The sequence below is a fragment of the Dryobates pubescens genome, chromosome 31 (assembly GCF_014839835.1).
Source record: "Dryobates pubescens isolate bDryPub1 chromosome 31, bDryPub1.pri, whole genome shotgun sequence".
NCBI classification, from domain to species: domain Eukaryota; kingdom Metazoa; phylum Chordata; class Aves; order Piciformes; family Picidae; genus Dryobates; species Dryobates pubescens.
In genome coordinates this window covers 10,648,280-10,715,094 of record NC_071642.1, presented here as the reverse complement: position 1 = coordinate 10,715,094, position 66,815 = coordinate 10,648,280, and the positions used below count along the sequence as shown (strand labels likewise).

Sequence of the window (66,815 nt, the reverse complement as noted above, 5' to 3'; positions counted from 1 at the left end):
GCACTGGCAGCACAGGGCTGTCCTCAAACACGCTTGGGACAGAGCAAAGCCCCAAGGTCAGGAGAGCAGCAGGGGCCCTGCCAGGTGCACACACCCCAACAACAAACACACTCTGCCTTTCTCCTCCAGGCTCTGGACACTGATTAACTCTCCAAAGGGATGAGAATCCTGGCAGGCTCATTATGCTGCTAATTGCTGGCTTCTCAGAGCAGATGAATGTAGCTGAGAAAGTCGTTTGCATTCTCTTATCTTCCCCCAGCCTGATTACTGAAGTGCTGTTTAAGTGCTGCAGTCATTTGCTGCTCTCAGAGAAGCCAGAACATATGGCAGAAGGAACACAACAACTTCAGTTCCCCGAGCAGGCTTTGTTGTTCTTCTGCCCAAACACACACACAAAAAAACCCCAACCCAGTGAGTCAGCAGCGCAGCCTTCTCCCTTCCCTCTGCATTTTAACCCCGTGCTGGAAAGAGAGCAGCAGGTTCAAGGGGACAAAACCTTCCCCCATTTAGTTCCTCCAAGCAGAGTTTTCTCACTCCTGCTGCTCAGGCTGATCCTTTAGGTAGCAGCATGGGGGGGAGGGAGGGGGAAGCCTTCATGAACCCTCTGAAAGCAGTGAGCAGCAGGAGCACAGGCAGCTGCCCTGGCTGGGCATAGAATCATAGAACTGTTAGGGTTGGAAGGGACCTCAAGGAGTTCCAACCCCCCTGCCACGGGCACCCTGAGCTGCTGCTCGCTGTTATCACACCCAGACCAGCAGCCACTCCTCCCAAGAGCCAAACCACTCCAGATAAACAGATGCTGGAGTGAGCAATGTGGACACAAAACCCTTCAAGAGGGATGAGGCCTGCAGAGAGCTTTGCAGGTCGGGTGCCTGCTGGAGCAGGTGGAGACAGAAGGCACAAGGGGCAGCCAAGATAGACGCCAGGCTTGCAGGCTGGGTGCTTGCAGCCTCCCTTTGCTGCCCCCACCCCGAGCAGGCAGTGAGCACAGCCAGCTCCCACAACCAGGCTGCTCTTCTTATTTGAGGCTCAAATCCCGCCAGAATCTTGCTCTTGGCAGTCACACACAGCAGGGCAGCAAACAAAGAGGGACCCGACCCCAGTGCCGGCCTGTGGCAGTGCAGCACGGTGCTGCCGGGGCTTGGAGCGAGGTGGGCCACAGAGGAAAGGCCCCGGGCTTGCCGAGTGCCAGAGGAGACAGCAAACATTTGAGACTGCAATTAATAAGTAACTCAAACCTCAGGAGGGGTTTGCTCCACACCAGGCGGCCAAGAGCGCAGGCAGCAGCTTTGTCTTCCAGCCCAGGCAGGTGCTGCTTTGCTGCCCCAACTCCACCCCTCCCAGGAAGGTGGAAGACCCCCAGCTCCCTCCTTTGCCCTCATAACGCCGCAATGGCCAAACTCCTAAGGCGAAGTCTGGCCCTGCTAAGCCAGGCTGAGAGGGGACCCGCCCCGACCAACGCATGGAGCTGGCAGGCCACCCGGGCACGCAGTCAGCCCTGGAGGGGGGACAGCCATGCAGCTGCTGCCCAGACGTGGGGCTGTCCCCACGCATCGTCTGTGGAACGATAACCCCCGCACCAGCCGCGCACCCCCAGCCAAGGGGAGCGCCCCTCCCTCAGCAAACCCCCAGGCAAAGTGGGAGCCACCCTCACTTACAGCTCCAAGTAAGAACCTCACAAGCCCCCGGGCAAAGCAAGGGCTCCCCCCCAACCCTCCCTGCACACCCCCAGACAGAAGCCCCCTTGCCCAAAGCGTGACCCCCCCGCTCCCAGACCCACCGCCCCGCGCTGCCCAGCCAACACAGCAGCCTCCCCCGCAGCCCTGCGCCCTCCCCAGCCCCCGAACGAGAGCCCGTCCGGTTCCCCCCGCAAAAGCGAGGCCGCTCCCCTCCTCCGAGGGGCTCCCACATCCCCCCGCCACTCCACAATGAGAGGCCCGGCCCCAGCCCGCCGCTCACCGCCCGGAGTGGTCCCGAAGACGGTGCCCCCCGGCGTGGTGCTGTAGTCACCGGGCGGCAGCGGAGCACCGTCGGGCAGGGCGAGACACTTGCCGGGACCCGGGATGTCGCGATTGGGGGTCTGGCCCTGGCAGCAGCGGCCCGACATGGCGCCGGGACCGGGGCGCTCCTGTTACTTCTACTGCTACTCCCGCTGCCGCCGCGGCTGCCGCTGCCGCCCTGCCCGCCCTGCAGCCGCTTCCGGCCCAGGCTCCGCCCCTTCCGCTGCGGGGCGCGACGGGAACCAGCGGGGCGGGACCGGGGGCGGGGTTCAGTCATTGGGGGAGTGGTTTAGCCGTCATGGGCGGGGTTTGCCGTGAAGGCGGGGCGCGACGGGAACCAGCGGGGCGGGACCGGGGGCGGGGTTCAGTCATTGGGGGAGTGGTTTAGCCGTCATGGGCGGGGTTTGCCGTGAAGGCGGGGCGCGGGGGCCCGGCAGGCTCGGGGGCGGGGGCCCCGGCAGGCTCGGGGGGGGGCCCGGCAGCCTCGGGGGGGGGGCCCGGCAGGCTCGGGGCGGGGGGGGGCCCGGCGCCGCTGTCCTGGACTGCCTGCTGTCCCATGTCCCTCCCTCGCCGTGCACCGAGCGCCATGCAGTCACCCCACAGGCTCCACGCTGTCCCCCTGCCTCCCCACTACCGGGGTCTCGGCCACCCTTGCCCTACCTAGGGGTGTGTCCTTCTCCCCCCCAGCTTAGTGATCCCCACTTGCCGCTATGGGAGGTCCCAGGTGGTGCCGGTGTGAATCCTGCGGGGACAGATGTCTGCCTGCCTGGGTGGGCGATCCCCATCCCAAATGGCTCGGGCACCTCCGGGGGGGTCTGGAGCAAACGCGGGAGGTGGCAGGGAGTGGGGGGTGTCCCACAGCGCCGGCACACCTGTCCGCCCCCCCCGCCACCCCTCTGTGTCTAGTACCCCCGACATGTGTCCGGTACACGCCACGCTGTGCCCCCCCCGGGGTGCTGGGGCGCACCCCGAGCAGAACTGCTGCATTTGGGCTGCCCAGGCTTCGTGGGGAAAAAAAATCAAGTGGTTTATTTTGTTTTAAAACTTTAATAACTAAAACATTTGAAGAGCAGAGGAAATGCGGAGGGAGGGCAGCAGGGTGGGCTGGACCCACTCTGCGGGAGCCCCAGGCTGGGCAGAGGGAAGAGGTAGGGTGCCCAGGGGTGAAACCCTGGGACAAACCTCTCAGATCATCCTCGGGCAGGGCAGGATCCCCCTGCTCACAGGTGTGATGAGTTTTGGCAGCTCAGCCCTGGCTGCTGGCTGCAGAGAGAGGGGACACCTGGGCTTGTCTGAAGGGTGGCACTGCCAGGTAGGGGCAGACCCCCCACCAATGCCAATCTCGCACCAGCCGAGGGTCTGACCCTGCCTTGCCAGCTGCTGTACCGCGGAGAAATGCCTTCAGCTCTTCCTTGCTTCCCCAGCAGTGACCAGAGCTCTGCTGACTGGTGCAGGGATCCTGGGCCGATGCTGACATCTGCTGATGGCAGGGGAGCAGGGAGCTGGTCTGGGTGCCAGCAGTGTCTCAGCAGTCAGGGCTGTGCCAACGATGGTCCTTGCGAAGGGGCTTGGGGTTGCTCGCAAAGGCTCTGCTCCCCAAGACCTCATGGCACTCTGGGCAGATTAGGGTGGCCCTGCAAGGACCCTCAGGACCCTGGGCAGATTGTGGTGCCCTCCAAGAACCCCGGGGTCCTCAGGCAGGCTGTGGTGGCAGGCAGGCAGCCCCTGCCCCGTGCCAGCTGCTGGATCGATTAGCTGGCACAGGAAAATAACACATCCGGCCGTGCTGGGTGACATCAGCAGTGACCCCCAGCCAGGCATCCCGATTAAAAAGGTCCACTGCCATTTCCTCCTCCTCCTCCTCCCAGAGAATGGAGCATTGTGGGGTCAAGGAGCAGGGCAGGGGTCAGGGTTTAAGGGCACATCCTGGCTAGGGCAGAGCACCTACCGCATCCGGGCATCTGCACTGGGCACCCACGGGTCAGGGTGTGTGCCAGGGCAGGCTACAGCAGTAGGCATGCTGGTGGGCAGGGCAGAAACATCAGGCCCTGGTGTTCAGCTGCCCATGCTGCCAGCACCCACTGGTTCATCTCTAGGGCATCTCATCTGCCCTTGCCCTGGGCCGAGGGCAGGACTGGGCAGCTCTTTCTCATCCCATTGTGGCTGGACCTGAACAGTTCTACGATCCTCATGTGATGGAAGGTTATCACCTTTTTGCCTTCTAGATCAGGGGACCATGCCCCTCTCTTTGCCCACTCCCCTTTGGCAGTCTCTTTGCTGCTGACCTGGTTTCAACCACTGTTAGCTGACCATGGTTTTGTAGAAGGCTTTGCTCCTTAGGCAGCTCCTGAGGGGGAGGGGAAGCAGCCTCCTCAGTCATGAAATACCAAACTTTGCACTGCACACACAACAAGCAGGGGATACCATGGGGACCCACCCCCCACACACACCTCCTTGTCACTGCCCTGCAGCCCTGGCGTGAGAGCAGCCCCCAGGGATGGGCAGCCAGGGGCAGTTCCTGCCCATCCCCAGGCCATCACCGGCCACACTTCCACCAATAGTTACCCGAGCTGCTGATTACTGAAGGCTTTGCTGCAGACAGGAAGAAAATAAAGCAAGGGGAGGATAAACTTCTGCCCGGTGGGCAGCAGGGCTGGGTGCCTTTCATCTTGCCCCATCCATCCTCTCCCAGTCACCGTCCCCAGCCCGACGCTGTGCCCCAGCTCTGCCGTAGGGGGGAAGCCCAGCTCCAGCTCTAGCTCCAGCCCCAGCTCCAGCCCCAGCCCCAGCTCCAGCCCCAGCCCCAGCCCCAGCTCCAGCCCCAGCCCCGTGCAGGGGGAGGGGGGTGATGGTGGGTCCCTGGGTACAGCAACCCCCCGGTGAGGATGTCCCTGTGCTGTGGCATTTCCACCCCACCGTCCGTGTTTACATTCCCCTCCGATGGCCAGCAGAGATAACCACAAACCCACAGCCACACAGCCTGCCCGAGGGCTGCTTGTGCAGATAAAAGTTGCCCCTATAAACAAACCCATCCTGCCCTGCCCGCGGCCCTGCCCACAGCCCTCTGCCAGCAAACTCCTGCAGCATCCTGGTCCCTACTCTCCCTGCCCCCTGGGACAGCTGTTCTTAGGGCTGGCACTGGCTGGGGGTGCTCAGCACTCCAAAATGCACCCCTGGGTGTTTGGTTCGCTCTCTGGCAGAGGCCAGGACATCCCTGCAGGCTGGCACGGCATGGGCACATGCTTGCCGAGCTCAGCTCACAACCACAGCGAGCTCTGCCCCACGCCGAGGGGCTGCAGGGGCTGGGGGTCTCCAGCTGCTTGTGGAGGGAATCCTGGCAGAAAAGACTGCAGGGGGGGAAATGGAGCAGGGAGAGCAAACGGCACCGAGTCAGACTCCCGGGAGCTGGGATGGATCTCTGGGTCAGGAGGGAAGCCTTTGCCCGCTGGCTGCGGGTTCACAGCCATGCCCTTTGCATGGCACCCGGCATCCCGCTGCCAGGGGTGGGAAGGTGCTCTGGAGCTGGACAGCGATCCCTGCGGTACGGATCCGGAGCTCTTCCCGGGGCAGAGCAGGCTGCGAGGCTGGGCAGGCTGTGGAGAGGATGCAGCTCCTGGTACAGCCACCCCGACCTTGGGGGTCCCAGCACCCTGTGCCCCCTCACTGCCCTTCCTCCCGCTTCTGGCAGCCAAAAGCTCCATGTGCCAGTTAGGAAACAAAACATTCCCTGGAGCTCTGCTGACCTCGGAGGGGCTGAGTCCTTCTAGCAGCTTCTGCTGGCAGGGTCCCTGCTCTTACAACACCCTGCCCTGCCCGGGCCAGGCTCTGCTGCCCTTCACAACCCCAACCATGGCAGCAGACACAGCTGGGCTGAAGGTGTGGAGGATGCTGGAGCTGGCTGGGAGGGAGCCAGGCTGGGAAAGGTGGCTCAGGGCAGTGATGAGGGACCTGGAATCCTGCTTAGCTCCCAGCCTGGGGAGGAGCTTTCATTGCCAGGGCAGAGCCACTCACATCCCCAAGGGTCCCCACCCTGGTGGTCTGGGTAGGGGACAGGGCACTGGGACAGCTTCTTCTTGCAGCTCTGGGATGTCATCTGCAGGGGGAAAACTTTTCCCCCATTCGCTTCCCTCAAAAAGGAGGTTTCTGAGGAGGGCTGGAGGAGTGCAGGAGTTAAAATAGTCACCATGGCAAGGGAGCCACCAGCATGGGCACTGCCAGGGCTGGAAGGGAAGCTTCTGACTCTCCTCCTTGTCTCCTCCTCTTTCTTCTTGTTCCTTTTCCACCCTACAAAACTCTCAGGCTGGAAGCAAACCCAGCCCAGGGCCGAGCACTGCCCTGGCGTGATGGGTGCAGGGTGCCACAGGCTGCCCTGGCAGCAACATGGGAAAGAAAACAGCTTCATGATGATCTTATTAAAAACAAATCTGAAAACATCATTGCAGAGGGATCTGGGGGGGGCAGGAGGAGGACCTGGGATTGCTTTAGCGTGGCCTTTGGCACTGGCTGGGTTTCAGCAGCTCAATGTCCCTTTCCCTAATTCTCACAACACTGCCACAGCCTCGGGAGGAGCTGCAGCCCCAGGGTGGAGAGAGCGTGGCTGTGCCCAGCCCTGGGGCTGCCTGCTCTGGGCAGGGTGGGACCCAGCAGTGAGATCCATCCTCCATCTCCTCTCTGGTGAGAAGTGATGCTGCTGATGCCAGGTAGTGACCCCATTCACCATGCCAGGGTTCATAGATTCACAGAATGGTTTGGGTTGGAAGGGACCCCAAAGATCATCCAGTTCCAGCCCCCTGCCATGGGCAGGGACACCTCCCACCAGCACAGGTTGCTCAAAGCCTCATCCAGCCTGGCCTTGAACACCCCCAGGGAGGGGACATCCACAACCCCCCTGGGCAACCTGTTCCAGTGTCTCCTCACTCTCGCTGTCAAGAATTTCTTCCTCACCTTCAGTCTACACTTCTCCTGGAGCTTCAACCCATTCCCTCCCATCCTATCACTACAACCCCTTGTTTCCCACTCTTCCAACCCAAAGCCAGTTTGAGGTGCTCCATCTGTCCTCCCAAAGCCACCCTGAGGTGCCCCAGGAAAAGAGAAGGGATCCCACTGGTTAACCCTGGATGGCACCTCAGCTCCTTCCACTGCAGCCATGTGTGGGAACAGGCTAATAAACAGGGACTGGAGTGACCTCAGCCCTGCCTGCACCAGCAGCCAGCAGCGGGCTCTGACCTCCGGGGTACCCAGGGTACACTCTGCCTCTTTCATCATTGTTGATGCATTTGCTCCCAGGAGCTTCGCTTGGAAAACAGGATGTGAGCGTGTGAGATGGCTGCTGCCCCTCCCAGACAGCCTGCAGCTCCTTGGGATGCTCTTGAGCCTGCCCTGAGCTGGGCTGGCAGCCCTGCCCTGGGAGGAAGGGCTGAGAGAGCTGGGGCTGTGCAGCCTGGAGAAGAGAAGGCTCAGGGGAGACCTCACTGCCATGGAGCAGCACATCAGGGGTGGCTACCAGCAGCATGGGGACTCCCTTTCACAAGGAGTCCCATGGGAAAGACAAAGGGTGCTGGGGACAAGTTACTGCTGGGGAGGTTCCCATTGGGCTCCAGAAGAAAATGTTTCCCATGAGCACAGTCAGACACCAGACCCCCCAGAGAAAGGGGAGAGCAGGAGCACCCCCAGAGAAAGGGGAGAGCAGGAGCACCCCCCAGATCCCTGCAGCCCACAGACAGCTCCTACCTCTGCACTCTGCTCGTCCTGCTCAGGAGCAGCTTTCTGGTTTGTCAGGAGGTCAAACAGAATCAGTGAGCCTAGAAACAGGAACAGGCAGACAGAGCATCAGCCTCTTGCCATGGGAAAGCCCTCAGCTGCCAACTCTCTGGGACCAGAGACCAGCTCCCTTCACAGAATCCCAGGCTGCCAGCTTGGAAGGGACCCCAGGGATCATCAGCTCCAACCTTCCTAGGCCACAGCAGAGCTGCAGTGAGCTGGGCCCAGCACCCTGGCAAGCTGAGGCTGCAAAGTGCCCTGAGGAGAGGACTCCACTGCTTCCCTTGGGAGATGATTCCAGTGTCTGACTGTGCTCATGGGGAAACATTTTCTCCTGGAGCCCAGAGTTTATGTTCAGCTTCCTGCTGCCTTCCTGGGACAGGCAGTACCCAGGGGTTAAGGCTCCCTCGCAGCCTGTTTATGTGCTGACGAGGAAACACGATGACAGACAGCCCCAAACAACTTCAAAGCCAGATGGGGGATCTGATATGGAAACTATTCCTGAAGTCTCAGCGTGGAGAGCCCCAGATTAAAGGCCTCTGAGGATGTCAAAGGCGGAGCAGGACTCGTGGCCAAGAGCCAAGCCCCTGGCCCCATGCCCACCCCACCCAGCCCTGGGCTCCCTCCCCACACAGCAGGGATTTGGGGTGAAATGATGCTCCTCGAGCAGCTCTTGCTTGGGATGAGGGTAGAGCATCACAGGGGCCTCACCAACCTCCTGTGCTGTCCCCAGGTGTCCTCCATGGCATTGGGTGGTGGCAGGACCTTCCCTGCAGCCTGGACAGCCTCATCTCACCCCTTGGCGATGCCAGCCCAGCAAGAGGGGTTAGTGTTGAACTGGGATGCATCCATCTCCACCCAGGAGGCATTTGGGGATTAGGGAGGGAGGGATAAAAGAGGCTGGGGAGATGCTGGTGCCTGTGGCTCTCCTGGGCTGTGCTGGTGAATCCCTCCAGCTGCCCTTGCCCTTTGCTCTGGGCTGGGGACTTGTGCCAGCACAGCCCTGCCTCCGGATTCCATGGACAGGCAACACTTTGCAACACCAGCCTGGCCCAAGAGGGGCTCTGGCACCATCTCTTACTGGTGCAAAGCTGAACTGGCATCTCTCTGGGTGCAGCAGTGCCTGCTCCCTGCACCCATGGCCAGGGAAGGGCTGGGGATGGACAGGCGAAGCCCCTCCAGGGCTCTGTGGGGAGAGTTTTGGTGCAATGCTTTGCTGCCCCAGGGTTTGCTTTCTGCCCAGAAGCTGAGGAAACTGAACCAGAGGGGAGAGCAGCGAGGCCCCAGGCAGAGGGGGATGCTCCTGGCCCTGCTGGTGGGTGCCTGCAGCAGGGATGGCAGCAAGCAGCACTCCTGCCCCCGCTGGCTTTTATCACTTGTTCTGTCACACAAACATTTTGCCAGGGCTGAGGGCAAGAGTTCCAAGCTATAAAAAGCTTTTGTTTTATCCTAGTGTGGCATCAGCCTGGCTCAGCCTTGGCAGAGCCTGAATGTGCTGTGTTTAATGATGCTGGGAGGCAAAGCTGGCTCTTGCCTGTTGCTGCCCAGTCTCTCCTCCCACTGAGCTCAACCCCTGCTCGGTGCCTGCCTGCCCTCTTGGGGGCCAGCCAGCGTCGGTGAGCTCAGGGATGCAATTAGGAACTGAACAGAGGATTAAAACTGTTTAATACCTGAGGTGGCAAGTCATGGGAGCTTGGGCAGGGCTCTGCTGCCCTCCTCCCTGCCAGCTTCCTGCACACAGGCTCATGGACTACTTGCACAGGCTGGGGCTGTCTCTTGGGCAGACAGAAATGATCTTGTGCTCCCTTCCTCCGTGCTGTCCTCGTCTGCCTCTTCACAGGCTGGGTTTGGACAAGGTCTGGCTCTCCTGTTTGCAGGTGAGAAGCTCAGCACCACAGCTCTGGCTCATCCTGACAGCATGACCCTCACCATCACATCAGCCCTTGGGGTGCATTGCCCTTCCCTTCAGCAGGCTGGAGCCAGACCTAGTGTCTGCCAAGCTCCTGCAGCCATCACAAGCTCTCCTCTATCTGTATAATGCCAGGTGCTGATTCCCCTGCTCTGCACAGCTCAGTGAAGGGATTAATAGGACTGGAACTGTACCTGTGAACCTGAAACACTTCCTTGGGGCTGTTGTGTGCCTGCAGCCTGCTTGGGGCAGATAAGGCTCTGGGACTGGGATTAAGCAGTGCAGGGATTTACATCCACGTAAGCAGGAGTTGCCAGCATGTGAAAACTGTTTAAGATCTGGAAGGTGATTTACATCTCCCTCAGGCTCAGGATGCCAGCAGAAGGTTGCCCTGGCGCTGCGTGGGGAGCTGTGCTGGTCACTGGCTGGAGAAGGTGAGGTGTTCAGAGGTGTCCAGCGGTCTCTGAGTGACCCCTAGAAACTGTGGCTCCGTGGGCTGGTGCATGCTGGAGGTACCTGTGCAGCCACACTGGAAGGATGACAACTGCCCTGGGCATGCCTCCTGGGTGCCATGCCAGGGGCAGGACACAGAGCCCTGGAAACAGCAAATCCAGGGCTTGGTCTGAGCCAGCAGCGAATGCCAGAGCTGGGAGCTACAAGGGGTTGCATCAAACCCTCCTCTGACTGCTTTGAACAACCAAAACACTCTTGTAAGGATCAGGCTTGTGAGAAATGGGGCTGTGTCTTGCTTGCTCATGAATGGGATGCAATGCCAACAGGATCTTTTTTTCTATATATGTTTCATATGTATTTTTTTGCCCCCTCTGTGTCAGCATTCCCCCATTTGGCTGCAACTTTCAAAATGCCATATTTGGAGAGGGCCCCTCTCAGAACTTCCAGGATTTGTATAAATAGCTGATAGTGAAAAAATTAACCCACTTTGGAGACTGCCCAGGGGCCCTCAGGAGCAGAGCTGGGCTTAGTGATGGAGTCAAGCCTGCTGGGGTCAGCCCAGTGCCTTCCAGTACGGAAAGGTGGCTCCCCCGTTGCCATGTGTGGAGAAGGGAGAGTGGGTGGGGGTCTCCAGAACACCAGCACCCACCCAAATGCAGGAGGGGAGCAGCAAAGGTCTGATCCTTCTCCTCCATCAGTGGGAAAGGAGGTTTGGGTAGTAAAGATGGGAGTGACTGAGGGACACGCTGGGTGCCAGCCTTTGGAGTGGAGATGGCACTGCCATGGTGCCATTATGCCTCCTCTCTGCTCCTGTGGGGGGACAGGGGTGTCGTGGTCCTCATCAGGGACAACCCAGGGAGAGCCTGAGCACGGTGAGGGGGTTATGGAGAGAAGCATGCAGTGAGTGGCACATAGTGAGGTCCTGGAGTGCACAGGGAAGGGTTCAGAGCAAGGGTAGGATGTTGATGGGCATGGAGAAGGACCAGAGCAGATGGTGAGGGGTGCAAAATGAGGGGTGAAGGGTGAGAGGAGCACAAAGAAGGACCAGAGTGCATGGTGAGGTATTAGTGTGTGCATGGCATGGTGCAGGGAGAGCAAGGACAGATGGTACAAGACCAGGGTGCAGGGCAAGGGGCTGGAGGGCACCGGGAGAGGCTGGAGGGCATGGAGGGTGGTACAGTGAGAGGGGCAGAAGAACACAGAAAGGGGCACAGTGAGAGGGGCTGAAGAGCACGGAGAGGAGATGGAGCACAGGGAGAGGGGCTGGAGAGCATGGAAAGGGTCTGGAAGGCACAGAGAGGGCTCACGGAGAGGAGCAGGGAGCCGGGGAAAGCACAAGGCGAGGGGCTGACTGAACCGCGGGGATGCCGGAGGGAAGCAGAGCTTCCCGGGGGTTGGAAAAGGCGGTGCGGCAGCCCACTCCCCTCTCATTGATCTCCGGAACGGGACAGCCCGTCGCCACCCCCCGCCTCTCCCCCGAGCCTTTAAAGGCTCCTCCTCCTCCCCGAGCGGTCCCGGGAGCGCGGCGGAGGGAGCGCGGCCCCGCTGCAGCCCCGCCGGTGCCCCCCGAGGGCTGCTCCGGGCTGCGGCGGGCAGCGGGGCGGGCACGTCGGGGCTGCGGGACCGAGACACTCACCCCGAGCCCGGCGGAGATGAGTCCCCTGCCCCCGTCCCACGGCAACGGCAGCGCCTGGGGGGCAGCCGCGCTGGACACCAACTGCAGCGGTGCCAGCAGCCTGAGCCGGCAGTGGGTGGTGGGGGCTGCCCTGAGCCTCACCGTGCTGGTCATCGTGGCCGGCAACTTGCTGGTGATCGTGGCCATCGCCAGGACGCCGAGGCTGCAGACCATGACCAACGTCTTCATCACCTCGCTGGCTTGTGCCGACCTCATCATGGGTTTGCTGGTGGTGCCCCCCGGGGCCATCATCCTGCTGAGCGGGCACTGGCCCTACGGCACGGTGGTGTGCGAGCTGTGGACCTCGCTGGACGTGCTGTGTGTCACGGCCAGCATCGAGACCCTCTGCGCCATCGCCGTGGATCGCTACCTCGCCATCACCTCCCCCCTGCAGTACGAGGCGCTGGTGACCAAGGGCCGGGCACGGGCCGCGGTGTGCCTGGTCTGGGCCATCTCTGCCTTCATCTCCTTCCTCCCCATCATGAACCACTGGTGGCGGGACGGGGCGGACGAGCAGGCGGTGCGCTGCTACGACGACCCCCGCTGCTGTGACTTCGTCACCAACATGACCTACGCCATCATCTCCTCCACCATCTCCTTCTACGTGCCGCTGCTCGTCATGATCTTCGTCTACGTCCGCGTCTTCGCCGTGGCCACGCGGCACGTCCAGCTCATCGGCAAGGACAAGGTGAGGTTCCTGCAGGAGCCCCCCAGCCCTAGCTCCCCGAGCGGCCGGCGGAGGCGTCCCTCCCGCCTGCTGGCCATCAAGGAGCACAAGGCACTCAAGACCCTGGGCATCATCATGGGCACCTTCACGCTCTGCTGGCTGCCCTTCTTTGTGGCCAACATCATCAAGGTCTTCTGCCGGCCGCTGGTGTCGGATCAACTCTTCCTCTTCCTCAACTGGCTGGGCTACGTCAACTCAGCCTTCAACCCCATCATCTACTGCCGCAGCCCCGACTTCAGGAGTGCCTTCCGTAAGCTGCTGTGCCGCCCGCGCCGCGCTGGCCGCCGCCTCCACGCCGTGTCCCGGGACCTGCAGCGCTGCCCCTGTGCTTTCAGCCCGGGAAGGGGGCCCTCCGAGGACAGCAAAGCCCCCGGGCGCCCCGAGGAGGCCGGCGAGGCTCGGGACAGCGGCAGCAGCAGCCAGTGCAGCAGCCGGACGGAGGAGAACAGCCTGACCCAGGGCAGTGGGTACCGGCAGCGGCCCCTGGGCGAGTCCCAGCTGCAGGGCACTCAAACCACGCTGTGCTTGCAGCTTGACCAGTAGGTACCCGCAGGTGCTTGCTCAGGGGAGGTTTGGGGGGAACAGCCCTTTGGGGTGTCACCAGGAGGAGTGTGGGTGGGGGGACGTGGTCTGACAGCGTTGTGTGGAGCTGGGGCACAGGCAGACCCCAGAACTGGAAGACTCTGGGGTGTGGGGGAGAGGTGACGAGGTGAGGAGTTGGGGAACTGCTGCTCTCTGCCTTTAGGTTCCCCTAAAACTTTGGCCCTTCCACTGGGCTGCAAAACTGGGGTCTCAGCCCAGCCCAGTGCCATGTTGTCCCTTCCTGGGGAAGATCCCAGCCTGCCAGGGTGGGATCTGCTCTTCCTTGGTCAAGAAAATGCTGCTAGTGAACAGGGACGCTGTAGCTCTGCCCTGCCAGCCCACTGTCCCTGCCTGTGGGTTCCCACCTCCTTCTGCAAAAGTCAGGGTGAGTTTCTCGCCCCTCCCCCCCGAGATTTGTATTAGTATGATTAAGACTTGAATGATTCTGATTACTGTGGATATCGATGCCCAAAGGCAGGAGAGGTTCCTGCCAGCACACACAGGCAGAGCTGCTGTGGGCAAAGAGGTGCAGAAAGAGGTGCCAGAAAGCATCCCCTGGAGCTGGGTGTTCTGAGGAAGGATCCATCCATCCTGGGAGTGTGGGATGGTGAATTGTGGGGGGCGGTGAAACCATGGGAGAGATCCTGGCTCCTCACTCACTCTGCTCTCCTGTTGAAGGTTTGCTGGCAGAGAGACACCACTGGGTCCTTCCATCTGACTGGGAGCAGCTGAGAGCCAGGAAGAGAGTGAGTGTGGGGTGAGGGCAGAATCTCCTCCGCCTGCTTTGGCTGCTGCCTTCTCTGGTGCCTTTGGCCAGCCCATGGGCAGCTGCCTGCTTTCGGGGGGCACGTGAGCCCAGCGTCAGCCTGGCTTTCTGCCCACACCTCCCTGGGATGCCATGACCCCGCTGGCTGACAGGCTGCTGGACCTCCAGACCTTATGCGTGGTGCTTTCTACCCTGCTCTGGTTCTGGGTCCCCCTCCATGCCTGCTGCTCCCCTGTCTTCCAGGGTGGTGGCTTCGGGTCCCTGTCCCCTGCGATATGCAGCTGTGAGGGTTGAGCCTGCTGGGTGATGCTGCGCCACCTCCCACCCTCTTCCTGCAGGGCCGGGCGCTGTGAAGGGGACAAAGGAGCAGCGCTGGGGGGTGATGGCGCTGGAAGGACCCTCCGGTGCTTGCACCAACCTGGAGAGGAGAAGGACTGTCCCTCGGGAGCTCTCGTGGTCACAGAAGGGCCCCTGGAGCCGTCTTCTTCATGCTGTTGGGGCTGGAGAGCTAGCTGGAGGCAGCTGGGAACAAGCTCTTGAGCCATTCTCCAAGAGGCAGCTCAGCCTCGGGCGTGCCCCTATGGATGAGGGACAAGATCCCGCCCAGAGGTGCCTCCTGGCGTGGCTGGCAGCAGGACGCGGTGGCTCAGCTCTCTTGAAGGACGAGGAACTCCGTCGTGCTGGGCTTGGGCAGGTGTTGGGCAGCCCATCAGGAAGGGGAGAACTTTTCTGCAGATACGAACCCTTTCCAGCATCTCCACTCCATCCCGGCTGCAGCCTCAAGGCTGGGATTGGTCCCGGGAGCTGCAGCGGTATCTTTGGCGAAGGAAAGGCAAAGGGGAGCAAGGGGAGCTCTGAACATGGCGGGCTGGGGGGAAGTGAATTCTGCTCCCCTTAAAGCTTCTCCTGTTTCTCCCTCTCCACCCGGGGCAGATATTTGTGCTTCTGTGCTGTTTGTGGTAGCTGAAGCTGGAGGAACAGCAGTGTGGTCAGGCAGGGAGGAGTGGGGTCCCGAGGTCCCTGCCCTCTGGTCTGGGTACGTGGGGCAGAGGGGCAAGGCAGGGAGGTCAAGCTCTTGTTTTCAACCTCTTTCTGCTGGTGGGAGGTGTTGGCAGTGTGAGTCCAGCTCCTCTGCGCCCACTCCCGTGTGAGCAGAGCTCAGGGCTGTGCCCTTCACCATGCTGTGATTTGGGGATGCCCTTGGGTGTATGTCCTGGTGACTGTCAAGTTTTTGTCCTGTCTTCCCCACTCCTCATGTGAAATAAACCTTGGAAATACCACAGTGCCTTCCAGTCTGTGCCAAGCAGAGGGAGGCTTCTCCCATCTGCCCTGCCCAAGGGGCTGCCCAAGGCTTGGGGGTGCATGCAACCCCTTCCCTGGGGCTGTGGCTGGCAGATCCATGCTGAGCAGGCAGGCAAGGAGAAGCCAGGCTCTGGGTATGCCACAGTGCCACCCACTTACCCTGCCGCATCTCCCCGAGCCCTGTAGCCCCCTGCCCCGCAGGGGTTTGCCAGCCTGGGGTGCACTAAAAAGGGCCCCTGGCATCCCACCAGAACTCAGGAGGTTTCACCAGTGTGGATATTAGCTTGGGAGAGGCAGGGAGCCTCACACACCTGCACGTGTCACACACCTGTAGGTGCGTGTCACACCTGGGCGTGTCCCCCCGCCACACACCTGTCCACACCTGCACACACCTGCATGTGACCTGTGCATGTCACACACCTGTATGTGCGTGTCACACCTGGGCGTGTCCCCCCACCACACACCTGTCCACACCTGCACACACCTGCATGTGACCTGTGCATGTCACACACCTGCATGTGTGTGTCACACCTGGGCGTGTCCCTCCTGCCACACACCTGTCCACACCTGCACACACCTGCATGTGACCTGTGCATGTCACACACCTGTATGTGCGTGTCACACCTGGGCGTGTCCCCCGCCACACACCTGTCCACACCTGCACACACCTGCATGTGACCTGTGCATGTCACACACCTGCATGTGTGTGTCACACCTGGGCGTGTCCCTCCTGCCACACACCTGTCCACACCTGCACACACCTGCATGTGACCTGTGCATGTCACACACCTGCATGTGCATGTCACACCTGGGCATGTCCCCCCACCACACACCTGTCCACACCTGCATGTGACCTGTGCATGTCACACACCTGTATGTGCATGTCACACTGTGCATGTCCCCCGCCACACACCTGTCCACACCTGCACACACCTGCATGTGACCTGTGCATGTCACACACCTGCATGTGCATGTCACACCTGGGCATGTCCCTCCTGCCACACACCTGTCCACACCTGCACACACCTGCATGTGACCTGTGCATGTCACACACCTGTATGTGCGTGTCACACCTGTGCATGTCCCCCTGCCACACACCTGTCCACACCTGCACACACCTGCATGTGACCTGTGCATGTCACACACCTGTATGTGCATGTCACACTGTGCATGTCCCCCTGCCACACACCTGTCCACACCTGCATGTGACCTGTGCATGTCACACACCGGTATATGTATGTCACACTTGTATGTCACTTGTATGTCACGTCACCTGCATGTCACACACCTGTCTGAACCTGTCCACACCTGCACATCACACACCTGTACATGCATGTCACACCTATACACATCTGTCCCCACCTGCACACACCTGTACACACGTCACACACCTGCACATGCCTGTACATGCCACACACCTGCACACACCTGTACATGTCACACCTGCATGTGACCTGTGTGTGTCACACACCTGGGCACGTCACACTTGTACACATCTGTCCCCACCTGCACACACCTGTACACGCACATCACACCTGTACATGCACGTCACACCTGTACACACACGTCACACACCTGAACACACCTGTACAAGCACATCACACCTGTACACGCATGTCACACCTGTACACACACGTCACACAGCTGCACACACCTGTACACGCACATCACATCTGTACACGCATGTCACACAGCTGCACACACCTGTACATGCACATCACACCTGTACACGCACGTCACACCTGTACACACACGTCACACACCTGAACACACCTGTACACGCATGTCACACCTGTACACGCACGTCACACACCTGAACACACCTGTACATGCACATCACACCTGTACACGCACGTCACACCTGTACGCACACGTCACACAGCTGCACACACCTGTACATGCACATCACACCTGTACACGCACGTCACACAGCTGCACACACCTGTACATGCACATCATACCTGTACACGCACGTCACATCTGTACACGCACGTCACACAGCTGCACACACCTGTACACGCACATCACACCTGTACACGCACATCACACAGCTGCACACACCTGTACAGTCACACACCTGTACGCACACGTCACACACCTGCACACACCTGCACACGCACGTCACACAGCTGCACACACCTGTACATGCACATTACACCTGTACACGCACGTCACACAGCTGCACACACCTGTACATGCACATCACACCTGTACACGCACGTCACACAGCTGCACACACCTGTACATGCACATCACACCTGTACACGCACGTCACACCTGTACACGCACGTCACACAGCTGCACACACCTGTACACGCACATCACACCTGTACACGCACATCACACCTCTACGCACACGTCACGCACCTGCACACACCTGCACACACCTGTACCCGTCACACCTGTACACATCTGTCCCCACCAGCACACATCTGTGTCACGCGTGTCACGCACGTCGCACAGCTGCCCGCACCTGCCCGCCCCGAGCCTCGGCCCCGCCCCTCCCCAAGCCCCGCCCCAAGCCCCGCCCCGTGCTCTCGCGAGAGGGGCGGGGCCGCCGCACCGGCGCCGCGCACCGGAGCCGCTCCCGTCGCCGCTGCCGTCGCCGCTCCGCTCCCGCTGCCATGTCGGGCCTGGGCGCGGGCTCGGCCCCGGCCTGGGTTCCCACCCACGTGCAGGTGACGGTGCTGCGGGCGCGGGGGCTGCGCGCCAAGGCGGCGGCGGGCGGCGGCGGCGGCAGCGATGCCTACACCGTGATGGCGCTGGGCCGCGAGAAGTTCTCCACATCGGTGGCGGAGCGGTGCCAGGGGCAGCCGCTGTGGCGGGAGGAGGCCACCTTCGAGCTGCCGCCGCCGCCGCGGCCCGCCGCCCTCCGCCTCACCGTGCTGCACCGCGCCCTCGTCGGCCTCGACAAGTTCCTGGGACGGGCAGAGGTGGACCTGGCCGCGCTGCGGACCGACGGCGGCCGGCGGCACACCAGGTGGGGCTGGGGCTAGGAGGGCACCGAGGGTGACGCGGGGTGGCGGGGCGGGCGGCGGCAGCCGTGAGGGGAGCGAGGGGCACATGGGGAGTTGGGGTCGGGAGCTCTGAGGGGATCATGAAGCGATCGCGGGGGGCTTCTGTGCCCCACGAGGGTCGAGAGGAGGTGGTGGTGGTGGGGTGTCGGATGTGCCCCACAGGAGCTGGGAAGAGTGATGGGGGGGCTTGGGGTGCTGGTGGGTGACCCCGGATGCCTATAGGATGTCCTGTTCCTTATGGAAATCTCTGTGCCTCACAGGGGTGTGGAGTTCTAGTGGGGAACCCATGTGCCCCACGGTGACACAATAGGGGTAGGAGACATTGCTGAGGCACCCAGAGGTGTGATGGTCTGGCAGGGAACCCCTCTGTCCCACAGGGATCCCTCAAACCCCCTGGGGTGAGCCCTCCGTTCTCCAGACCCTTCAGCAGCTTTGTTGCCCTTCTCTGGACACGCTCCAGCGACTCAGTGCTTGAAACCCCTTCACCTTCTGCTGGAGAGCAAAGCCAGGCTGCGGCCAGCTGCTGGGGGAGTTTCCTTGGTAAACACTTGGCAGAGCCCAAGTGCAGCCAGGAGCAGACAGTTCACCTTGCAGGGGCTGGCATCCCTGCTGCCAGCAGGACACCAGGCTGGGAGACTTCTCCTCTAATCCCCAGCGCCAGCTCTGTGTCATACCTGCTCCTTTCAACATAGCCCTGGAATCCCACAGTGGTGACTGGGAGGGGTTTGACCGGGAGTCAGCAGCCTTGTAATGTGGTTTGGGGTGGCCTGGCTGAGTCACCTTCCTCCTCTCGTTCCCCTGAGCCGATGCAGGAGCTGGCCGCAGCCGGGAGCTGCGTCGTGGCTCTCGCTGAAGCCGTCGCCGCCCGCAGAGCCTCAATTACAGCGAGGCTGTCATTAAGGTTGTGTCAAGGGCTGCTGTGTTTACACCACGGAGCACGAGGTGCCTTCAGTCAGCAGAGTTCAGGGAGTCAGCCCTCCCTGCAGGGCCTCCTGGGTTGGTTTCTTTGTGTCTGGGCCAGAGGAGAATTGAAAGGGGAAAAAAACAAACCGCCAAACCCAACCCAAAATCCAACCTTGATGCTCCTGGGAGAACGCCTGGTGTTTGGGGAGGGACTTGTGACAAGGGCTTGGAGGAAGGGGGATGGCTTTGAGCTGGAAGAGAGGAGCTTGAGACTGGAGATGAGGAAGAAGTTCTTTAGAGTGAGGGTGAGGTTGCCCAGGGAGGCTGTGGCTGTCCCCTCCCTGGAGGTGTTGAAGGCCAGGCTGGATGAGGCCTTGAGCAGCCTGTGCTGGTGGGAGGTGCCCCTGGCCATGGCAGTGGGGTTGGCACTGGGTGATCTTCAATGTCCCATCCAGCCCAGACCATTCTCTGATGAGTCCATGCTTTCCAGCTGTCAGAGTCATTCCCCCAGCCCCAGAGGCTCTCGTTGAATGCCTTTTGTCAGCACGGCGCTGCCCTGCTGGCCTCTCCCTGGGCAGGGCTGGTTTTATCTGGAAAACCAACAGAATGCTTGGGCTTGGAAGGGACCTTTAAAGGTCATCAAGTCCAGCCCCCTGTGTTGATGGACAGGTGCAGACTGACCTCAGAAGTGAAGGGGGCAGGTTGGCAGCACCTGATTGACTTTCAGAGCACAGTGCCTGCAGCATGGGGCTCGGGGCTTCATTTGCCTCTGGAGCGCTTCTGTTTCTGAATTCATCTCCAGGTTAATCTTCTGAAGCCAGCTGCCTTCTCCTCTTCTCTCTCATTGCTTCCAGTGCACCTTCCAAGGGCTTCAGATGTAAATGCAGTGGGGAGGCAGCTTTGCAAGCCCTCTTTGCTTCCCTTAGGTCCCATTCCAGCTGGTGAGGAGGAGGAGGGCAGAGTCTTCCAGAGGCTTTTCCTACCGGTTCTGTGGAGTCGGGAGGTCTGTGGCTCCAGCCACAGACAAAAGCTTTGCTGTGCAGAGCTGATAATTCTCTTCCCTGGCCCTGATGTGGTTTGAAAGTCATTGAGTGGTAACAGAGCAGGGGTGGTGGTGGTGTGGAGGTGGTGGTGGGGTGGTTTAGGCTACCACAAGCTCTTCCTGGGTGTGCTGAATAGTCTGGAGCAGCGTTTCAGAGGAGGGCCAAGGCTTTGTCTGTAAGCAACAGAGCTGGTGAGGGGCAGCTGAGGGTCCTGGGGCTGTTTTAGTGTGGAGAAGAGCAGGCTGAGGGGGAGACCTTATTGCTCTCTACAGCTCCCTGAAAGGAGGTTGGAGCCAGGTAGGGGTTGGTCTCTTCTGTGTAGGATCAGGTGATAGAAGGAGAGGAAATGGCCTGAAATTGTGCCAGGGGAGGCTTAGCTTGGAGATGAGGGAACATTTCTTTGCTGCAGGAGTGGTCAGGGATTGGAACAGGCTGCCCAGGGAGGTGGTGGAGTCCCCATCCCTGGAGGTGTTCAAGAAACCTGTGGCCATGGCCCTTGGGGACATGGTTTAGAGGCCATGGTGGTGCTGGGCTGGACTCAATGCTCTTGGAGGCCTTTTCCAACCCAAATGGTTCTGTGAATGTCCTTCCTGGTGCACTCCAGTCCCCAGCTGCAGAGGTGAGTGGAAAGCCCCAGACGGTTGGTGAGGCCTGGCCTGGCTCTCAGAGGGCTGATTAGGGGTTCCTTGGCTTAAGAGGCATTAAGATAGGGGCTGGAAAGGAGCTGGAATGAATGGTATGAGGGCGTGGGGCTGCGAGCAGGCTGTGGAAGCAGTGTCAGCTCTCAGGCTGCTGCTTTTACGCCCACTTCAAAGTCCTCTGTGAATTTCAGGAAGCCAGATGACAGCACAGCAGAGAGCTGCAGCAGGGGAGTTCTGTGTTGTGCTGCTCTCCTGGGGGGGGCTCCTCTTTTTTTTCCTGTGCTGTGTTTCTGTTTCCCCTCCCTTTGTTTTAACCCTTCCTGCTCTGGCTTTTGAATTCTTTCTGTTTACAGTCAGGAAGGTTTTCTTTGGCCCCTGAGGTCCTATGACCATGCTGCAGTCATAGGACTGAAGGCTTTTCTTTCTCTCTTTGGTTTTTACACTCTGGGTTTATTTGGCTTTCAAAACAAGCCTCTGTGCTTCACAGCATCCCAGGATGCTAGGGGCTGGAAGGGGCCTCTGAAAATGATCAAGTCCAACCCCCCTGCCAGAGCAGGGTCATAGGCTCCAGCACAGGTCTCACAGGAGCACAGCCAGGTGGGGCTTGAAAGTCTCCAGAGAAGGAGACTCCACAGCCCCTCTGGGGAGCCTGTTCTAAATCACCTCCCCTGCAGTGCCCCCTGCCCCCAGAGCTGCTTTGCAACCTCCCCCTCCCTGTCCCTGCAGGTGGTACAAGCTCCGCTCCAAGCCGGGCAAGAAGGAGAAGGAGCGAGGGGAGATCGAGGTGGACATCCAGTTCATGAGGAGCAACCTGACTGCCAGCATGTTTGACCTGTCAGCCAAGGACAAGTCTCGCTCTGCCTTTGGCAAGCTGAGGGACAAGCTGAAGGGGAAGAGGAGCAGCGGGCTCTCGGACACGGCCTCGGCCGTCCTTCCCAGCGCCTCTGCCTCCTCCGGCGACAGCGACGAAGAGGCAGCCGAGAAGGAGAAGAAGAAATCCAAGTTCAAAAGCCTCTTTTCCAAGCCTGGCCTGCAGAAGAGCTCCCTCTCCCAGTCCATGTCAGTCCTGCCCACGCAGCAGCCTGCCACCCCCAAGGTTCTGCTGCGGCCCAGCGACTTCCAGCCGCAGTGGGACGAGGAGGACTCCGAGACCTCTCCTGCCTCAGAGGGTGAGTGCTGGCACACAGAAGCCTTCCTCCAAGGCTCTCTTACACTGCTTAAATTCTTCTTCCTGAGTGAATCTGGAGGAAGTCCCTCCTGCCCGTGGTGGTGGCTTCACACATCACCGCTCACAGCCCTGGGGCAGCAGAGCAGCTGTGCAAGCGCTGTCTGCACATGGTGGTGCTGCAGCTTCCTGATGTGGGCTCTGGTGGTTTTAGGTCACTAAAAATGGCATCTGTGACCTGCTCTGCTGAGAGCTGGCAGTGGGAGGGCAGCCTGAGGCTTTGAGGGGGGCTGGTGCAGTCATGTTTGTGCTGCTTCTGCAGTCTGTTAATGGCTGTGAGGCACTGAGGAGACCACCTCGGGGGGAAGGATGATGTTGAATTTCTCCCTGTTTGATTCTTTTTTTTCCCAGAAGCCTTTGGATATGCCCTGGAAGGGAAGTCCTCTCCTTCTCCTGTATTCAGATCTCGTAAAACAGCCACTTTGGACAAGCACCTAAACCCAGTGAGCACTAACCACAGCAGGAAGGAAGGGCTCTCACTGTTCAGCGGCCTTAAATCCAAAAATGATCCAGTTTCCAAGTCCAGTCTGTGCATCAATGGCAGTCATGTCTATATGGAAGAGAGCAGGGCCAAGGACAACACTCCAGCCTCTTCCCCCTCTCCTCACAACTTCAGGAGGAAGCAGCTCTTTGCTTCAGAAGAGAACCTGTCCTCCAGGTCTGCTAAAACCCCTGAAGAGGCAGGAAGAACATCTCCTAGCCATGCTTTCTCTGGGTCTGCATCCCTGGAGACCTTTAAATCCATGACCTTGCCATCATACAAGTTGCTTAGCAGTGAAGAACAGCTGGAGCCCAGCCTTCCTCCTGCTGGGGAGGTCATTAAAGAGCCCAAAAAGCCAGAGCCCAAAAAGTCTGCCTTGCTCTCTCTGGTCACTGGGAAGAAGGATGCAGTCAAGAGCAGTGATGCCGAGGGTATCCCTGACAGCACCTTGCAGGGTGAGGCAAGCTGCATTCCAGAAGAGAAGAGTGAACAAGAGACCAAACAGCTTGAACCTGCAGCAGATGGAAGCAGAGGCAGTCCCCCAGAAGACAGCCAGCAGGCAGAGGATGGCTCTGCAAGCAAGCAGCCTCTCAACCCTTTCGAGGAGGAGCGGAGGCCTGAGAGAGCTGCCCCTGCAAAGACCAAAGCTGTCAAGCCCAGGTCAGTGGTGGGGACACAGCTGGTGCTGAGCAGTGCTGGGGGCAGGTTTTAACTGGGCTGCTTCCTCCTTGCCAGGCAGCTTCCTGGCTTGGCATCCTGTGTGGGTCTGAGGTGCTTTGATAACAAATAATAGCTCTGAGTTCTCTCTTGGTGTGAAAAAGAGATGGGCAGAGAGGTGTCCCTGGGAAGTGACCCTGGGACAGTGGCTCTCTGAGTGCAGGGCTTTTCCCCTTCCTTGCTGGATCTCCTGCAAGAACTAACTTCTGTCTGGAGCCAGGGGGTGAGGCAGCAGTTCTAACATCTCTCACTTAGCTCTTCCCTGTTTGGCTGTGGTCACTGTTGGAGCCCTGTGGAGAGGGAGGTGAAGGAGAGCTTGGGTGAATTGGTGCAGCAGGCTCTCCCGGAGGCCCTGCTCCTTTTGTCCTTCAGATAAATACAAACCAAGAGGATTTCTGCTTTCAGATGTATGTTATGGGTGTGTCCTGCTAAGGAGCCTGCCTTTCATGCCTGTCTCTTAACCCCTCATTTCCAGTGCTTCCTCCTGCTTGAACATCTTGCCTCACGGTACTAACGACGTGGCTTGGGTGCAGACGGTGACAGTGCTTAGAGGCAGCCACCTCAGGGAGCTGTGCAAGCTCCAGCTGCTCTGTAAAGACAACCTTGAAGCACATAAAGCCTGCCAGAAGGGCTCCTGAGGTCTCTTGCAAGTCTGAGTTCCTCCCCAGCCGTTAGGAGCTGGTGGAGCCTGGTGCTGGAGCTTTGCTGCTGCCTCCTGTTGCAGTCTCGAGTGACAAGCGAAGTTTTTTGTCCCTTTTTGCAGACTGGGCCTGCCTGCAGAGGAGGAAACCAAAGCCACACTTCCTACTCTTGCACCTGACTCCCTTCCTGCTTTTCTTTCTGGACACTCTCTCAGGAGTGACAACAATCCTTTTGTTCCTAAAGCAGGGCAGAAAGCCCCAGGGCCAGGCCCCGAGGACGCCCCTGGGGCTGCTGCCTTTCCTGCTCCTCCTGCCGCAGAGCTTTTCAGGGGCAGGAACCCCTTCAGCCCGGGGTGGGGCAGGGCAGCCTCAGCCCTGCATCCCGAAGGAGCTGCTCATTTCCCTTCATCCCCTCATCTTGCACCCCCTGCTCCCAAAGCACCTCCTCCTGGGCAGGTCTCTGGTAGCACAAACAATCCTTTTGCTTCTGGGTGGGGGCAGAGCTCCCAGGGCCAGGGGCCAGAGAGCTGCGGGCTGCCGGCGTCCCGAGGCCTCTCTCGGCCACCTGCACCTTCTGTCCCCTCTGAGCGTCACTTCCATGACAGTAATCCCTTCCTGGCCAAGCCTGGCTGGGAAGCAGGTGGGCCAGGTTTCAAAGCTGGTGCTAGTTCTCCCCCTCTGTGCCTTGCTGGTGAGGAAGTCTGTTCCCCAGAGCACCCTGCAGGGCTGCAGCACTCCGCTCACAGTGCTGCAGGGAGCAGTGCAGATGTGGCTTTGACTGCTGGTGATGTCAAAGCTGCACCAAACCCTCTGGGCACTCCTCCTGACAGCCCTCCTCTGGCTCCAGAGAAGCAGGTTGAGGCTTCTTGGGAAAGAAGCAGGCTAGGCAACAGGAAATCTGTGTCCTTTCTCCTCAGTGGGTCAGAGGAGGTCACTTCAGGTGGGCAGGAAGGTCAGAAACAGGACTTGGATTTCAGTGGAAGGTTACTTCAGGGTTCAGATGTGACAGGAGAGGGAGCAGGGTTTGCTCCAGGACTGGGGTACCCATCATCAAAGCTCTCTAGTGGCAGGGTAGGTCCCATCCAGACCTGTGAGGCTGCTCTGCAGGCTGGTGTAAATGCTGGACCCTGCGTGGAGGATGCTGAACACTTTGGCTCTCTCTCCAAAGGCAGCAGCAGCCTCTCCCCAGGGACTGGTGCTGAACAGCTGCCTTCTCCTGAGAGTGGGCTGGAAGAGAAGCAGGAGACCTTTGGTGAAAAGAGAGGAGGAGAATGTGCCCCCAGAGCAGCTCCACTTGATGAAGATGACCCAGCAGCACCTGCCAGGCCAACCCCAGGAGCCTGTGCCCCGTCCCCCCAGGATGCTGCTGTCAGGAGGGCTGGCAGGGAGGTGCTTGTGCCTCCAAAGCCAGCCCCACGCCTGTCTGTCACCCTGAAGAGCCTGCCAGGCTCTCAGGCTGATGATTTCAGTGCTGAGCTGCCTTCTTCAGGCCATGATGTCAAACCTGCTGCTGGGCCCTCCTTACCTAATGGCAGAGGCTCAGATGCTGCTGGGTGCCTCCTCCAGAGCAGCTCATTGGTGACTGCCAGCCCAGCAGTGGTGCTCAGGGAGCTCAGCAGTGACAGGCCTTCAAAACCTGATGGGGAGGAGGGTTTGGTTGGTTGTCTCCCGAGCCTGAAGTCTGCTGTTCCCCTGGCTGGGGAGCGTGGTCTGAAGCTCACCACTCTCCCTGTCATCCTGGAGGGAGGCTCTGATGATGAGCTGCTGGGGGACCCTCAGGAGCCCCCTGGGCTTGCTGCAGGGGAGGAGAACCCTTCAGAGGCAGGAAAGCAGTCCCTGGGTGCAGTGCCTTTGCATGAAGACCTGCAAGGAAGTGCTGCTGGTGCTTGTGAGCCAGGCAGAGCACCTGAGCTGCCTGCCAGAGTGAGTGTCCACAGTGGCCAGAAGCAGGTGGCCGACTCAGGCTTAGGTGGGAGGGAGCAGAGCAGTCCTTTGGAGGTGCCAGAGCTGAGAAGTGGTGCAGGTGCTGAGTGTGCAGAGCAGGACTTCTCTGAGCCTTCTGTTTCCTCTTCCTCCCTGTCAAGTCCTCCCCAGACCTGCTTTTCCTCTCCCCCCCTCCCCTCTGACGCCCCCAGTGATAGAGCAGAGTCTCCGAGCCAGCCAACAGCCGAGGGCTCCGCAGATAAAGCAGGAAACTGTGGCAAGAAGAAGCTTCTCCAGGCCTGGGTTTCACCCTCTGAAATATATCCTAACCTAAGCCAGCAGAGTGGTGAGCCCCTGGCTCCTAAGCACAGGTGAGAGCATGTGGGCAGTGCCCTGCACAGCAAGGGCCTCGCTGCTGGGGGCAGCCTTGCTGTTCCCTCCGGCCCTCCAGCACTTCGCAGTGAGCTGGTGTGGGACAGCCTTGACTTCCCCTTGGCCCTTGGACTTGGAAGGGCCTGGGGCCTCTGGTGCCAGAGCAGGATCATTGCTGGCAGCAGATAAATCTGCCTGGCTGCAGGGGAGGTGCAGAGCACTGGAGGGCAGCTGCCCTTCATCACAGCTCTCCCGCGGAGGGAGAACCTGAGGGGAGCTTGGTCACAGTTCAACAGCTGGAGTCATCTCAGCAAAGACTGGGGGCATGGGCTGGGGCTGATCCTGTTTGCAGGAGTGGGAGAGTGGTCAGAGGAAGCCTCAGCAGCTGGGATGCTTCCTTTGCCGGCTCCTGAGCCTCCAAGTGACTCACAGCAGGCGATGCAGTTCAAGCCTCTCCCAGAGCTCAGGGCTGCTTTGTGGAGCTGTCTGCAGTTCCTCCTGCCTGCTGGGCTACTGAGGAATGGTGCCAGTGACCTGCCAGCCCTCAGAGCTCCTCCTGCAGAGCCCTGGCTAGGACCTGGGGTGCTTCTGGGTTGGAACGTTTTCCTTGCTGTATTAAAACTGGCAGTGGCAGCCCTGCTGGAGCAGATGAAGAGAGCACTTTTTGGCAGCTTGTGGTGTGAGTCCAGAGTGGAAAAGGCAGAATTCAGGCTTGTGCCAGGAGGGTGGAAGTATTTGATGTGTTGCAAGAAGAGAAGTATGTTCTGGTTGGGAAGGTCAGGCTCCAAGAACAGAGTAACTGTGGCTGTGTCCTGCCTTCTCCTGGCTTTTCTCTTGTGCTGTAACCTTCAGGTTACTGCTGCTTTATCTCCAATGCCTTGAGTCAAGAAAGATAGCAGAGGACTGGAGAATACTTCTGAACAGCCTAGGGCTTAGCCAGAAGTGCCTCATCTTCCCCAAGCTCAGTCTCTTATCTCTCTGGAGATGGAGCAGGGCAGGAGTTTTCCTCAGTTCCTTGCTGTATTTGCTTTGAGTCTGCAGATCTGTGCTTCTGTGCTCTGCAGCTCTCCCCATAACAGGAGGCTGTTTTCATGTTGCAGGCTCCATCCTGTGAAGCCCATGAATGCCACAGCAAGCAAGCCCCAGAGTAAAACCCTGAATGTCATCAGCACTATGAATGAAAAGCTGCTGGAGATGAACATGAAGGTATGGAGGGAAGGGGCACTTGAAACCAAAGCTTGGGCAGTAGATTGAGCAGAGCTCCTGTGGTGGTTGCCTGGGCTCCTGTCCCCATCCTGAGCAGAGAAGGAACAGTTGTTGCTAGGCCATGGGGGGAATCAACTTCCCTTGTCTCAGTCCCCAAAGGTGGGAACAGGCTTGAAGTGTTCTCTGACTGCCCAGAGGTGAGCAGGAGGGGGATGTGTGTGAGCCAGGATGTGGCTGTGACAGGGGCAGTGTTTGGCTCTGTGTGGTGCTACCCCTGGGATGGTCCAGGCTGGGCTTGCTCACAGCCCAAAAGGTCTTTTGAGTCAGAGAACCACAGCAGCACAGAGGGGTAGGGGTTGGAAGGGGCCTCTGGAGATCATCCAGTCCAACCCCTGTGCCAGGGCAGGGTCACCCAGGGCAAGTCAGACAGGAGCACATCCAGGAGGGTCTTGAAAGTCTCTAGAGCAGGAGACTCCACAACCTCTCTGGGCAGCCTGCTCCAGGCCTCCAGCAGCCTCACACCAGAGGGTTCCAGCTGCTACCTGCTGTTCCTTGTGCTGTCACTGGGCTCCACCAAACAGCCTGGCCCCTTCTTGACACCCACCCCTCAGATGTTGATAGGCATTGATCAGATCTCTTCTCAGCCTTCTCCTCTCCAGACTAAACAGCCTCAGGTCTATTTGTAGCAGGGATCTTGCCTGGCCTGCCCCAAGCCAGCTGCCAGCTCCCATCCTGTTGCTCTGGTGAAGTGCCCACGTGTCTGTCCTGACCCTGCCCCTCTCTCTCTCAGAAGTACGAGCCCTCAGACCCTGCCTATGCCTATGCCCAGCTGACACACGATGAGCTGATCCAGCTGGTCCTCAGACAGAAGGATACCATCAGCAGGAAAGACCTCCAGGTGCGGGAGCTGGAAGACTACATCGACAACCTCCTCGTCAGGGTCATGGAGGAGACCCCAAACATCCTGCGGGTCTCAACCTCTGGCAACAAGAAAGCTGGGAAGATGTGACAGCTTTCTGGGGGCTCTTGGACAAAGCTCCTGCTGCTGGAGTGTGATTCATTAGTGAGGAGATGATGTGAAGTAGATGGTGCAGGTTGTGCTGCCCACCAGAAAAAATGACCTCTTTCCTTCCTCCTGCCTTGAGCAGCTCTCAGCTGGATCAGGAGGCAGAGCAGCTCTCAGCTGGATCAGGAGGCAGAGCAGCTCCTCTGTGTGGGGGGAGTCCAGAACTGGAGGCAACTTATTGATTGCTTTGTTCCTTTCCATTCTTTGGGAAGATCTGCTCAGGCATCTGATCCAAAGGCAGGTGGGTGGAGGGTTCTTGCTGTGTTTTGCTTGCCAGCAAGGCACTGATGAGCCTTTGTGGAGGTGGTTTTTAGTGCTGGGTTTATTTTGTAGCAGCTTTGATAGACCAATCACTCCCCATTCCATATCCTCTCTTGTAGTGCAATATGAAATCCTGTGCAGTAGAGCTTGAGGCTTTGATTGGCTTTCAAAACAACAACTGGAGGAGTCCAAAAGCTGAGTGGCCAGACCAGGGCTGTGCTTTAAAAGGAATTGATGCCCTAGAAGTTGAATCCTTTAGACTGGAAAGAAGGAAGCACAATGTAGCTCATCTCATGAAGTCCATCCTGTCTCCAAGCTGCTCTCCCAGGGACAGGTGTACAGAAGGCTTGCATGTAGGAAGCACTGAGATGTCTTAGGTACCTTTGTCTGCCATAGGAATGGTGGTGAGGAGTCTTAAATCAGAGGCTGTTCTCTTATGGGCTTCAGATTCCTGATCCAAAGAGGTCTCCTTCAAAGGAGGGAGGGGGAGCTGCACCCAGGTGGGTGTGGATTTCCCAGTGCCTCTGCCTGGCCTCTGTCTCCTGCTGTAGGGAGTTCTGGGGTGATTTTTCTTGTGCAGCACCACTGCAGTTTATTACATCTCAATAGCCTGGATTTTGGAGCTGGGCTTACCTTGGAGGGACCTCCAGAGGGGATCAGTCTTCCAACCTGTCCTTTCCTGTGTTCCTTACGCAGCTGAGTGGGGAACCAGCTCACCCTCCCCTGGGGACAGCCACTCTGCTCAGATCTGGTTTTCTTTGTGACTTGCTGCTCAGAATGGAGGGGAAAACTCTCCTGCAGCTGAGAGAGTGAATCTGGAGAAGGATCTGAATGTATTATCTGCAGCTGCTTTTGCAGGACAATTGAGAGCCCTTCCTTCCTTCCTGTGTGGCTGCTCTGCAGCTTGACAGAGGCAGGGATGTTGTCCCCACCTCATCAGAGAGCACAGCTCTGTCGAGCAGCCACCAGCACAGGCTTCTGCAAAGCTGAATGTGGCTTTGGTTTTGGGGTGAGCTCTTGTCAAAGAGCAAAAACCCCAATCATTCTGATGCCTGTTTGCATCTCTGGGGTTCCTCAGAGGTGGGAGAGTCCATAAAATGCTTAGAAGAAGGTAGAGATACTGAAGGAGCAGGCAGCAGAGAACCAAAGCAAACACTCCTGCCTGGGGCTGTGGGAAGGGTCTCTTGGGTCACTCCTGGCTGAGCTTGGGAGTGGTGAGTTTCTAACTCAGCTTTCCTACAGCAAAGCACTTTATTGAGGGACTAACCCAGCTGGATCAGCTCCCAACCTGCAGCAGGCTGCTTGCTGTTCTCACAGCCCCCTGAGAACTACTCCCAGGACTCTTCTTTTTGTAGTGAAGAGTAGTTGAATATATTTCCCTGTCCCTCAAATGCTGTTAATCAACATTTTTGTGACTCTGACTACCAAAGTCTGGAGCTTTTCTGACAGCTGCTTGGGAAGCTTGAGCTGGAACAAGCCTTAAGCATCAAAAGCCTTCTGAAAGCCTTCAGGTACTATTTTTCCCCCTAAGGGTCTTTTTTTTGGATGTTTTTGGTGAAGGGGATGTGCCTTTCCTGCTGTGCCCTCTTGAGTGAATGAGGAGGCTGAGATGCAGAAGGGTCTTGGCTGCATCTTCAGCTCTGGGCTGCTGGTTTCAGGTTTGAGCAGCTACCATTTGGCCTCGCTGAAACCTGCTGCTGCTCTTTGTGCCTTGAAATAGTGAGGAAGATGAAGGATTGATTTGCTTCCTCCTTGTGCCTGGGTGGATCTCTGGGGAGATGTGGTTGCCTGTACCTCACTAACAGACTTGTCTTCAGGACTTGATTCTGATGTTCTAGGTCAGAAGGTAAGAAACACCAACTGTGCCTTTGAATGGTGGCTTGACTGAGCTGTGACTGGAGAGGTGGGAAGCAAGGCTGAGCTCTTGCTTCTGGCTCATTTTGGACTGAAACTGGTACTGCTGAGGTGGGAAGCAAGGCTGAGCTCTTGCTTCTGGCTCATTTTGAGCTGAGATTGGTACTACTGAGGTGGGAAGCAAGGCTGAGCTCTTGCTTCTGGCTCATTTTGAGCTGAGATTGGTACTACTGAGGTGGGAAGCAAGGCTGAGCTCTTGCTTCTGGCTCGTTTTGGACTGAAATTGGTACTACTGAGGTGGGAAGCAAGGCTGAGCTCTTGCTTCTGGCTCATTTTGGACTGAAACTGGTACTGCTGAGGTGGGAAGCAAGGCTGAGCTCTTGCTTCTGGCTCATTTTAAGCTGAAATTGGTACTACTGAGGTGGGAAGCAAGGCTGAGCTCTTGCTTCTGGCTCATTTTGGACTGAAACTGGTACTGCTGAGGTGGGAAGCAAGGCTGAGCTCTTGCTTCTGGCTCATTTTAAGCTGAAATTGGTACTACTGAGGTGGGAAGCAAGGCTGAGCTCTTGCTTCTGGCTCATTTTAAGCTGAAATTGGTACTACTGAGGTGGGAAGCAAGGCTGAGCTCTTGCTTCTGGCTCATTTTGGACTGAAACTGGTACTGCTGAGGTGCTGGCTGTGGCCTGTGGCATGCTTTGGCAGCGTGGGGTTTAGGAAGTTTGGATGATGTGCATTCCAAACCAAAGCAATAATGTGTTGCTGTCCTTGGCAGCAAAGCCTTAGAACTTGGCATTGCCTCTCCTGGCAGCTCTTCTTTTGCTTGCCACTGTCTGTGTCTGCTGAGGTGGACCCAGGTTGTGTCTGACTTTTGCCCCCCTGGAGCTGTTCTCTGGTGGTTGGAGGTGTTGAGCCTCTTGCCAGGGCAGCGCAGGGGGTCGCAGTCCTTGCACCACCCAGGCTTTGACTTCCTGGGCTGTGAAAGCATCTCACAAGCCTTGTACCTCAGTCTTTCATTGGCAATATTAGTGACAGCCTTGCTTTGGAGTAAGGGGCTGGCATTTTGTGGCCAGCGAGGTGCTTCACCTTGTGTGACAGTTTTAGGCTGGGGGAGTTTTTTGGGGGGGGAGAACTGAACTTCTCTCACTACCACACCTTGACTTTTAAGGGCCTTAAGAATCAAATGTTTATTACTGAAGGACCTGAATGTATTTTCCCCTGTTTGTACTGTCTGTGTCTGCTTTTAGCCTGAGTACCTCTTTGTTTTTAAATGCCTCTTGGTTTCATGGAACACTAAAATAAAAATACCTTCAATCCAGCCTTTATTGCCTTTGTCTTTTGTCCTGAGTACTTTCACAAGGGCCTCATCCCCCTCCTCCTGACCACCTCTGCTGCCCCACACTCCTCATCCTCAAGGTATTTCGGGGCTCATTCCATCCCTGCAAGCTAGAGGTGCAGGAAGTTCACGGTAAACAGCTCCGGGGGTGGGGAAACCTGATGGACAAGCTCATCCACATCACCAGAACCGAGAGTTTCTGTGGAGCAAAGAAAATGTGTGAAAGGTTCTTGCCCGGGAGCCAGCGAAATGACCCCCAGGGCCAGCGCTGCCCCCGGCCCCTCGTGGGAATGGCCTTCGAGGTGGGGGTGAAAGGGAGGAAATCAGCCTCCCGCTGTCTCAGGGCCATTTGGGCTGAAACTCCGGTGCGCTGCGGGAGCCCTGAGCGCTGCTACCGTGCAGAAGGCGGGAGGGGGAGCCCCCCCCGAACCCCGCGGCACCCTGAGGGGACACAGTGACCAAGGACAGGGACGCTGCGTCCCCGGAGGGGAAGGTTTCGCTGCTTTTGCAGCTCCCCGCCGAGCGAGGCAGGCAGCTGTGCCCTCCCTCCCGCCCCAGGAGCCGCTGCCGCCGCCGCTGCTTCTCCCGCCGCGGTCGGTGGGCACGGGCGGGCGGGCGGAACTCGCGGAGCGCGGAACGCGGAGAGCGTGTGCGAGTCCCGGGACGGACCCGGAGCCGCTCCGCTATCGGTGGCTCCGCCCCCCCAGCGCTCCGCCCCCTCTCAGCGCTCCGCCCCCGGCGCTGCCTCCCGGCGCGGCCATGGCGGAGCGGCGCCGCTGCCCCGAGTGCGGCTCCTCGGCGCTGGTGGAGGACTCGCACTACGCGCAGCAGCAGCTGGTCTGTGCCTCCTGCGGCTGCGTTCTCTCCGAGGGGCTCCTCACCACCACCTACACCGACGAGGAGCATCTGCGAGGTGCGGCACGGCGCGGGCCCGGCGGGTCTTAGCCCCGGCAGGGGGGTCCCGGCAGCGTTCGGGGTCGGTCTGAGCACGGGAGCGCTCCCCAGGTAGCCGTTTGTAGGCAGCCCAGGGGCCGCTGTGCGTGCACACGCTGCGCTCTGCGGGTCCGAAAGGCCTCGGTGAGGAGGATGGGGCTGGGGTGGAGCAGCTGCTTCCTCCTCCCTCCCTCCCCAGAAGCTCAGCGTGTCCCGGGGTGTTGCTGCTGCAGGAGCAGACCCACGGCGCTTCTCTGCCGGGTGTTAGGCTTGGGACCAGTGCTGCGATGCTCTTTGGCTCTGTTAGGCTTCCTGTGAGTGTGGTGGAGTAGCCCCGAGGCCGTCTGCTGTTTGTGGAGGAGCAGTGGCTTGGAGGACTCCTGCGCCTGTCACTTGTGCTGGCAGCTCTTGTTTAGTGGCCTCAAAGACCTGGCAGTTGTGGTGATTGAACTCTGCTGGCGTGGGCACTAGATTGTCTGAGATCTGAATGACACCAGCCCCAAACTCCCTAAATACCATCCCCAGGCACCAAATGACACCAGCCCCAAACTCTTAAGTGACATTATCCCAAACCTCTAAATGACAATGTCCCTGTGAGCCACTGTGAGCCTGTCCTGACCCTGGCTGTCTTTCAGAGGTGGCCTATTCCCACAGCACTGGCCAGAAGGAGCAGCTGAGCCGCTGTCTGCAGCGAGGTAAGAGCAAGGTGGATTCCCTCCACACCCTGATTCTCTCTTGCTGCTGCTCTGGCTTGTCTGAGGTGTTTCTGATGCTCTCTGAGCTGGTGAAAGCCTCCAGAGCTGGCAGTGAAGCAAGAAGGCAGCAGCTGGGTCTGTGCCCAGCCTCCAGCAAGCTGCTTCACCCACACTGGGCACCTGGGAGGGGTTTTCATGCTGGCTTTGGGGCTGCTCTCACCCCGTTGCCTGGGGCTGGGTGAATGTTGACTGCAGTCAAACACTGAGGAGGGGAGGGCTGCAGCAGAAGCTGTGTGAGCTGACCTGGAAGGGTGCTGTCTTCTCCCAGGGATCAGGAGGGTCCAGGATCTCTGTAAAGTCCTCCAGCTGCCCACAGTGTTTGAGGAGACGGCGGTGTCGTACTTCCAGAGAGCTCTGCAGCACCCCTCCTTCCACATGGTCAGTGTGGAGAAGAAGGAGCTGCTGGGGGGCTGCTGTGTCTTTGTGACTTGTCGACAGCACAACTGGCCCCTGACCATGGGGACCATCTGCTCCCTCCTGTACGCCAAGCAGGAGCTGTTTGCTGGTGTCTTCCTCAGCCTTCAGAAGGAGCTGGGGCTTTCGGTGCCAGCCCTCAGCCTGGCAGACCTGGTGAAGACACACCTCAACAGGTAACAGGGCCCCCTGCAGCCACTGCACAGGGCTGTGTTTGGCACTGCTGGGTGAAAGAGCTTCTGAGATGCAGCTGTGGCCGTGGCAGGAGTCCACAGACTCACCCAGGGTGGCCTGTGCTGTGACACAGGCACAGGGAGTGCACGAAGGCAACCCCAGATCAGCTGGAGAAGTGTTCCCTCAGCCCTGCCTGCTGCTGAGAGGGGGCAAGATGCACTGGTGGGGGCAGTACTGGTGCACCAGCAGCCAGAACTTCTGACCTGGGAGCACACTCTGGTCCCTTGAGTGACTGTGGTACAGCAAAGCAGCCTGGAGGTGGACATCAGCAGGGCTGGTGTTTGGTGCTGGGCTGGGGACAGTGACCCTTGTGTGTGCTGGGGTTGTGATGGCTTTAGTGCCTCCCTCATCACATTGTGGGCTGTGATTCTTCTCTTGCAGCCTTTCCTTTCTCAGTTTGGAGGCTTTCAGCTCAGTGACAGGAGCAGAAGCCCATCACAGGAGCAGGATGTGTTGGTCCTGAAGGACCCTCCTGGAGCTGGGTCGCTGAGGCACCCCCGGGTGAAGCTCCCTGGCACTAACAGCAGGCTCTTTGCTCTTCCAGTTTTCAGCTCTTCCAGCACGCAGCCAACGTCCCTGCTCCATTTGTGGAGGACAAGGAGAAGATGGTCACCAGGACCATGCAGTTGGTGGAGCTGGCCAGTGAGACCTGGCTGGTCACCGGCCGGCACCCTGTGCCCATCGTCACGGCCGCAGCCTTCCTGTCCTGGCAGTCACTGCAGCCTGCTGCCCGCCTCAGCTGCACTCTGGCACGGTTCTGCAAGCTGGCTGCCGTGGACTTGCCACCCCCAGCACACCTGAGGCTGAAGGAACTTCTTGAGATCCTCCTGAGGATGGCCTCCCAGCTGGCTTGGCTGAGGGTCTTTAAACTGGACAAGAAAACGGTGGTCAAGCACATCGGGGACCTGCTGCAGCACCGAATTTTCCTGCTGAGAAATGCTTTCTGCCTGGAGGAGGAGGAGCAGCAGCAGTGTGCTGTGGGCCTGGGTGAGGGCTCCCAGGGCAAGGGCTCCCTGGGCAAGTCTTCCCCAGATGAGGGCTCCCCAGACAAGGGCTCCCCAGGGGAGAGTGCCCCAGGTGAAGGCTCCCCAGGTGAGGGTCCCCCAGGCAAAGTCTCTCCTAGCTCTCCTCTCCAGGCAGTGCCAGGCAAGGGCTGTCCCTCAGAAGGGGAACACCAGCGCGGGGGTGGCAGGAGGCCCTTGCTGCCCCCCTGCCTCATCCATCCCAGGAAGAGGCTGCGCACAGCGCCCCCCAGCGCGCTGGACGCTGCCATCACCGGCGATGAGCACATCTCCGACAGCGAAATCGAGCAGTACCTGCGGGGCCCCGAGGAGATCAGGGCCTTCAGGAAGGTCAAGGCCTGGCCATGAAGGTGGTTGTCTCCAGCCCTGGTCCTGGCTGTGAGGACCAAAAGTGTGAAACCTGCTGGTGACAGAGCCGTGGCTGCAGGGACAGTGGCCCAAGGGAGCAGGCAGGGCTGGGGGGCAGGGGGGAGGCTGTGTCCTGTTGCATGTTCTGGACCAAGCTGGGGCCTTTGGTGGAGTGGCCACGTTGGCTTGTGTTCTGTTTCTGTTAGAAATAAAGAGAAGGCTGGGGGCTGGGTTCTGTCTCTCTGCAGCCTCTGGTAGAAGGTGGTGTGGTGCCTCCCAGCCCTGCAGGGTGGCAGCAGGAGAGCGTTTGGTGTTCCCAGCATGGTGATGGATGCCTGGGGGAAGGTCTCCCAACACCTTCCTGGTTTTCCATAGCCCTGCTCCAGCTTTGGCAGGGCTCCCTGTGCTTCAGCTCTTTGGACAGAATGGGCTTGTGAGGGTGAAGGAGACACTGGGACACGCTGAGGGAAAACCTGCCCTGGTTCTGGTTAAATCAAGTGTGTGGAGCTGCTGGAAAGGGTGGCAAAGATGCAGCTTGGACTGGTGTGTGTCCCACTCCGTGCCCTCCCTGTGCACCCAGCCCCTGAGAAACAAACAGCAGCAGCTCTTGGCAGATTGGCAACTCTTTTATATATTAAACAAAAACATATCTGCTCAAAACAGTCTATTTATATATATATATATATGTATAAAAAAGGCAAGAAGACCCCTTTGAAAGACATTTCTTTGGCATAGTGTCCCCTTCCCTCCCTTTCTCCTCCCAGGTATATTGCAGGAAGGCTCTCTGGTGATCTCTCCTTTGCTCATCATGTAAACAGACCCACAAGTAAAAAAATAACCCCCCCCCCCCAAACGTGTAATTGATAATACAAAGCTCTCTGTGTTTGTTTTTTTGCTAGAATACTGTCACAGTGCAGCAAAGCATCTCTCTAACAACTTAGCAACCACCCTGTTGGCTGCAGCAGCAACAGGGCTTTGATTTGTAGCAAAATAACCAGGCACGGGGAAACGAAAGTGTGGTTTAAACCCCTTGGGTTGAGCAAAGAAGCCCAAGGGGGGGGGGCTCCAGCTCTGCAGGAAAGGGACACCCTCCCCCTCCCCCCCCCCCCTCAAAAAATGGGCTTCCAAAAGTGAGATCAATGCACCACGAAGTGCTTTCTCCTCCCCACCCCATCCCCTGCCTGAGCCTTGCAACCCCTCGGGAGGTAGCTAGAAAAGGGAATTAGTTTGCACACAGGAGGAAATTGAGGCAGGGGGAGGCTGGGAAGGGCAGAAGAGGCACCAGGCTCCCATCCTACCTCTGCTTCACTCTTGGGGTTGGTGACAGCCAGGCTCAGCACTCTGAGGGCTGAAATCACAGAGCCACAGAATGCATTGGCTTGGAAGGGACCCTCCAAGGGCATCTTGTCCAAGCCCCCTGCAGACGGCAGGGCCACCCCCAACCAGAGCAGGCTGCTCAGGGCCCCATCGAGTCTCACCTTGAATGTCTCCAGGGATGGAGCCTCCACTACCTCTGTGGGCAACCTGTTCCAGTGTTTCACCACCCTCATAGTGAAGAACTTCCTCCTGATGTCCAACTTAAACCTGCCCTGCTCTGGTTTCAAGCCCCTGCTCCTAACAGCCCTGCTGGGCACAGGCAGGCAGCTGGCAGAGCTGTACTGGGACCAGCACAGGGAGCTCCTTGCCTGGCTGGGGGGGCAACCAACCTCCTCTGGTTTTAGGATCCTTCAAGACCTGGCAGGAGCCTGCTGCTGCCTGCAGCCTGCTGCTGCCTGCAGCCTGCTGCTGCCTGCAGTGGGGATTTTTTTTTACTTTTTAAGCTACATGCTTTAAAGAAGGGGGGGAGGGGGGAGGCTTGTTTATAAGTGGGGACAATAAGTGCTTATCCAAGTGCCAGCCCTCTGAATGCATCTTGGGAGCTGCCCAGGGAAGGTCCCCAGTTCACTGGCGTCGTTCTCCCAGGAACAGGCCTGGCTCCCCAGAGCCACCTTCTTGTCTTACACAAGAGCAAGGCTGGTAGCCAGGGGGTTTCTCTGCCTTCCTAAGAGCAAGCCCAAGTATTTTCTGTGTAACACCACCACCCCTCCCCCTGCTTGGGTTAAGGCTGAGACCTGCTTTTGGTTTCAGCTCTTTGGTGCTTGGGTGGAGCGGGTCAGCCTCTGGCAGCCCACCCCCATTGCATAGCTTGTGCCTCCGAGGGCTGGGGGGAGCCTTTTCTGGCCAGGCTCTTAGTGTTTGGCATCCAAACAGTGCAGACGACCCCCTCACCTCGGGGCTGAGGCTCCTCTCACCTTGTGCTTGCTTTGCAGTTATGGCTTTTCACTTCAGCAACTGCCCAGCCCCCAGGGCTGAACGCTGGCACCTAACACAAACTTCAGCCTGGCAGAACGCTTCAGCTGGAGAAGCTGCTCCTCTGACCTGCTCAGCAGCAGCTTGTTGGGGTTGGGGTCGTGCAGGTGTCGGCCCTAGGGTGCCTCTACTGAAAAAAGGGCACTTGGGGTGGTCCCCTGGGCGGGGACATTGCAGTCGAGGCGGGAGCAGGCTGCTGGCAAAGCGCCGGGGCCGTGCCCGCTGCTGGAGAACACTGGTGGGTAACGAGGCACTCACATCCCTCTCTGCTCTGTCTAGACAGAGATACATTCAATAGCAGAGCTCTGGCAATCAGAACTCTCCTCTCTTGGTTGTAGCATCTAGGGTTCAGTCTCAAGCCATCTGCAGGAGTGACTGAAGCACAGCTGCCAGCCAGGCTGCTGGAGAGCCAGGGCTGCCTTTTGGCTCCCAAACCCTGCCCCTGCCACAGGAAGCTTTGAGCCTCAGCAGGGGACAGGGTGAGCTTGGCATCACCCTGTGCCCAGGGTGGGAGGTCAGAGCTCCCAGCCGTGCCACCCACCCCCGCCAGTGCCCGTGGCGGCTCCTGGCAGACGCCCCGGAGGAAACTGCTGTGGCCGTGGGGTCCTTCCCCACCTCTACACGGTGGTTTCACTCTTCCAGAGCCCGGTCTTCATCCCGGCCACGCTGTCGGCGCTGGCCAGGTTGATGTCGTACTTGCTGCCCTTGAGGCCACCGTTGTGGCTGGCCACGTTGAGGGGGTAGGAGCGGCGCTTGGCCTCCTTGTCCCCGGCGCTGGCTTGCCGCAGGTTGTCCCTGCTGGCGCTCCTCCGCCGAGCTTCGCCGAAGTCGGGGCCCCGGCGCCCGCCGTCGCTGCCCTCCGAGGGGCTGGGCGCCATGTCCCCGTCCTGGGGCAGCCGTGCCCCCGCACGGCCGCTGCTGCCGGGGCTGTTCCTGCCGCTGTGGTAGCTCTCGGAGTGGCTGTTGTGCAGGCTCCCGCTCTCGCTGGAGGGGTGCTCCGAGGAGGGGCCCCGCAGCATTTTCAAGCGGTGATGCTTCCCGTCCCGGCACTGCTTAGTTCTGCCCCGGTGGCTCCTGCGGCCGTGGAGGTTGCTGGCGTGGCGGCCGGCGACGGTGACCTTGCCCTCGGTGGGGTCTGGCTCCGGGCATGCGGCCGGGCGAGCGTCCGCCTGGCTCTGGGCCACCTGCAGGTTGGTGAGTTTGCAGCGGCCCCCGGCCGAGCTGGCGCTGCTGGGTGAGGAGGAGGAGGAGGCTGCAGAGTGAGCTGCCTCCGGGTCACAGCCGATGAAGACCTGGGAGCCGTCCTCTGGTGCCAGCCCCGGGTGGACGTACGCCTGCATGGGCAGAGCGTTCCTGTAGGAGGGGCAGCAGGAGAACCAGGAGTTGAGGACATCCCGGCGCCGGACGCAGTGGTGGATGAAGATGAAGAGTCCCAGCACCACGGCGGTGATGCCGTAGAGGCAGCTGAAGACGATGTTGAGGTACCAGCGCTGGGACACAGCCATGGCACCGAACGTCCACAGGGCGACGTACAGGGCGTGGGTGGTCACCAGCGCCCAGAACTGCACCTGCAGGGAGTAGACTCCGTCCGCCTCCGGGCAGGGCAGCCCCGAGTTCAGCGTCACTGAGATGGAGCCAGAGTCCGTCAGGAGGTCACCAGCGCCACCCAGCCGTGGTGGGGGCTCCATGGGCTCGGGGACGTCTTTCCGACGTGACGGTCGGCACTGGAGGCTGAGCCCGGCGCAGAGAAAGTAAATCCAGGTGACCAGCAAAATGAAAGCCACGGGGACGTAGAAAGCCCCCAGGCTGGGCCGCCACACCAGCCAGCAGCTGTATGGGAGGAAAAGGGCTTTGGTGAGCAGGGCTGGGGGCCCGCGGAGCCGGCAGCCACCCACCGTGGTGCTGTGACACTCAGCGCCCCTGCCCCGCTGGCATGGCTGCTGCCGTGGCACAGTGGCTGCCTGGCTGCTGGTCTCCCAGCACAGGGAGGGCTCTGGGGAAAGAGCTGGTGAAGGGCCTGGAGCACAGGTCCTGTGAGGAGCAGCTGAGGGAACTGAGGCTCTTTAGCCTTCAGAAGAGAAGGTTGAGGGGAGACCTCGTTGTTCTCTGAAACTCCCTCAAAGGAGGATGGAGTGAGGGTGGGGGTTGGTCTCTTCTCACATGCAACAAGTGCCAGGACAAGAAGAAACGGCCTCAAGTTGTGCCAGGGGAGGTTCAGGTTGGATATTGGGAAAAATTTCTTCCCCAAAAGGGTTCCCAGGCACTGGCACAGGCTGCCCAGGGAGGTGCTGGAGTCACCACCCCTGGAGGTGCTCAAAAGCCACCTGGATGTGGTGCTGAGGGATGTGGCTCAGTGGCAGTGGCTCAGCAGCACTGGTGGCACTGTGAGCTCTGGGGGAGAGGTTGGACTTGATGCTCTCAAAAGTCTCTTCCAGCTGCAACATTTCTCTGATGCTCTGATCTCCCCAGGCTTTCCTGAGCCTGCCTGGGTTGTGGGCATGGCTGGTTGCCCAGGCAGAGAGAGGCCACCTGAGCAGAGACACTTACTAGGGGTTGTTGTCATGGTAGTTGTGGATGTTGACAGCTGCTGTGATCCCACAGATGATGAGAGGGATCCCACCGGCGATCAGGTAGAACCTGCATGGGGAGGACACTGTCACCCCACAGCCCAGCTGAGCCCTCAGGAGAGCATGGCACAGAGTGGGCAGCATGGGCTTGTGGAGCAGAGAAAGCCCTGCCCCAGCCTCTGGATGTGGGGCAGGAGATGCTCCCCCATCTCCTCCGTGGGGCTGGGGTGAGGGGAGCGGTGGCTCCTACCGCAGCATGGGCCTGGGGGCTGGCTGGGACATGTCCCCATCTGGCTGCCGCGGTGCCTTCCAGGTGGCTTCCTTGTAGAGCACTCTGGCTTTCACTGCCATCCACAGCAGCGTGGAGAGGGAGGAGTAGTGCAAGATGATACCAACCTGGGGGAGAGATGTTTGGGAGCAGGGACATGGTCACATCCTCCCAGTTAAAGAATCAGATTCACAGCATGGGTTGGGTTGGAAGGAACCTTCAAGATCATCCAGTTCCAAGCCCCTGCCATGGGCAGGGACACCTCCCACCAGCCCGGGTTGCTCAAGGCTTCATCCAACCTGGCCTTGAGCACCTCCAGGGAGGAGGCAGCCACAGCCTCCCCAGGCAGCCTGTGCCAGTGTCTCCCCACCCTCACTGTCAAGAATTTCTTCCTCATCTCCAGTCTCAGCCTCTCCTCTCCCAGCTCCAAGCCATTGCCTCTCCTCCTGTCACGGCAAGCCCTTGTCAGAAGTCCCTCCCCAGTCACTGTCCTGAGGGCTTTAGCAGGGTGAAAACCATTCCATGCTGGGCTCTGCCAGCCCTGGGCAGTTGGCAGCATGTGGTGACAGTGCCCTCTCCCCTGGTACCTACTGCCTGGCAGACGATCAGGTAGCTGGTGAGGGTGATGCCTCCAGCAAAGACGGCGGCGGTCATGGCGATGTGGAAGCAGAGGTTGAGCAGCATGTGCCAGCCCTTCCGTGGGATCAGGATGGTGCTGCAAGGGGCACAGCGGGCACCTGTGAGCTCCTGCCCCAAGTGGGACAGTCACTTACATGGGGCTTATGACAGGCACACAAGTTTGTGCCAGTCCTGCCTTGGTGGCTCTGGAGAGATGTTCCCACACAGGCTGTCCCTGCCCAGGTGGTTGAGCATGGCTGAGCCACATGCATGTGGGTGAAGGACTTCTGGGAGCTGCTGGCAGTGTGTCCATCCCAGGGCTGTCAGCAGGGAGCCACTGGTGCTGGGATCCCTGGACATCTATCCCCAGGATGGTCATCTCCTGGACAGCCATGCCCACATACCATCCTCTCAGCCACGAACATTATCTGAGGAGCTCCTTCAGCTTCCCCCAGAGGCCCCCACCCATGTCCAGCCCCTCCACCCTTGGCCAAGCCCCTGGCTCACCCGTGGTTGACGATGTAGGTGATGATGGTGGTGAAGAGGCAGAGCAGCAGCACGGCCGTGCAGGTGTACATGGCTGGGTGCAGCACCTCCGCAGCTCCTTGCGCCTCACTGGGGAACCCACTCAGCTCCTGCACAGCACAGCACAGCCCCTCAGACCCTGGGCCATCCCTGCCTACCTCCCTGTCCCACCCTGCCGCCCCCCCTGCAGGCTCCATGCCCCCCAGCAAGGCTCCCAACCCCACCTACCATCAGCACGGCCACGTTGCTGAGGTGCCGGCAGTGCAGGGAGGTGACGTTGGGCTCCCGGGCAGCCAGCTGGCAGCCCTCGGCGCTCCAACCCCCCATGCCCCCCAGCACCTCAAAGTTCCAGTAGGCAGCCACCGGGTCTGCGCCCTCCCTGGGGTGCCGCAGGGACACAGCCACTGGCTCAGACAGGTTCCCCACTCCACAGCCATCTGCAGCAAGAGAGGAACCTGGTTAGCAGCACAAGAGCCCTCCGCCTGCACCCCTAAAGGGGGCTGGGCACAAGGGATGCCCCACAGGCACGTTGCCACCTCCCCTCAGGGATCCCCAGGGATGGATTGGCTCTGCAGGAGCACCAGGCCACAAGCCTGATGGAACCATGGAATGGTTTTGCTTGGGAAAGACCTTCAAGATCATTGAGTCCAGCCACTAACCCAGCACTGCCAGGGCACCACTTCCTCACAGCTTTGAAAATCCCTCCAGGGGTGAAGGCTCCACCACTGCCCTGGGCAGCTTGGGCCAGGCCTTGACAGCTCTTTGAGGGAAGAAATTGTTCCTAGTGGCTAACCTAAATCTCCCCTGGGGCAACTTGAGGTTGTTTCCCCTCATCTTGTCACCTGTTCCTTGGCAGAAGAGAACAAATAATCCCCTCCTGGCTCCCACCTCCTTTCAGGGAGTTGCAGAGAGCAATGAGGTCTCCCTTCAGCCTCCTCCAGACTAACCAACCCCAGTTCCCTCACCTGCTCCTCACCAGCCCTCTTCTCCAGAACCTCCACCAACTTAATTGCCTTCCTCTGGACCTGCACCTCAATATCTTTATAGGGTGAGGGGCCCAAAACTGAACCCATTACTGGAGGTTCAGCTATACTAGTGCTGATGGGGCTCTGTGCTCTAAGAAAAGCCCCCCACAGTCCCCCCCACAAGCCGCCAGCCACAGGCAGCCCTTACAGGTCCCGGCGTAGATGACCGGGGTGGCCACGCTGCGGCGTTTGCCGTCGTCGGCCAGGCGGGAGGAGTTGCCGGTGCTGCAGAACAGCTTCCCGTTGCGGAACACCAGCAGCTGCAGCTTGCAGTCGGTCACCGGCGTGGTGGGGACAGGGCTGGAGAACAGGCTGGGCGGCAGCTGGATGGAGGCCAGGGCGATGCTGTTCTGCAGGCGCACAGGCAGCGGTGAGCAGGGGCCGACCCCCACCCCGCACCCCCTCCCTCATCTCCTGGCTCACTCCTACCTTGATGTGGAAGCTGGTCAGGGAGACGTTGGGGCGCCCCGTGGTGCAGCGCAGCCTCAGCTGCTGGTCGGACACAGGCTCAGCCCCGCGCTCAGCCTGGGGGGGACGCGCGGCCGCGCCCCCGTCCCGCCGCTGGAAGGCCACACAGCTCAGCCCCACGTAGCTCTCGGGCTTCACCACGTACGCCTCGAAGGCGATGTTGCGGGAGTTCTGCCGGGCACGGCACCGTGTCAGCCCTGGCGTGGCCAGAGACACCCCCCCAGCATGGGCAGAGTCCCCCTGGCACAGGCAGAGACAGCCACCATGGCCAGAGAGACCACCAGCATGGTTTGAGACCCCTCCAGCAGGGACAGGAACCTCCAGAATGGGCTGAGACACCCCCAGCATGGACAGAGAGAACCCCAACACGGGCAGAGACCTCCTAGCACAGGAAGAGAGACTTCCAGAATTGGCAGAGATGCCCAGCATTGGCAGAGACCCCTGGAACAGGCAGAGACTCTCTAGCATGGGAAGGGACCCCTGGCACAGGCAGAGAGACCCCCAGGCATAGGCAGAGAGACTCCCAGGCATAGGCAGAGACTCCCCCCACCTCCCCCAGCATGGGCAGAGACCTCTGGCACAGGCAGAACCCACTCAGCAGCAACCCACCCACCTCGTTCTCTCCCCACACCAGCAGGCAGCCCCCTCATCGCCCCCTCCTCACCACTGCCATGTGCTGGGAGTTGCTGCCAAGGGTGTGGGCAGCGATCTTCTCCAGGGAGCGGACGATGCTGGTGCAAGCCTTCTCCTCCTTCTGTGACATCCACAGGATGTGGTCATCCACCAGCATGATGTTGCTGGCCATCTCCACGATCACCTCCGTCAGCTGCAGGGACAGTGAGCAGCTGCACAATGAGCCCCTGCCGGCCCCGGCAGCAGACACCTCACTTCCTGCTTTCCCACCCCAAAACAGGAGCAGCGCTGGTGACCTGCTTGATCTGGTCCACGTAGCCGATAAACTTCTCTATCATCTGGGCCACGTAGAGGACATCGACCATGTCCGAGAAGTTGGCTGCCTCGGCGGTGTAGACACGGAGCTGGTGTGCCAGGGTCAGGGCGTTGGAGGCGTTGATGGGCATCTGCGGAGCGGCACGGCCACGGTGGGGCGATGGTCACCGGCTGTGCCGGCCCCCGAGGCACAGCTGAGGGCCCCCCCCGGTCCCTGGCTCACCAGCACGAAGGTGTAGAGGACGCGGGTGATGTCGTTGGTGTAGAGGCAGTGGGAGTAGTCGCCCTCCTCCCAGTGCCCGGTGCGGTCGCAGCGGCGCCACGCCTGCTTCTCCGCCGCCGAGCCTGTGCCCCCCGGCCCCGCCGCGAAGGGGTACTGGAGGCAGGGCTGGTAGGCAGTGATCCCTGCCAGGGTGCGGGGCCACCTGCGGGCACGGGCACACTGTGACCGCGGGGCAACCACCACCAGCAGCCCCTTCCTGCTGCGAATGGGTGGCCACCACCCCGGAACCTGCTCCCTACCCATCCCGGCACCACACCCGCGGGCACCAGGGATCCCAAATCCCCCCCAGAGCTTCTGCTTCCTCTTGGCTGCTGGGGGGGGGGGCGGGGGGAAGGGTGGTTGCTCCCCAGAAAGCTGCCACCCCCTCCCTAATTCCGCATCCCTCTCGGCTCAGCGGGTGGGGGGGGAGGTGGGGGGCACAGCTAATTTAAGCCACATTGACTGCAGCAGTAATTTTTACCCCGTAACGGCCCCGCCGGGGTTACCGCGGGCGCCCGGAGCCTTTCGTCTGGTGCCAGAGAAATTCCAACACCTCTGCTGCCGGAGCCGGGCTGCGCCGCCGGCACGGGAAGCCCTTCAAAGCGCTCTCGTTCCCCGCGGCCGCTAATGGCTAACAGATGCCCGGTCACCTGCGGCCAGCCCCCTGCCCTGGCATGTGCACCACGCACCCCCCCGCCCCGCAGCCAGGTTACCGCCGGCCCGTACCGAAAGTCGCCGCGGTTGTTGGTGACCCGCTCGGCAGGGCAGTAGGACGCGGAGGTCTCCAGCACCACGATCTCCACCTTCTTGCTGACGTTGCCCTGGGAGGTGGAGACGGCACATTCCCACTCGCCGTTGGCAGAGACGTGGATGTTGGAGAGGATGAGCTCGCTGCGGGCAGAGGGGATGGGCTGGCACGGTGCCCCACAACAAACCCGTAGCAGCGGTCCCCCCAAGCTTGGGGATGCAAACCGTGAAGCACAGGGGGTGCCCACGATTGACATCCCACCCATGGCACTTGATAGTCACAAACCAGCAAGCCCTGTGGCCACCAGCATCCACTCTGGTCCTCACTTCCATACTCACCTAAAATCCATCTCTAACTCATTCCCTGTCCCGATCCCCATCTCATTTCCATCCCTGTCTTCATCTCATCTCCATCTGCATCCCCATCGAACTCCTTCCCTGTCCCCATCCCTTCTCCATCCCTGTCCTCATCTCATCTCCATCCCTGTTCCCATCTCGTCTCTATCACTGTTCCTATCCCATCTCCTTCCCTCTTCCTATTTCAATCTCTATCACTGTCCCTATCCCATCTCCTTCTCTGTCCCCATCCCATCTCCATCTCTGTCCTCATCCCATCTTCATCACTGGTCCCATCCCCAACCTGGTGATGAAGGTGCAGTCGTGGATGAGGCTCTCCTCCACGATGACGCCCGTCCGCTCGTCCTCCTCCACGGGCTCCCGGTTGTGGTACCACCGGATCTGGGTGCTGTTGTCCAAGTAGGTGGCGGTGCACTGGAAGGGCAGCCGGTCCCCTTGGAACACCACCTGGCGCAGCGACGGGATGAGGTGGTGGGTGTGCAGCTCCGGGGCGCCGGCTGCAGGGGACACAAGCCAGGGGGTGAGCCCGGTCCCCACCGCTGCCCCCGCCCCGGCCCCGGCCGCGGCCCCGGCTCACCGCAGCGGAGCTGGCTCTCGGGCGCCCCCCGCAGGGGGAAGCCGTGCAGGTGCCGCGGGTAGGCGCACGTTGTGCGCTCCGAGATCTGCGCCGAGCGGTTGCGAGCCCAGGGCAGCACCCAGCGCAGGTTGCAGTCGCACGTCAGGTACTCGGTGGCAAAGTCCCTGCAAGGGTCAGCGTCACAGGGTGCCCACGGAGGCTGGGACAAGCCTCCAAGCCCAAGACCCTCCGGCAGGGACCTCCTTGGGTGCCGAAATCATAGAATGATGGTTGGGAGAGACCTCTCAGATCACTGAGTCCAACCGTTAAACCATGGCCCTCAGCACCACATCTCCACGGCTTTGAAACCCCTCCACTACTGCTCTGGGCAGCCTGAGTCAGGCCTGGAAAACTCTCTGGGGGAAGAAATTGTTCCTCATGTCCAACCTAAACCTCCCCTGGGGCAACCTGTGGCCTCTTCCTCTCGTCCTATCACTTGTTCCAACCTCCAGCTCCTTTCAGAGAGCTGTAGAGAGTCAGAAGGTCTCCCCTCAGCCTCCTCTTCTCCAGACTGAACAACCCCAGTTGCCTCAGCTGCTTCTCACCAGACCCTTTCACCAGCTTCATTGCCCTCCTCTGGACCTGCTCCAGCCCCTCGATATCCTTCTTGGGCCCAAAACTGAACCCAGTATTTGATGTGTGGCTTCCCAGTACCCAACATGAGGGGACAAATCCTGCCCTGGTCCCGTGGGGCAAACTCACACAACTTTCAGGGCTGGGAGCTCATCGAAGACATCAGGTGGGAGGCTGGAGAAAATGTTCCCAGACATGTTCCTGCAGGACAGGAGACAGGTGGCATGGAGGGGACATACTGGGAGAGGGAATAAGCACCTCCCAGACCCCTCCCTGTGCCCACACCCCCCACCAAGCACCTGGTCAGGGTGAGCATGGGGCAGCTGCAGCCTAATGAGCTCCCACACTGGTCACAGGCAAAGGGATGAGGCACAGGGACAGCCCCGGGGTGCAGAACTGCCAGAGATGCTCCAGGGAATGGGACATCTCCGGGGGGCTTCTCTAGGGAGGCAGGGGATGAGGCTGGCCAGGGGGTCCCCTGGGAGCTACTTACAGCCTGAGGAGGTTGGGGAGCCCCCGGAAGACGCTGGCGCTCAGGCAGCCGATGCGGTTATTGGAGAGGTCCCTGCAAGGCAAGAGGCCATCAGGACTGCGGACACCTCCCTGCCTCCCGTGCCCCCAGGCCACCCCTGCTGCTCCCGGGGCGGCTGTGCTGGCACTTACAGACGCTTCAGCTCGGGGAGGCCGAGGAAGGCTCCTGGCTGGACTGTGCTGATCAGGTTGTTCTTCAGGTCCCTGCGGGGAGACAGACACAATGCTCATGGTGTGCAGGGGGAGCCTGGGATGTGTCCTCTGCCCCCTCCACAGCAGCCCCAGCGCAGCAGGGACCAGGGTATGAGCTCCCCCTGAGCCTCCCCCAACCCCCATCTCCCACACACAGGTTCTAGGGCAGCCCCAGCCTCTGCAGCCCCCCAGCCGGAGCCTCATTAGCAGCTTTCCACCCCATTGCCCTCTTGTTATCTCTCTGAAGGGCGCAGGGAAGGCAGGAGGCTCCCTGTGGCTCATGGAGAGGGGATGCCAGCCCTGCTGCACGCTCACAGCATTGCCCACCCGTGCCCACTGCCCCCTCCTGCAGATTGTTTCCAGAGCAGCCACGACCCGGGGGGTTATCTCCTGCCAGTGGGATAAGAGGACACCACAACTGCCAGCAGGGCCCCAAAAGGGCTTTGGGTTTGGGCTATCAGCCTGACTGGAGGCATGAATCTAATCACAGGCTTGCCAGGTGCGTGCCAGAGTGGGGTGGCCGATGGCACTGTGGGGAGCTAGGAAGTGCCAGTGGCATTGACTGCTCCATCCTGCCTCTGGGACCATGAAGGGGGCTCCTGCTGAGCACCAGCCTTGGCAGGAGAGGAAATGGGATCCATATGGAATGCTGTGTTTATTTATAGCAGCCTCCATGGTGCTCATTCCCAGGTCACCCGCTGCTCCATCTGCAGCCCTGGGGACATCCCAGCAGCTACATCCCACATTTCCAGGCCACAAGCTGGTGCCAGGGGTGAGGGAGTGGTGGAAATACTTCCAGGAGACCCTGGGGGTGTAGGCAGAGTAGGGGTCCCACCAGGGAGACATGAGGGGCCCCTCAGGGAGAGGAAACCTGAGTGATGCTGTCTGCACTTCATGGACACCCCAAGACTGTCAGAGCTGAAGAGTTGCAGCAGTCCTGAAGCAGGCAGGCCCTGGACCAGAAAATTGTTGCCCCCGCCCTGGAGGTGCTCAAGGCCAGGCTGGATGGGGCCTTGAGCAGCCTGGGCTGGTGGGAGGTGTCCCTGCCCATGGCAGGGGGTGGGCACTGGCTGAGATTTAAGGTCCCTCCCAACCCATTCTGTGATTCTGTGTCATGCAGAGCTGCTTTGCTTCCAGACCCAAACCCGCCCGGGGGGGTGTAGGGGGGGATGTGTCCCAGGTGACCCCAGACGGGCAGTGCTTGGTGTGCAGGGAGGTGCACAGCCCTACAGTGAAGCCCTAGGAAAGGAAGTGTGGCTGTGACACCTTCCTGGCCAGCATCATGCCAGTCTTGCTTGGCCAACACAAGGAGTCTGCCCACACCTGCCTTCCCCACCGGGCACAAGCTGGTCCAGCACATTCTGCTGGCTCCGAGGGACGTGTGTGCAGGTGGCTCTGCAGGCAGATGTGCAGGCAGATGTGCAGGCAGATGTGCAGCCAGGTGCTGAAGGAACAGCTCCACTCACCTGCACCACCACCACCTCCAGCAACCCCATCCTGCAGACACCATCCTGTGACCACCTGCCCATCCACACCAGCAGATCACCCACACCAGACCCACTCCCCACCAGAGGCCTGCAGAGACCCCAGGCCCTACCCAGCACAGTCCCCAGCAGCTGGGGGCACAACCAGCACAACATGTTGGCTGCCAATAGTCAGTGTTCTTTGCTCTGGTCTGCATGCAGCTGGGGGCTGGGGGGTGCAGGGGACCACCAGCCAGGGCTGGGACATACTGGGGCCCGGGGGCTCATGGCCAGCCTGGTGCACGGCCTGCTGGGGAGCCTCCCTCACTTCCTCCCTGCTGGCCAGGGGCCTGGGGCTGATGCTGTGGGTTTGTGCTGAGGCTCCTCTCTCCGCAGGGCTGTGGTTTGCCTTCATGTTTCTGTTAGTCCTGAACCCCCTCCTCCTGCCCTGGCATGGTGACTCAAGCTGGCAGTGGCAGGATGCCACATGTGCACGGGGTTTCCCCCCTGTCACCACACCTGGGGACCCCCCGGAGCAGCTGCCTTGTGCCTCAACATGCAGCAAACCCTGGCAGCGAGGGCCTGACCCAGCCTAGTGCAGCTGCAAGCAGTCCACAGCCACGCCAGCGGCACCCACCTGCTGCGGACGGACAGATGGACAGATCCCATCTTTGTCACTGTTGTCACCCAGCCGAGCCCCGTGGTAGCCTGGAGCCCCAAGCGCTGGCCCCAGGCGAGGGCAGGACATTCCCAAGCAGGGCTGTGCTAATGAGCTGCATACCGGCCCCGCTCAGACTCATTAATCTCATTACGCCGACACAAATCACCGCAGATGCCAAAGCTGCAAGCCTGGAGGGGTGGTGGCCCCTGGGGACACCCCGGGAATAGGTTCCCCCCCACCCCACGCCATTACTTTGGGACACTGAAGCACCCACGATGAGCAGCCAGAGTGGATAGGAGCTCTGCACACCCCAGGATGAAAAGAGAGGGGCCCTGGAGCCGCCCCCCTTGCATCCCCACCGTGCCAGCATGGTGCCTCCACGGGGCTCGTCTGTGCCATGGCCCCAGAGCGACCCGATGGAAACAATTACAGCTGCTGTCGAGGGCAATCAGGCACGGTGCAGGGCGATGGGGGCTGGCCCGGGCTGGGGGACCACTGCCCACGGCCCCCACGGATACGCTGGCACTCCTCATCCAACCCATGCAGGGGCTTGGCACGGCAGAGGGGAGCAGGAGGGGACATGGGGCAGCTGCAGGGTTTGGGCATGGCAGGAGGGGACATGGGGCAGCTGCAGGGTTTGGGCATGGCAGGAGGGGACATGGGGCAGCTGCAGGGTTTGGGCATGGCAGGAGGGGACATGGGGCAGCTGCAGGGTTTGGGCATGGCAGGAGGGGACATGGGGCAGCTGCAGGGTTTGGGCACGGCAGGAGGGGACATGGGGCAGCTGCAGGGTTTGGGCACGGCAGGAGGGGACATGGGGCAGCTGCAGGGTTTGGGCATGGCAGGAGGGGACATGGGGCAGCTGCAGGGTTTGGGCATGGCAGGAGGGGACATGGGGCAGCTGCAGGGTTTGGGCATGGCAGGAGGGGACATGGGGCAGCTGCAGGGTTTGGGCATGGCAGGAGGGGACATGGGGCAGCTGCAGGGTTTGGGCATGGCAGGAGGGGACATGGGGCAGCTGCAGGGTTTGGGCATGGCAGAGAGGGGCAGGAGGGGACATGGGGCAGCTGCAGGGTTTGGGCATGGCAGAGAGGGGCAGGAGGGGACATGGGGCAGCTGCAGGGTTTGGGCATGGCAGAGAGGGGCAGGAGGGGACATGGGGCAGCTGCAGGGTTTGGGCACGGCAGGAGGGGACATGGGGCAGCTGCAGGGTTTGGGCACGGCAGGAGGGGACATGGGGCAGCTGCAGGGTTTGGGCATGGCAGGAGGGGACATGGGGCAGCTGCAGGGTTTGGGCATGGCAGGAGGGGACATGGGGCAGCTGCAGGGTTGGGGCATGGCAGGAGGGGACATGGGGCAGCTGCAGGGTTTGGGCATGGCAGGAGGGGACATGGGGCAGCTGCAGGGTTTGGGCATGGCAGGAGGGGACATGGGGCAGCTGCAGGGTTTGGGCATGGCAGGAGGGGACATGGGATCCCCCAAGCGCAGCCCTGCCACCCAACTCCACAGAGGATGGCCAGGGCAGTGTTTGGGCACAGTGCCCACGGGTGCCAGCAGCCAGGCCACCACCACCCCGGGCGAACGTCGGGCAGCAGGAGCCCCAGCGGCCGTGCTCGGCGCAGGAATGCTCCAGAGCCCGGCGGGGCCGTGGCAGGGAACAAAACTTGCTCAGTGCGCAGGGTCCTGCCGCCGCATACCTACAGATCAAACCCATCTGGGGCCATAAATCTCCCCTCGCTGCAGCTCCCTCCATAGAGATGCCTTTCATGGACAGATAAGAAAGTTGACTTTGTTCGGGGGGACAATGTCGCTTTTCATACCGACCCCCATGGAGTGTGCTCCCCCCCGGGCCCCAGCACGGCTCCCGGGGTCCCTGGGATGCCCCTAGGTGCCAGCGGCAAACCCTGCGCCCTGGTGTTCAGCCCCGCTGCAGCGCCCGGGAGTGATGTCGGGAGGGTGCAGGACCTCCACGGTGCTGCCGGCACCCATCCTGCTCACAGCCCGTGGGCACCCTGCCTGCACCCCAACCCGCCTGCCACGACCCCCCAGCTGCACGCAGGGCACTCACAGCTTCTCCAGCAGCCGCAGCCCGAGGAAGGAGCCGTTCTCCAGCACCGTGATCTTGTTGTTGCTCAGCAGCCTGCGGGAAGAGCAGAGGGAGAAGGGCAGCCCTGGCGCTAGGGCTTCCAGACAGCCCCATCCGTGCCCCGCTGACCTGCGGGCAGGGCACAGCCAGACCCCCCCATGAGAAGCGGCAGCCCTGTCCGAGCTGGTGGCAATGGGGATGTTCAAGGGACAGTCATGGGACACGATGGCCACGGTGGATGCTATGCTGTGGTCCACAAGGCTGGAGGTGCCCAGGGCTGTGCCAGCTCTTGGGACATCACTCCTGTACTTAGGCAAGGGTGCAAGGAGCTGTATGTGAGGGTCACAACCCAACACAACTCTCCAGAAGGTTTTCATGCCAGTGAGAGGACATCCTGAGGATCTGCTGCTGGGCGGGGGGGGCAGGGCATCCCCCTGGCATCCCCCAGCTCTTGCTCCCCCACCAGTCTGAACACCCTCCAGCCACAGCACCTCTGCCCATCCCAGAAGCCTCCCAGCACCCAGATTTTGTCCCCAGACAAACATCTTGGCTGGCCAAAGAGGCCCTTGTGGGGTGACAGGAGAGGGAGGAAGGGCACAAGCAGCCCACACGTCATCCAGGATCTCATTAAAGTGGCTCAGTGGCAATTAGCAACGCCAGACCCCACAGCCTGGGTACAGGAGAAGGCTCCTGGGGACCAGAGGCACATTGTGGGAGCTCCTGGGTGGCTGCGTGGGCACCGGCGATGTCCCCTGGCAAAAGCCACCCAGCGAGCACCAAAAGCAGAGCGTGGGCAGCCGCCGGCCGGGACCCGGAGGGCACCCTGGAGCCCCAGCCAGGGCCGAGGCGTGGGGAAAAAAGAGCTCATTGAGGGCCGGGGCCGGGGCTGTTTACACACGGGGGATGCTCCACGGCCCGGCTGAATGGGGGCTGTGTGCTGATGAGCTCCAGCACCCCCCCCCAGACACCCAGCCCTCCCCAGCCGCCACCAGCCGTGCTTGGCTCTCCCTGGCTGGGGTCCCGGGCAGTGGACAGGAGCAGGACCTGGCTGCCAAAACCCCCAAAGGACGGCGGGGAGGGAAGGGTTGGGGGGGCTGCATCCTGTGCTAATGAGGAGCCATCATCAGGCACCGCCGTGGGGCCCTGTGACCCGCCCGGCGGCAGGGAGCGGAAGCGTCCAGCAGCCTGCAAATTGCTTCCACACGCCGGTGGCCACGGTGGCTGTGGCCAAGGCCATGTCTCGCCCTTTCCGCCCTGCCAGGACCCTGTTTTCGTGGGGCTTCCACAGCCTCAGAATCCTGCTTGGAGCAGGGAGCCACAGGGATGCTCCCAGAGGAGCATCACTCCTGAAGCAGCCCTGGGATCCTGCTGGAGCAAGGGGCAGCAGGGATGCTCCCAGAGGAGCATCACTCCTGAAGCAGCCCTGGGATCCTGCTGGAGCAAGGGGCAGCAGGGATGCTCCCAGAGGAGCATCACTCCTGAAGCAGCCCTGGCTCCTGGGCACAGCAGCCCCATGGTGCCCCTTGATTCCTCATCACATCATCCTCAGGGGCTGTTGCTCAAGGCTGTGCTGGCCTCAACAGCTCCAGAAGGTTTTAATTCCAGCAGCAGCCAATTTCACAACCCAGCACAGGCTCAGCAGGCTGTGCACACACAGGGGCACCTCAGGGGCTCCCTGCTAAAGCCAGGGCAAGCAAAACCCCCTGGCACAAGAGACCCTCCTTGGGGCTGCAGGAGCTGCAAGCACAGGAACCAGACAAGTGCACAAAGTTCCAGTCCCAGACGTCCCTTCTTTGCTCCCTGGGGTGGCAGAGGAGTCCTTGGCACGGCCAAGGGCATGTGAAGCCAGGCACCCCAGGCCAGCTGGACCTGACCATGCCACATCCTCCCAGGGCATGAGCTCTGCAGAGGGTTACTACCACGGCTGCACCACCAGTGCAGGGGGCAGGGAACAGGAAGCCAGCTGCCCAGACTGGGGCCCAGGGCATCACAGAGCTGCACCCAGGCAGGAACACAGCCCTGGCCACCCCCGGAGCTGAGCCCCAGCGTGGGGGGATGCTTGCTTTGTTCACAGACCCCTGGGACCATCCACTCCTCTGCCATCAAACCAGAACTCCCCTCCTTAAAAGGCAGCACTGCTGCAGCCCCGTGGGCTCAGCCTCCCCTGTGATCTGCAGCCAGGCCCCAGCTGCTCACCAGCAGCTGGGAAAGCATCCGTGGGACACCCTCCCCATGGGCCACTCCCAGGGCAAAGCCCCTCCTGGTGCCACCAGCAAGCCAGGAGTGCAGGGAGTGGCTGGGACCCCAGTGTGGTGCTAGGGGCACCCTGAGCCACGGGCACTGCCCACGGGACCCCAGTGTGGTGCTAGGGGCACCCTGAGCCACGGGCACTGCCCACGGGACCCCAGTGTGGTACTAGGGGCACTCTGAGCCACGGGCACTGCCCACGGGACCCCAGTGTGGTACTAGGGGCACCCTGAGCCACGGGCACTCCCCACGGGACCCCAGTGTGGCACTAGGGGCACTCTGAGCCACGGGCACTGCCCACGGGACCCCAGTGTGGTACTAGGGGCACTCTGAGCCACGGGCACTGCCCACGGGACCCCAGTGTGGTGCTAGGGGCACTCTGAGCCACGGGCACTCCCCACAGGACCCCAGTGTGGTGCTAGGGGCACCCGGAGCCACGGGCACTGCCCACGGGACCCCAGTGTGGTACTAGGGGCACTCTGAGCCACGGGCACTCCCCACGGGACCCCAGTGTGGTGCTAGGGGCACCCTGAGCCACGGGCACTGCCCACGGGACCCCAGTGTGGTACTAGGGGCACTCTGAGCCACGGGCACTCCCCACAGTATGGTACTAGGAGCACCCTGAGCTGTGGGCACTGCCCAGCCATACAGTGCTCCGGTGCCTGCCTTACCTCCCTCAGGAAGTAGCCCCAGAGGAGTGCTGGGCACAGGAAGGTGGCACCGGCAGGAGCAGCTGGGCTGAATCCTGGAGCAGCCCTGGCTCTGCTCTTCTCTGTCCTGTAGGACTGGCTGGGCCGTGCCCCCTCCCTCCAGCTCCCATCCTCAGGCAGGGATTGGGTTTGTTTGCTCTGCTCTGGTGGATATTATGTTCCAAAATGTTTTCCGGGTTGGTTTTTTTCTTTCCCCAGGAAGTTCTCCCCGGGCTCCAGAGGGCTTTCCAGTCCTGCCTGTCTGCAGGCAGCAGAGCCACGTGTGGGTTCCCTGCACTCTCCCCTTGCAGGAGATTAACCAAGAAACCCCCAAAAGAAGTCTGCCTGTGGAGCACCCTGAGCCAGCAGCCAGGGTTTAGGGGGGAGCAGCCCCCAAACCACACTCGGGGAGCAGGACCCCGCGCTGGGACCCAGCTCTAGCATCCAGGACTAGGGCTAGACCTGAACCCCCTCGAGTGTCTTTCAAACCCCAAGAGCTGCCCCTGCTCTCACCCCCAGCCAGGAGCAGGGATTGGCTTGGGGGAAGAGGGGCATGGGAAGGCTGGAAGCAAAACCATCTGCTCCCTGAGCCCCCCGGCTCGCCATGGCCAGGGTGGCTGCTGCTGGGCTGGGGCCGTGCTGGGGAGGGGTTGTGGCTGCTCACCGAGGTCTGTGTGGGGCTGGGGGTGCAGAGGGGCCTCGGTGCCCCCACGTCGCAGCCGTCTGCAGGCTTGGCAGGCCATGAAAGCACAGCTGTGCTCCTCTGGAGCCGCTACTCGGCCGTGCCTTGGCTCCAGCCCAGGCTGGGACTCCTCACCTCGGCAGCGCCGGCAAACGCCGCCGCAAGAGGTAGCCCCAAGCCGGGCTCGGAACGATGCTCCCGCCACAGGAAGGTCTGGGGACCCCATGCGCACCCCTGGCCCTCAAGATTCACCCACCCTGGTGGCTCTCCAGCATCCTCGCATCCAAAGCAGCACCTTCAGCCCACGAGGCTGCCCCAAGACCCTCCGGCATCGCGGGGCGTGGGCGGGTGGGCTCCCGCCGGGACAATAATCGACTAATTGAGCGACGGCTGGAAAAGACTCCCGGACAATGCGGGGGTTAAGGTCCAGACTCAGACGGGAACAGTGAGGGGATGCGTGGCAGGGATGGGGGCAGCGGGAGGGACACCCCCCACCCCCCTCCGAGGAGCATCCTTCTGTCCCAGCGGGGTTAATCCTTGGAATGGGTTCAGCATTCCCATTCCAACCCGCCCGCGCCAGGACTCTCAGGGCTGGGACCTCTCCAGGCTGCAGGCAGGGAGATAGAGAGATCCCTTCTGCTGCTGCTGCTTTGCCTCTTTCTTTCCTTCTTTTTTATGTTTTTTTCATCTCAAAAAGAGAAGCCAAAAGCGAAAAAAACAAGATTGTTTTTTCAAGCGTGCTGGAATCCACTTGGATAAATAACAGCTCCAGAAACTGGGCTGCTGAAACAATAAACTTCCTCTGGACCCAACCAAAAAAGGACGTGGGGAGACGGTGGCTCCCCAGCCCGGGAAGGCGCAGGCAGCGGCACGGAGGTTAATAAGGCGGAGGGGGGGTGGCTGGGAGGGGGGCTGCAGTGGGGGTGGGGAGGCTGCTGCGCTGTGCTCTCCAAGTGCATTAATTCAAAGCATATGCTGGGAGCAGATACGGCGCAGGCTGCGCCCCGAGCAGAGCTCGCTGCTTCGCAGAGGGTTCGTTGGAAGAGAAAAGAGGAGCCCGGGGCTGGGGAGAGGTGCTGAGGGCTCCAGCGCCGGGAAGAGCTCTGGGATGCAGCAGCATCCCACGGGGGACCCTCACAGCTACTACAGAGGTGGAGACCCCTCCAGACACGGCTAGGGTCACTCTCTCCCTGCTTGCTTTGGGAGCTCAGGGGCTCTTCCCCTCCCTGCAACGTGCCCGGGGCGTTGCCTGCAGCCCGGCGTCACCCCAGGCTATTTCGGATGGTGAAAATTATTGTTCCAACCCTCAGCTTTTGTTAGCACAGGAAAAAGAAGCCCTGCAGAGAGGGTGAAGCCTCCAGAGGCAGCGTGGGATGCTCTGACACGCCGGGCAGCACCGTGACCCGCAAGCACCCCCCAGGAAACCCCCCAGAGCTGGTGGAGCTGCAGCACAGTGGATACCAAACACGGGTGGATGGCCACGGTGTTGGGTTGGTGGTGGGACCTGATGACCTTAGAGTTGTTTTCCAACTGGGAAAAAAAAAGTTCTGCTAGGCTCCTGTGAAGTGAAAAAAAAATCCAACAACCAACAACTGGAGAAGGTTTGGGAAAGAGACCATCGGCAGGGCCTGAGATAAAGCAGCCTCGGAGAGGGGAGTTCAAGTAGAACTGGAAATTGGTCATAAGTCAAAGCCCTCTATTCCCTGCAGACAATCTGTAATTTCAGTGCAATCAAGCTGTGCACATAAATGAGGCCTGTGCTGGGATTCCACATCTGGAAGAGGTTTGGGCTCCTGCCTGTGTGACAGCAGGGCTGGCCGCGGCCGGCGCGCCTGCTCTGGCTCTCGTTAGGGGTACAGAGCTCCTTCCATTAGGCGATTAGCACAGGGGTCAGCTGCAGGGGGAGGGAATTAAAGCCTTGTTAATAGAGGTCTGCAGAGCCCCAGCACCCTGCAGCCGTGCTGGAGGGATGGCCCTGAGAGATGCCAAATCCCCCAGCCCCAAAGTGTGGGAAGAGCATGGCCCCGGGAGGCTGGGTCGTGGTGGAGGAGGTAGGCAAAGGGGCATGGAGTCAGAATTGTTTGGGGTGGAAAAGACCTCCAAGATCCAAACATCAACCCAACACCACCATGGCCACTAAACCAGGGCCCCAGGTGCCATGGCCACACATTTCCTGAACACCTCTGGGGATGGGGACTCCACCACCTCCCTGGGCAGCCTCTGCCATTCCCTGACCGCTCTGTCAGCAAAGAAACGTTCCCTAATCTCCAACCTAAGCTTCCCCTGGCACACTTTCAGGCCACTTCCTCTCCTTCTATCACCTGATACTAGACAAGAGACTGACCCCTACCTCACTCCAGCCTCCTTTCAGGGAGTTGTAGAGAGCAATGAGGGTCTCCCCTCAGCCTTCTCTTCTCCACACCAAGCAACCCCTGGTCTGCATTGGTGCTAGCTCTGCTGAGACAGCTGCAGCCAGGCGAACTCTGCAGGACTCCAAGTCAAAAAGGTAATTGGGAGGTGGATAACTGGGCAAGAACCAAAGCACCCCTGTCCCACCACCATCCCACAGCTCAAGGGGCTCCAGCTCCATGGCCCTGGTCTCGCACTCACCACCAGCAGGGAGCAGGGCCAGCAGTTCCCAGCACCCCCAGCCGTGCTGGGGCTGTTCCCCACCACCACAGCTTCCTCACATGGAGTTAATTTCTGCAGCTCCACATCTGCGGGCTCTGCCTCAGCCCTGGTTTGCTCACTCCTGCAGCAGCAACCCTGTGAGGGGCTGAGAGAAAAGAGAAGGAGCTGCAGCTCTGCTTGGCAGATGGTTCTCCAAGGAAAACCACCATGTCCTCCAGGATGCCATGGGCAAGCCCAGTGCTGGCCTCAGGGCAGGTCCCTGGAGCTGTGGGCACCCCTTGTGCCCCATCCCCTGCTCTGCCCATCTGCAGGCTGCAATGCCAGGCAGCGTTTCTCAGGCACAGGGGGTAAATAAGCAGCAGCTGCTGCAGAGGCAGTACTGGATTCCTCAGCACAGGGCTAATAATTACAGACAAATAAAGAAGTAAACTGAGAGTGTGGGAAAAAGCCAAAGGAGAGCCACAGTGAGGGACCCACAGGGTGGCAGAACTCCTGCAGACACCCAAGCTCATCCCAGCCACGGCCCAGAGCTGTGGTGAGGACAGACAGCAGCCCTCCTGCCCTCCTGCCCTGGAGCTGCTGGGAAGAGCCTCCCAAGACTGGAACAGAGCTCTGATTTTAGGTCTCATTCTGCCTAAGTCTCACCATGCATTCCCTGTGGCTGGGGCAACAGCGATGCTGAGCATCCCTGAGGACACAGACAGGCCCTGAGCGCCCCTGGGGATACAGACAGGATCCGAGCATCCCCAAGGGCACGCGGAGAAGCCCTGCTCAGACCCAGCTCAACCACAGGGTTCAAGATTCGGCTGTCCCCAGCGGGGAGTCCCCCAAGGCACGTGCAGCCCCTGCCACATGCCCAGCCCTGCCACATGCCCAACCCTGCCACATGCCCAACCCTGCTGCCTCCTCTGCTCCCTGCCTGCACCCCGGTGGCTCCAAGAGACGCTCCCAAGGCTGGAGCCTCTGGTTTTGATTGTTCCATCTGGAAAGGGTTTAGAATAAATCATGTTTACTGCTCGAGAGCAGAGCCCAGGGTCACCACATATTTGTAGGTTTCTGCCTACGCCTGTAGGTTTCATGTCACGTTTTAGTGGGATCGTGTAATGCCCTAATGCTTCTGCACGGTCATCCCAGCCCCACCGAGGGAGCTGGCCCCAGCTCAGGCAGCTCCAAACCCTCCTGTCCCACCGAGCACAGCCCACCTCGGCTGCTCCACCAGCACGGGGCTGCGGTGGGGCTCAACCCATCCTCGGCACCGCGGTTCCACTTGCTTGGACTGAAGAAAGCACCAGAGCAGGAGACTCGGCAGATGCTCTTCCCCAGCACAGACTGACAAAGCTCTCAAACATCCCCGCGGGCGTTTGCAAGGGGCTGACGTAGAAGAAGAGGCAGTAGGAGGAAAGAAATGAAGAGCAAAGCTTGCCCGAGGGTGAATGTGACCACAGAGCCCAGCCTCTGCCTGCCCTGCAGCCTCTCAGCGTCCCCATGCAGCTGGAAGCTCAGGAGACACATCCCTGATGCTGCTCCAGGATGGTTTTCACTGTTCCTAGGATCATCACACTTCAGACCCTGCACAGCCCAGGCGAGTTTGTCAGCCAGGCTCCACATACAGGGGTTGACATAGCTGGGTCCCCTCTGCAGCCATCACCGGGCAGACGGTGTCACCCCAAACCCCAGCGGCTTGGCAGCGAGAGGAGCAGCACAGGGGGAGCCAAGAGATGCTCAGAAACAGCAGCGACTGCGTCGTGAACAGCAACGTGACCAAGGGAGTTCCATCCCGCAAGAGCAGACAGGACCAGGAGCACAGAACCCCCAGCCCTCCGCAGCCACAAAACCCACCCAGAGAGCAGGCAGGGGAGAGCTGAGAACACGGGTAGAGACGGCCACCCTCATGGGACAGCACTCCGGGCGACAGCGCCGTTCCCTCCAGCAATGGCCCCGCTCTCCAAACCCGATTTTAATTCGAATGTCTCCTCTGGAGTTATAAATAAACCTCGCAACCCACTGCTGCAGCAAGCAGAGGCTGCCTGCCAGCGCCGGCCTCAGCCCTCCCCAGCACCCAGGAGGCTTTGAAGATCCGGGAGGCAGCTTCAAACCCTCTGCATGAACCCAAACCCCACCGCCCGCCTGCCTGGCCCCCATCCCCTTCTCAGCGAACATTTCCAGGCAGAACAAGTCGCTTTCAAATGAAAACATCCTCCTCCAGCACTCGGGCAGCAAAGGCTGCGGAGGGAAGCGTGGAGAAGGAGCCTGTTTCCTGGAATTCCAGCTCACGGCCACACGCTGACCCGCGCCGTGGGGGGAGTGGGGGTTCCCCCCGGGACTCTGCAGCTGTGACACTCCGCTTCGATGCCACCAAAACACAGCCCCCACCCCAGACCCCGCAGCGCTTCTGCGGGTGCAGATTCGCTTCTTCAGTGATAAAAAAGAAGTGACAAAAGTGATTCTTCCTCTTGGACCCCCCGACGCTGCGGGACTTCGGCCCCCATCCCCCTTGTTCTCCCCCATCCCCTCCCCACCCAGGGGAACGCAGGCCCGGGGGGGCTGCGGTCAGCGGCCGAGGTGTGGGGCGATGCGGCGGTCTCCCCGCTGCTCCAGACACCCCCCGGGGCCGCCGGGATCGGGCTCGGTGTGACCCAGCCGTAGGCTCTCATCCCCCTCAAGCCTCCCCGGTGGAAACTGCCTGGGGGCGATACCCAGGGCAGGGGAATTGATGTCCAGAGCAGTGCTCGGTACCGGGAGACAATGTCCGGGAGGCGATGCCGGGACAGGAGGGACGACGCTCGGGGTCTGGGGGTGATGTGCGGGGTGAGGAAGGATGCTCGGGTCGCGGTACTCACAGCGTGGCGGTTCCGTCGGGCAGCAGGCGCGGCTCGGGCGGCACCGGGAGTCCCCCGCCGCTGCAGACCACCCGCCGTCGGGGCGGTGCGGAGCCGCCGGGAGCTTTGGCCCGCTCGGTCCCGCACTTGCAGCCCAGGCTCTGTACGGGGCAGCTCCGCGCCGCCGCCGCGGTGCTCAGCGCCGCCGCCAGCAGCAGCAGCCCCTGCCCCAGCCCCGCCGCCCGCCGCATGGCCCCGGCCCCGGGCCACGGGCTCCGGGCTCGGGCTCCGGCTCCGCGCCCGCCGCCGCCCCGCTCCCCGGGGCGGCTCCGGCGGCGCCGCCTCCCCCGCTCGCTGCGCTCCGCCGCCGGCCCTGGCACCTCCCCCGGCCCGCCCCGGTCCGCCCCGCCCCGGCCACGGCCCCGCCGGAGGAGAACGGTTCGGCTCCCGTCCCGGGAGGGAGATGGAATCGCACCGGGACTGAAGACCGGAGCGGGCACAGAAGGCTGGAGCCTGCATGGGAAGCAGGCGGGAGGTCCTCGTGGACAGGGGCTGGAGCTCCGTGAGGTCCCACAGGACCAAGAGCTGCGGCCCCCATGGTCCAGAGCATCCTCCCGGAGGGAGAGAAGCTGCAGCCCTACCTCATCCTGAGCTAGAGCCCCTGGGCATCAGCAGGGAGGGCTGGAGCCTGAGTGGGAGAGAGATGCTGTTCCCCATGGATAGGAAATGGAGCTCTGTGGGGCCCCACGGGGACAAGAGTGACAGCCCCAGGGTCCAGAGCATCCTCCCGCAGGGTGAGAAGCCCCAGCCCCACCTCATCCCGAGCTGGGGAGGGCTGGAGCCTGCACGGCCCAGAGCACACACAGGGCCCACATGGGCCCCGCTGCAATGTCTCACTCTGACAAGCACAGGGGGCTGTGTCCAGGCTGGTGACACACACATGGCCCCACAGCCCTCCTGCACGGGGCAGGGGCTGCTACGGCCTCCCACTGCCTGCTAGGCCCCCAGGCCGTGCAGGACCCCCCTGCACAAACTCACACAGTTCCCCCCATGGTCAGGCTGCTCCATCCCCTCCTGGCCTCTGCTCTGCAGTTAATACTCTTCCCTCCTTGCCTCCCCTCTTTGCTTCACTGCTTTTTGCACTAAGTTCAATATTTTCCTTCCCACTTCCCCCTCCCCTGTCCCCTCTGCCTCTCCTGCTGCCCCCAGCACTTTCTCCCCTCAGGGACTTGGCTTTTCCAAGGCCATGGCTCACTGCAGCTTCCAATCAAAAGGGATCAAAAGCAGGCAATGAAGTCTCCAGGACCTCGAGCCAGGGAACAGAGGAAGAGGGTCATGGAAGGATGACAAGAGATGGCTCAGGGAATGTGGTTTCGCTCCAGGACCAACAGTTCCTGGAGGGGAAAAGAAATTGACTCCTTTCTCCAAATAAATACAACTTGCTGTGGTGGTGGTGGGAGTGAGGAGGAGGAGACACTCATCAGCACAGCCTCCCAGGCAGTTTCCACAGGAGGTTTTGGTTGGGAGTGTATCAGCCCTGCTCCCCAGCAGCTCCCCAGCAGCTGTCATCTTTCTCCTGGGCTCTCACTGCTTTCAGCCAGGACCAAGTCCCCAGGGGTTCTTCCATGGCCAGTCACAGCCCCTGCAGACCTCCAGCCCCTGGCCATGGGGTCGGCCACAGGACCTGGAGAGCATCAACACCTTGTTAGGGGGAGCCCAGCAATCAGCAGCGTGCCCACACCTTCCCCTCTGCCTTCAGGGGGGGTTTGTTTTTCTCCCTTCCTTTTTTCCACTGAGCAAAATTTCCACTGCAGAAATTCCCCTCCCGTGCTCAGGGCTGCAGGATGCTGGTCCCAGATCCTGCAGCTGAAGCTGGAAGAGCAACAGGAAACTGCTTGTGTCCAGTATCCGGCTGGAGATCCTGTGGGCATCTGCACAGCACAAAACCCCTCCCAGAACCCAAAGGGGGCTCCAGAGCATCCTCACCCCCAGTTTATGCTGATCTGTTTCATTTCTGCTCTGCAGGAAGAGCCTGAGAGCTCCTCACCCTCCTGTTCCCACCCAGTGCAGCTCCAACCCTGCTGCCCCTCTTCTCCCCCTTCCCTGGGGCTCCACAGCCAGGCTGGAAGACACCCTGGGGAATCAGGGAGAGGGATGGCACTTGGCACAGATCTCAGTGCTGGCAGCATCCAAGGGCAATTGGAGCTCTGGAGTAGTCTCCAGGCTGCATTGAAGGGATCAAGCCTCTGTATGAGGTCTTCAGAATTTCATCCTCCTACAAAACTACCTCTGGGAAGAGTCAAAACCTTGTCCCAGCCAGTAACAACTGGGAAATACCCAGCCCCAGCCCTGCCACCAGGAGAGGAGCTCAAGCAACACTTCCCCCGTGCTCAGAGCCCAGCAGAGCTGAGGTCCTTTCAACTCCTTCCAAACCCCTCTCCATGCTTCCCCAGCCCCTCCTGATGCCTCCTGCCCCGGAGACAAGAAGCAAACTTGTTTGAAACTCCACCACCAGGGCCGTGCTGGTGCCGGTGCCAAAGCCCTGTGCCCCTCGCTGCCCTTCAAAGGTAAATGCACTCCTGAGCCACTGCAGGCACAGGGAAGGACAACAAGCACAGGGCTCTCTGAAATTCCTTTCACTGGGATCCAATAAAAACCTTGGCAGTTGCCTGCCTTCCTGCCGGAAACCTGATAGCCCAGAAATAAACACACTTCCCACTCTGAAAGGCTGCAGCAGGCTCTGCCTCGGGGCTCAGCTGCTCCAGCCTCCAGCCCTGGGCTCTCACCTGCCCCCAGCAGAGAATCAGGGAGCTGTTTGGGTTGGAAAAGCCCTCCGAGAGCATCCAGCCCATCCCCCAACCCAACCCCACCCTGGCCGCCAAACCACAGCCCCAAGTGCCATGGCCACAGGGTCCTTGAGCACCTCCAGGGCTGGGGACTCCACCACCTCCCTGGGCAGCCTGTGCCAGTGCTTGACCAGCCCTGCATCGGCAGCAGGAGCAGGGAACTGACCCAAATCAGACCCATCAAGCAGCCTGTGCCCACCTGTGAGGGAGGGGTGCCAGGCACCAAGACACTGGGGAGAGGGCACCTCCCTGCACCATGGAGCTGTGGGAGCCTCTCTAGAGGCCTATGGACCCTCTGAAGAGCCCATGGGAGCCTCTAAGGAGGCCAAAGGAACCTCTGTATTGACCATGGGAGCCTCTGTAGAGGCCTCTGCAGCCTGTATGTAGACAGTGGGAGCCTCCCTAGAGGCCTATGGAGCCTCTACAGAAGGCTATGGTGCCTCTGGAGTCCCCGTGGGAGTCTACTGCCTCCTCCCTGCACCTCTGCTCCCGTGGTGATGTGGCAAAGAGGCCAAGCTTGGCTCCAGACCCTTTGCAAGCATTTTATACCATCTGATGGAAAACAAACCCGGCCTGGCTGGGGGGAGGAAGGGAAGGGATGGATGCCTGGGCTCTCACCTAATGGTAACTGGAGCCTGCGGAGCTCAGAGACTTCCTGCAACAGGAGTCACAGAGTGGTAGGGGTTGGAAGGGACCTCCAGAGATCATTGAGCCCAACCCTGCTGCCAAAGCAGGATCACTCAGAGCAGGTCACACAGGAACACATCCAGACAGGTCTTGAAAGTCTCCAGAGAAAGAGACTCCACAGCCTCCCTGGGCAGCCTGCTCCAGGGCTCCCCACCCTCACTCTCAAGATTCTCTTCCTCCTCTCCACTCTCAGTCTCCTCTCTCCCAGCTCAAAGCCTGTGTCCCTCATCCTGGCACTCCAAGCCCTTGTCAAAAGGCCCTCCCCAGCTTTCTTGCGGGCCCCCTTCAGGCACTGAGGTCCTGCTCCACACACTGGCACAGCTCTGGGGGGGTTCATCCTGGCCAGCCTCATCCAAGGGCCAGGGTGGGAATGTCACCTCGGGAGACTGCTGCACAAGCTGGGGCTGCAGCTTGGCTCCTGGAGGTGATAGCTCCTAGGCCAGCAGAGAAGGCTGCAAGTCAGGAGGGAGGGAGGAGGAGTCTGGACACAGCAGCAGCCTTCCTCTGCTGGCTGCATTCCTGCAAGGCAAATATTGACAGTGACACTGGCCCGAGGAGAGGGGAGCGGAGCTGCTGCTGCTGCAGGAACCCAGCCAAGGGCTCCTCACAGATGTAAATAAAGCTCAGGGTGCAGGGGCTGGGGAGCCTGGGCAGGGAGCAGTTCATTAAGAGGCCAGGGAGCCTTTCATCTCCAGCTCCTTGGCTCCACTCCAGTGACCAACAGCTCCCAGCTGCTGGGTGACCTCTGTGGCAGGAGTGGGAGGTCTGCACCCTGCTCCCCGCCGGACAGGTGTCTGGCATCACTGACACCACAGCGCTGCACCCTCCTGGCTTGGGCTGGAGTCCAGGGCCTCAAGGGATTGTGGAGTGGGTTTGGGTGGAAGAGTCCTTTAAGATCATCAAGGCAGCCATTAACCCAGCACCACCCCCCCATGGTGCTCAGCACCACATCTCCACGGCTCTGAAACCCCTCCAGGGATGGGGACTGCACCGCTGCCCTGGGCAGCCTGGGCCAGGCTTTGGCAACCATCAAGGGGCAGCTTTTTAGCAGGGGCTGCTGGGGCAGGAGAGGGAGGTGGGAGAGGAAGAGGGGAGAGGAAGGACTTCACTTCAACCCTCGGGACAGGAACAGTTATTGGTGAGGCCTCCACCTGCCTGCAGGCAGCAGAGGTGTGAGCAGTGCCCAGCCCTAGGGAGCAGTGCCACCCAGAGGGCTCCTCCAGCAACACCTCTCATCCCACCGACTCACCAGCTCCTTTATTCCCCCTCCTGAGCAAAGCAAGCTTCCCTTCCTGCCCCAGCTCTCTGCCAGCCACCCTCCTGCTCCCTCCACCAGCCAAGTCCTGCCCCCCAGCAGCCCCAGGTCAGGGAAAGAGCTTCGACACCTCAGGGCTTGGAACATAAAAATAACATCTTTAATAGCTTCAGAGTTGGCACAGATGGCATCAGAACTCACTTGGTTTAACATGAATGGACTAGGACCCAGCAGAGGATGCAGAGGCTGAGGGGGCTCAGCCTGCACCTTGCTGCTACAGCACAGAGCTAGGAGAGGGTGGAGGCAGCGCCGACTCTCTTCGCTTTACATTCAGCGTTTAGAAGTCAAAGAGAGTTGAAACCAAAGCTAGGTTTGACCACACACACACACAGATAAGCCTGGGGAGGAGGTTTCTGCTGGCAACCCACATCTCCTCCCCCCAGCAGCAGGCCAAAGCCCAAGGATGGGAGTTTGAACACAAGAGAAGACTCGCCGGGAGCTACCTGCTGGAGCTACTGCTGGGCCGAAGGGCAGGAGATGTAATGCAGGAGGTTCTGCTGCCACCTGCATGGGATGCTTGCTGCAGAGAGTCCTGGGGCCCCCCTGCAGGAGAAGGGATGGCTAGAGCAGCACTGAAGATATCAAGACACAGCCTGGAAGCTCTGCCAGCAGTGAGAGGTTTTGCCTGGAGGAGCCTAGAAGAGCACAGGAGGATGATGCTTGGCTTTCTGAAGCACTCTCCCTGAAGGGCCTCCAGCAAACCTCCCTGCAGCCAGGGGAGATGAGCAGTGTGGTCCTCACACAGGTGGGGATGGGATGGGGGAGGCACCACACACTTCAGTGACTTGCTTTGGGAAGCAAGAGCAAGCTGATGGTAGAGCAGGAACCTCACAGAAAAGCCTTTTTGACCCAGAAGAACTCACAACCTCCTGAACTACTAGGCAGGGTGGCAAATAACCCCCCCAAAACTCTTCACAGCTGGGGAGGGGGAAGCTTGAAGGGATCCCAAAGAGCTGAGGAGACATGGAACCAACAGGAGAAGTGAGCAGTGCCAGCTGGAAAAGGACAAATACAAACTCAGCCCAAGGGCCACTGCCTCACTCAGGACCTGCATCCAAACCACTGCACCATGAGCTCATC

The 66,815-nt window shown here is 60.4% G+C and overlaps 5 protein-coding genes across 5 annotated transcripts in view; 3 read left to right on the top strand and 2 right to left on the bottom strand.

Moving 5' to 3' along the window:
• EIF4EBP1 (eukaryotic translation initiation factor 4E binding protein 1) overlaps window positions 1-2,171 on the bottom strand; it is an 8,737-nt gene extending 6,566 nt beyond the window's left edge. The window contains exon 1 of the mRNA XM_054175078.1: window positions 1,960-2,171. Coding sequence (XP_054031053.1) covers window positions 1,960-2,107 — 148 coding nt within the window. The 5' untranslated portion in view covers window positions 2,108-2,171. The remainder of the gene's footprint in view (window positions 1-1,959) is intronic.
• Window positions 2,172-11,774: 9,603 nt separating this feature from the next.
• Window positions 11,775-13,824, top strand: ADRB3 (adrenoceptor beta 3). Its single transcript, XM_054175272.1, has 2 exons — window positions 11,775-13,063; window positions 13,785-13,824. Exons 1-2 carry the CDS (start codon window positions 11,775-11,777, stop codon window positions 13,822-13,824), a joined length of 1,329 nt encoding a protein of 442 aa, XP_054031247.1.
• Window positions 13,825-17,790: 3,966 nt separating this feature from the next.
• On the top strand, window positions 17,791-28,373 carry RAB11FIP1 (RAB11 family interacting protein 1). Its single transcript, XM_054175148.1, has 5 exons — window positions 17,791-18,154; window positions 21,505-21,937; window positions 22,384-23,144; window positions 27,238-27,343; window positions 28,134-28,373. Exons 1-5 carry the CDS (start codon window positions 17,799-17,801, stop codon window positions 28,350-28,352), a joined length of 1,875 nt encoding a protein of 624 aa, XP_054031123.1. The 5' UTR covers window positions 17,791-17,798; the 3' UTR covers window positions 28,353-28,373.
• A 4,239-nt stretch (window positions 28,374-32,612) lies between these two features.
• Window positions 32,613-35,563, top strand: BRF2 (BRF2 RNA polymerase III transcription initiation factor subunit). The gene is made up of 4 exons (XM_054175021.1): window positions 32,613-32,770; window positions 33,426-33,485; window positions 33,814-34,135; window positions 34,738-35,563. The coding sequence occupies exons 1-4, from the start codon at window positions 32,617-32,619 to the stop codon at window positions 35,561-35,563; spliced, it is 1,362 nt and encodes a 453-aa protein (XP_054030996.1). The 5' UTR covers window positions 32,613-32,616.
• A 1,434-nt stretch (window positions 35,564-36,997) lies between these two features.
• ADGRA2 (adhesion G protein-coupled receptor A2) lies at window positions 36,998-61,142 on the bottom strand. Its single transcript, XM_054175158.1, has 19 exons — window positions 60,909-61,142; window positions 51,802-51,873; window positions 47,550-47,621; window positions 47,380-47,451; window positions 47,016-47,087; window positions 46,275-46,438; window positions 45,981-46,194; window positions 45,320-45,484; window positions 44,555-44,756; window positions 44,313-44,462; window positions 44,048-44,209; window positions 43,345-43,554; window positions 43,064-43,265; window positions 42,119-42,327; window positions 41,873-42,000; window positions 41,339-41,462; window positions 40,730-40,875; window positions 40,460-40,549; window positions 36,998-39,742 (listed from the first exon to the last, which is right to left on the bottom strand). Exons 1-19 carry the CDS (start codon window positions 61,136-61,138, stop codon window positions 38,530-38,532), a joined length of 3,897 nt encoding a protein of 1,298 aa, XP_054031133.1. The 5' UTR covers window positions 61,139-61,142; the 3' UTR covers window positions 36,998-38,529.
• Between the last annotated feature and the right edge of the window lie 5,673 nt (window positions 61,143-66,815).

Excerpts from the sequence above, each read along its gene's own strand:
- ADGRA2 (XM_054175158.1), bottom strand. The coding sequence starts at position 61,138 with ATGCGGCGGGCGGCGGGGCTGGGGCAGGGGCTGCTGCTGCTGGCGGCG. Across the intron at positions 45,485-45,980 it reads GACTGCACCTTCATCACCAG|CGAGCTCATCCTCTCCAACA; the intron begins GTTGGGGATGGG and ends CTCTGCCCGCAG. Across the intron at positions 43,266-43,344 it reads TGACCAGCTTCCACATCAAG|AACAGCATCGCCCTGGCCTC; the intron begins GTAGGAGTGAGC and ends GTGCGCCTGCAG.
- BRF2 (XM_054175021.1), top strand. The coding sequence starts at position 32,617 with ATGGCGGAGCGGCGCCGCTGCCCCGAGTGCGGCTCCTCGGCGCTGGTG. Across the intron at positions 32,771-33,425 it reads CGACGAGGAGCATCTGCGAG|AGGTGGCCTATTCCCACAGC; the intron begins GTGCGGCACGGC and ends GCTGTCTTTCAG. Across the intron at positions 33,486-33,813 it reads GAGCCGCTGTCTGCAGCGAG|GGATCAGGAGGGTCCAGGAT; the intron begins GTAAGAGCAAGG and ends GTCTTCTCCCAG.
- ADRB3 (XM_054175272.1), top strand. The coding sequence starts at position 11,775 with ATGAGTCCCCTGCCCCCGTCCCACGGCAACGGCAGCGCCTGGGGGGCA. Across the intron at positions 13,064-13,784 it reads CTGTGCTTGCAGCTTGACCA|GTTTGCTGGCAGAGAGACAC; the intron begins GTAGGTACCCGC and ends CTCCTGTTGAAG.
- RAB11FIP1 (XM_054175148.1), top strand. The coding sequence starts at position 17,799 with ATGTCGGGCCTGGGCGCGGGCTCGGCCCCGGCCTGGGTTCCCACCCAC. Across the intron at positions 21,938-22,383 it reads AGGACTCCGAGACCTCTCCT|TCCTCTCCTTCTCCTGTATT; the intron begins GCCTCAGAGGGT and ends CTGGAAGGGAAG. Across the intron at positions 27,344-28,133 it reads TGCTGGAGATGAACATGAAG|AAGTACGAGCCCTCAGACCC; the intron begins GTATGGAGGGAA and ends TCTCTCTCTCAG.